The sequence below is a fragment of the Centroberyx affinis genome, unplaced genomic scaffold (assembly GCF_046629955.1).
Source record: "Centroberyx affinis isolate AG114_WGS23_722 - 3 ecotype Tasmania unplaced genomic scaffold, CSIRO-AGI_Caff_v1 ptg002731l_1, whole genome shotgun sequence".
Taxonomy (NCBI): Eukaryota; Metazoa; Chordata; class Actinopteri; order Beryciformes; family Berycidae; genus Centroberyx; species Centroberyx affinis.
In genome coordinates this window covers 11,109-83,197 of record NW_027280899.1, presented here as the reverse complement: position 1 = coordinate 83,197, position 72,089 = coordinate 11,109, and the positions used below count along the sequence as shown (strand labels likewise).

The window sequence follows — 72,089 nt, the reverse complement described above, 5'->3', positions numbered from 1 at the left end:
CCACAGTCGTCACATGGCAGTGTCCGTCTGTGTCAGTCAATCAGTCAGTCATCAGCCCGACTCCTGCAGGTTATGGCATTAGTAGTAGTAGTCCCGCCAGCAGCTAAGGACAATGCTAAACAACAACAACTGTGTGGCCACTGCTGTGAGCCAGTGAGTGTAAATGCTTTCATGTTTTTGTTCATCATTTCATTTATATTTTTGCAGCCTGGATAGTTGTATTTAAAGACATTCAGACATTCAGATACCAAATCACCTGCTAAGGCTAAGGAGGTAGGAGACAATTTAACTGACATCTGGCTAGCTAGCTACAAATGTATGATTCTAATATCAAGAATAGCTAACATAACTCCATTGTTTTCCTAAAATTGCTTGTCAGTAACAGGTAATAAGCAGTATAATACAGCAACTTTACTGACACACTGCAATATAAAATATAAACAATGCTGTAGACCTAAATACATGAAATACACAAGATGTTTGTGTTTGTATGTCTAGCACGCTCAGAACCAGACAAGCTCACACTTCATTACAACAATCTCTTCTACACAACTCAAACACAAAACATTTTTGTGATTGCAGATGAAGAATTTATAAAGCATACCCATGTAGCTGTAGCTCTCAAGCCCTTGATACAACCCACCAACCCACTACTACAACACATGCACATGTTCATTGTTTTTACATGCAGCAGTTATATCGACAGTGTTCATATTTATCAATTTGATAAATAATTACCTGACACAATCAGATACACCATTGCAGTATATTACCTTAAATACTGGCATCACAGAGGCGTTTATTAGCTAACAGACATTCAAATGGTCTGTTTGGAGCTCTTGACCTTGATTCCTGATGAGTTATGCATCAAAAGTGTCAAGGGAGAAATTACAAAATACTGACAGAATGAAGCTTTCATTGTACTATGATTTGACAATGACATATATAGAGAAAATTAAGATAATCTTAGTGCTGACATATTTGGTTGGACTGGACCCTGGTATCCCTGTAGTTTTAGACCAAATACTGAAAAGAAAAATAGATATCAATTACCCCACAAACATCCTGAACCCTCGGAGGTCGATAAAGCCTGTGTTGCGATGGCTGCAGATAAGTGGCAAATTGCATTATCTCTTACAAAGCTCCCTTAATTTACATAGAGATTAGGCCACAACATATTGTTAATCATTACAGGGTTTATGAATAGTTAATTAAAGAGGAGTAACTGAAGCTGGGGAAAAGTAATAATTAATGAGGCCGGCTGCAGATGGGACAGTATGAGACGCCGAATTAAATTTTGGTGCTGATAAGAGACCTATTTTGGAAGCTGTTGAGGGTATGGGGAGGTTTAAAGTTAATTCAAAGAACCTGAACTCATACAACATTCAAAACAATGAAAAAGCTTGTTAAGTTGCATAAATATATTGCAATAGGATCATGTAGAACTTTGCTTTATGTTAAGCTTCTTGACTTAAAGCTATCTGCAATATCATCATCACCGTCCAACATTTGCCATCTTCTGAACTGACCAGCGGCACATTAGCAATGGAAATTCTTTTAGGAAACTCTAGCTGGCTTCAGCTGATTGGACAAATGTTTACAAGTGAACCAATCAGCATACACACACCCTAATGTCAAGCCTTCTAAATGACACATAAACAATCTATTCTGCCAAAACTAAACTTATTGCTATGTCGTAACCATCAACTATAACCAAACAAGTTGTCCTGACTGAATCTCTTTTGTGTGACGATCCATGACACAAAATCAGTATAATTAGCTCAACTGAGTTTTTCCCAAGTTAACATCTTGGGTATGAGAAGAGACAAGAGTTTTGTTAGCTCACACTTTCAAAGAAAGAACAGCAATGAAGCAAAGAGACAGCGGAAGGCTCCAAGTCATGCATAATAGATTGGACATTACGTAAATATCTCAGCGGCTGAATCCCTTCCCCCGACCGGACATGTTTAAGTATTGAAGTTTGAGAGCATTTCTTTGTTAAGCAGATCTGAGGATTTAAGGGGGGGGCTTGCTGCCTGTCTGTGTGTCAGCTGTGATGTAAGCAGCTGCCAGCTGCTCTCTTTTTGCTCGCTGTCCAGTCGTTCCTCTCGGTCAGTGAGCCAGCATCAAATAAGATTCTGCAGTCACACCAGTTCATAAATGCCTGAGCAGGAAGCGGTCTTCTGGTAGGCGGATGTAGACTGATCAAAAGCTATTGCAGAAAACACAGCAAAGACAGCTTGTTTCATCTCAGTGTTTTGCGACCACAGTTCAGACATAAAAGATGCTGCGGTACGGAAACATGTGAGGAGCTCTGCAGGTCTGCAGCAGGAGAAGTGAAGGTTCAAAGAGATACCCTGGGTGATCAGAAGCCCTCAATAGCTCACTGATGAAATCCTTGTGTAATCCATCAGATACATTGTTTATATTGTTCATAGCTCGACAGGAACTGCTCTACTTTTTAGACTCGGTACTGAATAGTTTTAGACTCTGTTTTAAAAAACAACTTTCACATGCTGTGTAATCCAAGCAGAGGTGGAAAGTAACTAGGTACATTTACTCAAGTATTGTACTTACAAATTTTTTTTGGAACCAAAGTTTATTCAACAATCTGCACATATGATGAAACAGTATTACAGATTCATACTTTTCTTTTTAGACAGTAATATCTTGTACTTACAATTTTGAAGTACTGGGACTTTACTTGAGTATTTCCATTTTGTGAGACTTTACACTTTAACTCCACCACATTTCAGAGGGAAATATTTTACTGTTTCCTCCACTACATTTATCTGATGGCTGGAGTTACTTTGCAGAAAAAGGTTTTACATGCAAAACATACAATAAACTCATAAAATATGTTGCATTGTTAGAGTTTAAACTTCCCAACAGTATATGGGGCAGTTAGACCTTCAACATTAAAATACTTCTTACAGGTTAATGCATCAATAATTTAACACTCTGAAAGGGACTGTTCTTCAGAATGAGTTTTTGATACTTAAGTACATTTTAGAGCTACATAGAAGTATTTTATAGAAGTATTTTTCCATTATGGTATTGCTACTTTTACTTCAGTAAAGGATTTGAGTACTTTTTCCACCACTGAATCCAAGGAATAAGAGTTCTATGGATGAGCCCAGAACCTGCGGGACTTGGTTTGGACTGTTTTGAATCAAAGACTCAAGTGGATTTGGTATTCTTTCTCTGGTTATATAAGCTAGGTTTGTTCCCCTATTAAACATCAAAAGAAAGCGCTGCATTTCATTTATCAGCTTTAGAGCGAAAGTAGACTACACTTCAGAAATCATGCTCAGCAGGTTACAGCGAGCTTTAGTTTATTGTACCGGCGGGTAACCAGCCGAACCTAGATTTCCTGACTGAAAATCTATAGTGTTGCCTTTGCCCAGTAGCAGTAAGCCAGGCGGACGTGCATATAGCCAGCAAGTATTTTTCATCCACTGAGTTCTGGTTCCCTGGGCAGATAGATACATGGAGGAAATGCATTTACATTTTCTCCTTTAATATTTGCAGATTTGGGTCAGATGCGGCGTCACTGCTTTACCCCGTGGAAGTCTCAATCTCCAAATCAGAAAAAGTAGAGAAGTTAGTAAAGTGTGCGGTTTGATAACAGATTAGCCCAAGGGGGGGTCTGGCAGCCGAGGAGAAGTCTCGTTATCTGGAGTTTTTGCTCGCGTTAGATATCTACCACTATCCCACTGCATGCTGATACGTAGCTGATAACACACACGGAGGGACTTGGATGTGCCTGACAATTTAGAGAGACATATGAAGTGAGGCAAATAAAAGGCGAATTAGAGACTGAAGCAGGTGGTGGCGGAGGCCTTGCTGAGGTAGATAAAGGTAGTCCTCAGCGGGCGGCACGCACCACTAAAGCCCCTTCTGTCAACAGTTGGCACCGCTCAGTGGGAAAAAAAACTCTGCAAGCTCTCCTCACTGTTGTAGGACTGCTGGATGAGAAAAGAGAGAGATAGAGCGAGAGGAAGAGAGGCAGGGAGGGAGAGAGAGGTTGGCGTCTGAGTGTGGGTGTGGATGGAACAAGCTGGCGAAAGAGTTGATCAACCTGCTTGCTTGCGTTTTTTTTTTTGGAGGCTCCGGCTTTATTGCTGCGAAGCACTTGGAAGGAAATATAGCAAGCTGTGAATATCGAGTTTAATTGGTTGCTTGATTAATTAGTCACCGAAGGAAGGCGCGAGCACTGATAACAATTCCGCATAATGTGAAATCCTTGTAGTAAATTCACTCGAAGGTTTGAAATGCCCCCTGCCTGACTAATAGATTTGCAAGCTTTCACATCACTTTTGGATAAGAAAGTGTTTGCTTCAGTAACCCACTCGCATGTTTTGGAAGCTTGAGCATGGGATTGAACTCTTTCTGTCACTAGTTCCCACAGTGAACAGTGAGTGTTTTTGGTAAATTACAGGGAATTTATTACGCAGTAATGATTGGAAATAACTAAGTGATATTCAAGTAAAATAGATGTAATAACTGGTTATGGCATTAGAATGGCTGGTAATTATACAAGTAAAAAAAGGTGCTTTTACCAGTTTGCATTAGACTCTTAGACTTTTTTGAAAACTTAGAAAGGTGCTGGAGGCAAATGATAAACTAGGTCAAAAGGAAATGAAAAGAAACACACTGTCTCCAGGTTTTCATTATTTATTTATATATTTTAGAAAAGACCAGCACTGACCATGTACAATATTCACAAAGGTATACAAACATACTCCACACCAACTCAACACAAATAACAGAAAACAACAAAAACCCCAGAATGGGCTTAGCTGGTAAAAAGCACTTTTTAAAAAAAAACTTGTATATTACTCAGTAATTACCAGTCATTCTAACACTATAACTATTTATTACATATATTTTACTTGGATATTACTTAGTTATTTCCAGTAATTGATGGCCTGTAATTTAAAGGGTTACCAGAAACACTCACTGTTCACTATGGGAACTAGTTGTAATTAAACCCTGCAATCCCCAACTTTTTGCAGTTTACATCTAAAGAATGAAGCCAGGTGGGTGTAGCAGTAGCTGTAGCCTAGTGGTAGCTTTTAATTCCCTGGCTGATACCTGTCCCAGTTCATCCCTCCATAAAGAGGGCTGATGGCAGCCTCGTACAGGCAGGAGAAAGCATTCCCCAGCTGCTGAGGACCGAGGGAGTGTTCTTGTGCCACGGCAGAGCTGGACAAAATACCCAAGCATCTGCTCCTACCTGCCCAGCGGGCACTGCCAGATTAGGAAACCCGGAGAGGTCTCTGATTATCTGGACCCCCGTCTACAGCAGAGGCCCCGGCTGGCAGGGACCCACAAGGCAGTGTCGCCATCCTGAAATTGAATTGGGGAGGATTTAATGGGTTTAAAGGCTTTGGCTCTCGGTGTGATGGAATCAGATAGGGGTGAAAACGCCGGGAAGTCCTGACAGACAGAGAGCAAGACAGAGGAACGCAGAGAGAGAGAGAAAGAGTTGGACACAGTTAAGGCAGGCAGATGGAAAGTGGGCGATCTTCCTGATAAGGTAAAAGTCCTCTGAGGTTAGTGTCTCTGTTGGGTTCAGTTCTGATGTATCCGTCATGCCTCACATACACCAAAAACATGAAGCGGAATTCAATAAGATCCCTATCTTCCCCCGGTGTGTCATTGCTAGAGAGTTGTGTTATTATTGCCCTCAGGAGGAAATGATGTAAACAATGATTACATTCATGAACCATGGAAATAGATAATGAAACATCTCCTGTACTGTTGATGGGGATACACAGTAGAAAGTAGAGCATGAAACTATTCATACTGTTTCTATTATCACTGATGCCGAGGCAATAAGAAGCTCCAGTGACTCTGAACACTGTTGACAGCAAATAAAAGTTACAATGCTGCTGAAAATTCTATTAACTTGGACATACATATAATGGAATCTCTGCAATCTTTAACGGTGCATTTCAACATTAGACCAACTAATATTAAGCACCGAATGATTTTCTCTTTTTCTCTAGTGCAACTCTGCGTCACTTATGTTCTCTCTTGAGCTGAATTTAATCGCCGCACAACATGAATAATTGCTGTCCTTGAATAAGCATTTTTGCTATTTTGCTTCTGACTCAGAGAAAACGAATAGGTAATCCGCATGAAAACCTGTGCCCCGCGGTGAAAAGGAAAATGAGTGATAGCTAATTTGCAAAACGGTGATGGCGCTTGTGTAACAAATTACCTCGAGGGCAAGAGTGATGGAGGCATTGTCTTCAAATTAAGGGAGAAAAAAAAAAAAATCTCGGAGTTTGAAATGTAATGGAAGGAAAACGCTGGTGGATGGCAGGTAGAGCCTCAGATGAGATGTGCTCTTCCGTTTCTCTCCTGATCCTCATGAGACAGAGGAATCAATCCGCACGGGGCAAACGTTCACGGAAAAAGTGTCGAGAAAGTTCAGCGTGACTCCATGACGCAGACTTCCGAGTGCGTTCGTATTTCAGATGGCGGCACTTGTCACTCGCTGTGGCCTGACCTGAAAAGGGAAGCGCCGTGTCAGCGGTACTGCGCCGCAGACGGACCGACTCGTGATCTGCTTTGACATCTACTGTACATGTCTCTTTGATGTTGCTCTCTCTCCTCATTCCTCATTCCTCATTCCCCTCTCCAAAGAATCTACAGGATGGAACCGAGAAAAAGCTCATCAAAAACACAAATGTCATGCTTTTGAGTCGGAATTCTACAACTGTGTGTATATTAGAGCGCTCATCTGCGATTGCACAAACCCCGTTTTCACTCTGCACAGGGAACAATGGCCAACAATGTCTGTTCTTGTAGAGGAGTGTTTGTATATGTCCCAAAGTGTTGTCAAGCCGAGTCTATATATAGTTTGAGGAGGAAATGGAGGAGGACAAATGTACCCGATTGTGCTGTACAGTTGTTTCCGACGAAGTGCAGAGCTAAGAGATCAATGCATCCAGATAGCGATGCCAGCGATAAGAGGCTGCTGAAAGATGGATATGTGGGCAGAAACAAGAGCCATTCTGGAAATGGAAATGGAAGAGGGGCCCCGGGCTTTTAGTGGCTTTGGTTGCGGGCCATCGGACTGCCAGGTACAAAGTGACAGCACATCTACCTACTCTACCGTTCCCACTGTGCGGGCCCGTGGGCTCGTAATGACACCTTTCAGAATAGAGCTTCTCTCGCTCCCCCAACCCGAGGGTCGTGACCGCTCGCGTTGTCACGGTCATCAAACAATCCCCCCCCCCCCCCCCCCCCCGAAATGTCAGTCCGCCGGGAGGGACTGCCCGCCTTCAGCTGCCCCTCCGAACCAGCTGGCCTGGGGCATGGCTCGAAGATATGGCTCAGAGGGAGAGATGGAGGGAGGGAGGAAGGAGGACGGAGGAAAAGACAGAGTATATCTTCATCAGTTCACTCTTACAGAAGAGAAATAAATGGGTTAAACTTCATAAAATTCGTTAGAACTTCATACAAAAAACTGAAATCCGACTTAAGACTTAATCTGCAGGCGGACACACACTGAAAAGGTTCTGAAGACGTCTCTCATCAGCATTCCAGGGACGAATGCCATTAAATGTAGGTGGAAACTCATTGTGATGACAGGAAGGAAGCGAGAGAAGAGGCAGCGAGACATGTAGAGGTATCTCGCCCAGAAAACAACAGATGTTCAGCTTACTTACGGCTCTCAGCGATTCAAATGAAGTGGGACTTAACCGAGCGTTCCAATTTTTTTTGCTTACTGGCAGAGGGAACGAGACAAAAACGGCGTAAACGTAAGGCGACGGCATCCAGTTGGAGAGTGTGGGAAATGAGTGTACTCGCACCGCCAGCCCCGCAGCTTAGAGGAGGAGAAGATCACGCTGCGTTGTTGGAGAAAACATCAAAGGCAAGCGGCTCAAATAGTTTCTGTGGCACACGGGGTGACCCAGCAGCACTCCGCTTCCTCCATATGCTCGCATGCAAACACATACGCACAAACTCACCCACACACATACACACTCCCGCGCTGCACGGGTCTACTCGTCCTCAAACACCCTCCTCCTCCTTTTCACTACTATCTCTTATTTGCTGTCTAAGAACTGGGATTTCATTTGCTTCTGAACCGTCCGAGTGGATGGGTCGCAGTCTCCCGGTTGGAAATCTGTCACGGTTGTCTTGACCCCTTGACCTCTAACCCCTTCGAAACCGGGTCACGCCGTCCCGCCGGCACCGCCACCCCCTTACAGTGCCTCTCAGTGTGGCATGTGTGGAAAAGCACAGCCGTGTGTCTGTTGCTAAAGTTAGAGTAGAAGAAGTCAAGCCACACAGGGGGGAGAGGAGACCACTCTGATGCTTTCACACTTCAAGAGTCTTGAGATTTTGTCATTAGCTTATTTGAGGTCATATAGTGACAGAACAGTGGTATGTCCAACCAATACGATCAAGTCATACATATGTTTATATTACATGAGGATCAAGGAATAAAAATGCAAATTCAGACTTTGGGAGGGATTAAATGTTCGATTGACAAGAACAGCTCACAATGTCATGTTGCATATGGATGTGAGCTCAGATGCCCTTGTGTTAAAATGATAAGAAATGAAAGGCTGAGAAATGTGAAAAGATGTCTTTCATTTTTTCATACATTTGAAGGCCAGTGCATCATCTTTGTGTTTCATTGATCAGAGAAACATAATACATAATGCATCAAATTCAAACCCTGTGTAAGAGTGTACTTGACACCAGTCTGATGCATGACTTCCCTGAAAAACTGCACGACCAAACCTGTCACACCGCTATTCGTCAGAACAAAAAATGTGTTTGTGTTTTAAGGCACGCAGAACTATTACAGAATAGCCATTACACAACCAACCAGAGAGCTGTTAAGACCGCTCTTCTCTCCTGTCACGTTGAGGGTTTTTTTTTTTCTCCAAATACTCTCCTTGAACTAACAAACTGAAGCGAGTTAAGAGAACAACCTTTTGTATGCTGGGGTAAATCCAGGACAGGATTTGCTTAGTGAGACCAATCATTTCGAGAGGCCCTTCAGACTCAAAGGAGACTGTCCAGGAACAAAAAAAACACAGACTGCAGCTGGTACTCCTCATTACAGCACTGTTAGGTGACCATTTATCTCAAAGTTTCCATGTTTGATGTCCTCTAAAATCAAGATTATAGTACATTAATACAGTATCTTAAGTGGCCTTATTGGACTATACTGAGTCTATATATACTATTTTCAACAGTGAGGTTAAACAAGATATTTTGACTTCCAAATGAACTGCCTGATCAAAACACACTCACCTCTTGGGGCGTACATAAAATATTACACATATTGCACACACACAAACTCACACACACAAAATAGAAAAAGCCATTACCATCAAGGCTGTTCTCTCAATGCCGTTTTAAATACAAAGTTGCAGAAACGATAAAAAACCAAAACATTGTTCCAATTAAAAACAGCCGCCGGCCAGTCTTCCTCTCTCTATCGGCTGACAATTCATTACAGAGAACAAAGCGCATGACAAACATGGAAAAAAAAAAGAAATAATTTTGCTGCGATGATTCCCTTTGAAAATGCGGTGCGACTGTGCGCCGGACGGGACGGACAGCACGGTAACCTGCTGCTGCCAGTGTCCTGGGTCTAATAGTGTTTGACCAAAAGCAAGGGAGGCCTCTCCATGGAACCACCGATGGGAATTAATTAGCGGGGAGCGACGGTGCCGAGGAGCCGAGGCGCTGTATTCTCCTCCACTTTTTTTTTTTTTTTCCATCCTCTCACACAAGATACGGCTCTGCTGCCCGGCACAGCAGTCGCATTTTAAACTACTTTGTAGTTCCGGGCTGGCGGCAAAGTCCGAATCTAGGTGGTAAAGTTTGTGAATAAGCAAAAAGTAGTTTTATCACTTCATAAAGCATGTGGCCAACTGTTATCTGTTGCTCCAGAAGAGGCGATTGGAGAAAGTTTGTGTTTTTTTCTCTCTCCATTCACTGCCATTGTATTGAGGAACAGGTCTGAAAATCACACTTCTAGCACATAAATGCGAACAAAGCAGATTTTGACAATATATGAAAAAACTAGTCATTCTGCTGAATTGTTTTTAAGTGAATCGCTGTCTTTATGTTATTAAACCTTTCAGTTTTAACAGGTGTAACACCGAAATCTGGAGGAAACCGTATGCTGATGGATCGAAGAAAATAAGATGTTTATCGGTAATTGTAAATAGGCGAAAAAAGGTGGGAGACAGGACTTTGACAATGTATAAAACCGAGTCTCTCACTTTTTTTTCCTTGATTGAAATGTTGATTTGTCACTATCCATCTTCCTCAACTGTAAACCACCAGTGAACCTGGTTTTTACTTGTGCTGTGGTGTGGATTGTTGACTTGTTCGCCCTCGACCTGCCACTGAGGACACACATCCTCTCCGACCGGCCAAACAAATGTTGAGTGTTTGTTCTCGCCCCGGGAGCAAACACGCACGCATTCGTCAGCGGCGTCAATCCGTCACTAAACTGTCACGGCACGACAGCTTTTAGCGGCACGGGCGGCCCGTTTGCCCCGGCCGGACTGTTTGTGATTCCATTTCGACCCGCGACTCACTCGTCGCCGATGTAGAAGACAAATGAAACTGGAGAGTTGTAAATAAACATATCCATTGTTCTGAAGCTTTGGTGAATAGCTATAATTAGCCAGGAGGAGGTGAACCAGAAGCCAGACGAGGCCAATCAATGCTGATCCTTCTGGGCAGTGAGCAGGAGAGGCTTCCTCTAACTCTCCAATCCTTGGTTAATCAGGGAGAGTGCTCATGCCATTTCCAACTAGTAGAGTTGAAACTAATTTGAATATGTGTGTGCATGTGTGTGTGTGTGTGTGTGTGTGCTGTGTGCATTTGCAGCCTGGCCTCCTGAAATTTCATGAAATAGGCACAATGTCTTGAAATGCAAATGCGCGCCCCGTGAACGACAACTGAGAAAAATACATTTCCCCACCATGAAAGGATTCTGTGGAGGAGACACAATAGAAACAGGCAGGAGTTTGACATTGAACAAGCCCAGTGGGGAAGTAAAGGTGTGGAGGTTGGGGTGGTGGTGGTGTTTACACCTACCTGCCTTGAACTGTGGCGACCCGGGTTCACGTCCCAGCTCAGACAAAGATGTTTTATACTATGAGTGAAGTTTTACATTTTACGGAAAACCTTACCCTAACCATAACCAAATTGTTTTAGTTGCCTAAACCTAACCCTAACCTGAACCCTAACCAAAGCTGTCAAACATGCTTTAACATAACCTCACTTTTTCACATGACGAACACGAGAAAACTGCATGTCCAATTTGTGCTATTGCCACATAATCATACAATTCGTGTCCACAACACGTATTCTGCTTTTCCGACTTTGTGCTCATTTTTTCATGTGAGTGTTTTTGTGTCTATTTGAGTGTGTGAGTCAGGCAGTATTAGTCACTTCTAAAATGCCCCATGGTCTGGAATTGAACTCTCCCCATATGAGATTTAAAATATGGCCGATCTTTTACTGCATGCTTTTAGCTGCGGTCGTTTAATTTCTTTTGCCTCCATTAAAGATGATCAATACTTTATGGATTGCCATTTTGCTCCATTTCACGAGAGGTTCCCGCACATGAGGACATTTGGAACGCAGTCATCGCTGGGTGAATGTGTGCGTATCCCAAAATGAACGCGTTTAAACCATTTGCACATTCATCAGCAGCTCCGATTTTATTTCCAGAAAGGCCCACAGGCCCACGGTCACAGTTTGCCTCCCCACGGTTGCTGACAGACTGTGTTTTAAATGTTTCATAATGCGAATTACAGGGATTTTTGAATAACAGGGATATTATTTATAGGGCTAAGACGGAGATCAGTCCATATTGAAAGCCGCAGTGTGTACAGGTCTGGCTTTAAGCAGTGCCACTGGCACACAAGTATGACTCTTGATCTCAGCGTCAGCCCCAAGCTTAGTCTTAAGTAATATCTTTACTCCAAGATATGTTGCGATTCGTGGAATGCCGCTAAGCCCCTTTTTTTTCCCCAGCCTTTACAAAACAAACACATCTGCAAGTCTGGAGCTGAGACTGTGATCGGTCGAAAGGGCGCGCTCACATAAGAATATCCTCTTTCAGTGTCAAACACCATTACCGAAAATCCTCATTTGGTTGCGGCGTGCTTGATGCTTCCCAGAAGAAAGCGAGGCGGTAATGAAAAAAAAAAAGGGCTTCACCGAGTGATCGTGGAAAACGATATCTGCACGCCGCCGCTGAAAGTAAATCGACTGCCAGGCAGAAATCTGTTTGAACTTGGAATAAGCCAAGAGACAAAAGCTGCAGAGATCAAGCATATAAATCAAAGTTGCGGCACTTCAAACATCCGCCTGCACGGACAAGTGAATCATAAACGGTGGCACTTAATGACTTGCTTTGCTCACATTTGATATTTGGCTGCTGTTGTGTTTTTTTTTTTTTTTGGCAAAGAGACAAAAACCCTATCGATCTTCAGTATGTGACAATACCATCCTCTCATCTCTCTGCTCCGAGGATAGGAATCATATTTTATTCATGCTGGGCTGTGAATATAAAATGCATTCTTATGTAGTTAAAAATGATATTCAGGAGATCACGGGTCACTGTTGCATCAGAGCCTCTTGCTGTGCCTTGTTCAATATATCACCCCATCATCGTTTCTCCAAATGCTAAATTTAGCCCAGAGCTCAAAGGTTTCTCTAGGCATCCGCCATTGAGAGGAATAAGGAGGCTTTTTTTTTTCTTTTTTTTTGTCGATAGAGAGCTTGTCACAAAGCATCATCAAAGGATGTGCACTTCCTTCTGTGACTTTGAAATCTCTCCAGGTCTTATTAGCGGGGCATGAGCAGATAAGACTCCATAGTGTCTTCTCTGGCAATTCTTCTCAACTACAGCTCCCTGAAAAACTTAACAGCTTTTTTTGACTTTCAAATGACTCTGCTGTGCTGCTCTTCTCTCACCCTCTCTCTTCCCACTTTGGAAACCTTGCCAGCGAGTGCGAGAAAGCGAAAGAGAGATACGTAAGGGAACACTCGCGACAGTTATAAATCAAAGTTAAGCCCCGGGTGGTGAATGGTAATCACGTCGAAACAAAGCGGGGGTCAGACGTCGGTGGGTACGGTGACACCGGATCGATAGGGCGCCTCCTCGTTATCGGCCTTTAGAGAGACAAGAGAGAAAGAAGATAAGGAAACGGTGGCAGGGAGACACAGCGGCAAAGAAGAAGAAAAGGGGAGAAGAGTGAAAGCGTGGAATTAAAGCTGAGTAGACGGGAGGAGGAGAGAGCAGTGCAGTGCAGGAGACCGAACAGTTGCCCAGAGAGAGAGAGGGAGAGAGAGAGAAAGAGAGAGAGAGAGAGAGTGGGAGAGCAGTGAGTTCAGACCTCAGTTTCCTGACAACGGTAATTACTTCCCTGGCTTAACTCATGGCCTGAATCTCCTTCACAGCCAACTAATACTCACCACTTGGGTACGGTACTGTATGTTCCTGCGATGGCAGATTGCCTGTAAAGAGTTTGCGCTTTACTCTTCCTCGATCCTGGGGCTAACCGGGGGAGTTGGGGGGTGGGTGGGGTGGAGGGGGGGGCACACTTCTTAAAGACGACCGGACAGCAAATTTAATCCCCAGAGGGTGAGAGAAGCTTAGGATGAAACTGCCATATCTCACCCTCCAATGAGAGAGGATTTTGAGCCCGTGTGGCCCCCGGTGTCTTCTCGGCCAATCGCGGCCCCGAGGCGGAGGATCAAATTCACACGGGAGAGAGAGAGAGAGAGCAGCCGTGGGGAAACGGTGCACGATAACGGGCACAGTGTGAAAGAGTGGCTCTTCGCGGGCCTTTATGGGGTTTTTTATGTGTTATTTAGATACTTCTTTGGCCTTCTCATGATGAAAATGGATCATGATCAAGATGAAATGGAATGTGTAGTTTGGTTTGAATGGTAATGGCTAGATGAATGGGAGTTATGGACAAGTGCAACACAGATGTCTCATTTAAAATAAATAAATAAATCTTTTTATGAAATCATGACCTAAATATCTTTCTGAAGCTGTTTTAATATGACTTTTTACTGTGCCATCTTATCATATTGTGCACATTTTGTGCTCACTTGAGTCGATGTTGAACTTGGCCACTTACATTAAATCCTTGCTGGGCATGGATGCGTAATGACTTTCATCTGTTATGCATTAGCAGTGGCTAGGTTTTGCTGATGCTTGCGAGACAATTGCCAATGAACTAAATCAGATATCCCTGTTTCACTGGGTTCTTAGAAGGCTCTGAGGCCAAATGGCCATCTCAATATCCTGTGAAAAAAAAATCAGTAACAGAAATGATCTTTTCCTTGGTCCCTGCACTGCCTGCAGTCCCTGAATCTACCCCGCTCATTTGCACCAACAAGTCATGCAAGTTGTAAACACAAATGGTATAAGGTCAGCTGAGCTTGTTGAGCTGTGGTAGACAAACAAGCTGTTTCAAGCAGTAATAACATTGCACTACTGTGATTCCACATGCCACCACATGCATCATAGCAAAACAAACTGTGTAGCACATACAGTATGTTCCCTTGGATCATAATCCTTTGTTTGTATCCTTTGTTGGCATCCTTTGGGTTTTAAAGTGTAGAACCCCCTCAGCGCACACACACACACACACACACACACACACACCCACACACAGTACTTAGAGCAGCAGGAGCCCTCGTCAACTCCAGGGTGAGCTTCAGCTGTACATCTTCTGTTTGCTCTCAGCGCCCTCTAGTGTCCACAGCACAGCACAGCAAGCATTACTGAGATACAGTCTAAGGATGTAAAATAATGATTTTATTGATCATTATTGTATATGATCATTGTATATTATTGTATATTGTCCCAATGCCCTGAGTTCTCACCCATGCTGCAACCTACTGCATGCCATGTTGCCTACCTACACTCTCAGAAACAAATGGTATTTGTACCTTTTGTTACTGGGGTTGTACCTTTAAGTGGGGCACTAAAGTCTGGTAAACTTATATATATCATACTTACTGTAAGTCTCAACTCTCTCTCTCAGATCAGACCAGGTTGTTTGTAATACTAATGATAAGATAACAAAAACACAAACAAAGCAAAGTTCATTATAATCATCTTTTGAGGCTACTCTGTTCTTTACGGCTGGACACAGGAGGACTTTGCTCATGTCTGGTGGTATCTGGGTCACTTCCCTGAGTGGAGAGCTGCTATCTCTGTTGATTTCCACCAGTGCAAACTTTAAGGAAGAATATCGTTTCCAGTTTGCACATTTTTCAATGGTTCAATGGTTCCCGTCTTGGAGCAAGACATCCTGTGTTGTGCAGAGACAAGTGAAATGTCTTTCAACCTGCAGAAAGAAGAAATCTTTTTTTCTGAAGATTGAAAAGCTTGAAATGTCTGAGAACAGAGGTAAAAAAAAAAAAAAATGTCTTAAAAATCATCTTAGCTTGACATACTGTACTTTGCAGTGCTGTCTTGCCATAGTTAGGGAAAGTGGATGACCCAGTGCAGCAGGTAGGCTTTGGGTTGAAGATGAACACCGGAGGCCTTATTAGTAGGCAGATGACCCAGTTTGCACTGGCCTCAATAGACCTTCCACCTGTTTCCACTCACACAACCTCTCTATCCACCGCTGTCCCCTCCTTTTTTCTGTTTGTCTATTCGATACTTTCTTTCTTTTCCTCCCACTCGCCTCTCTGTCTCTCCATAGCTGTCCCAGAAACCCACAGACAGTGATGGGTAGCTGTGCATACTTCACACAGTAATGTCGAAGGTACACTTTACAGCTAACTGTCAAACTCTTACTTCTCAGCTCCCATGCTACAGGTGGGAGTCAGTGTATGTGTGCTGGGTTTGGAAACCTTCAGTGGATGCCAGTTTGCCGCTATATTTCCAGCCGTACCGGGCCAAACTCGTACAGTTCAGCTCCATTTAGAGGAAAATTAGTAGTTTCGTTCTGCCTCTGCCAGGTCAAGTTAGGTAACCGTTTGCCCTTTATTCTTTAATGTTCACACCAGGCATGTTTGGATTGGCTTGTTTGAACTCTGGAGCGTTTACTTATTTAGTTTGATTTGTTTGATCGGGTAAGATGATGGCATTTGAACTCGGGTGACACCAAATAACCGCACTGAGATGCCTGAAAATGCAGGTCTCTTCTGAGTGAACTGCAGTGCAGTTTGTTAGGAGTGAGAACATAATCTGAACCAAATATAGAAAACGACCCCAAAATGACTGGTTTTATGGGTATAAGGAGAAGGAGAAGGAGGTTTGTCATCTGATAGCCAGCAGTTCCTTAGGCTTGGAAAGACTAACATAACAAAACGAACCAAGGGCAAACCACAGTCTGGACTGATGCTCATATTCAGCTATTTTTTCAGGTGTTCTTAAGTGGTATGAACACCAGAGAAGGTCAAATACAGCAAAGGGATTGGAATCAGATTTGTTTTGACTCCCCGCTGCCAAAATCTCTAACCTCAAGTGATAACAAGTTACCGAAACTCCATCCAATAAACGAGCTACTTGTAAGTCCATGTGGCTTTTGTTTACAAGCCCTGGTTCACTTATAATTTGGCAGTGTGAACCTAAACGAACCCAACACAAAAGTGCAACAAAGTAACATTTTCCACTATGCTTCAGACCAAAGAAAACAAACTGTAGGTGTGATCGCACCTTAAATGCTTGTAGTGCCAACACATATTGACCCATGTAAATCCTATTCACACTGACCACTCTGGCAGACTGTAGCTCTGCACAGTTCCTGTAACTGAAGTGAGCAGAGGAAGCAAGAGGCCAGAACACTGAAGCCCACAGTCCAGCTTGGTGTGGCAGTGCAAAACAGCTTCAATATGTCTCCTGCCAGGGAAGTGTTACCACCAGAAGGTGTTATTTACCATGCAGCTGGGCACTGCAGCCCACGCAGGGCCAACTCTGCAGATGTGTTCTGCAAAACACTGCCAGTCATTCAATACCCTGCCATTGTGATAATATGGGACATGGGGAGAGGTGTGATTATCGCACACTGAGGGCATAGCGTGCCTGCAAGACCGAGGCTTTCAGAAGAATGACGCTCACACCAAGGGAGAGATCCTATTACTGCATTTTTTGTAATCAAAATTGCCTGGATATTGAATACTACTGTAGCTGCTTCCATTGTTTGGATGCATGGGAGAACCTACAATACTCACACAAGGAATAAAACATGTAAAAAAGCTCAGAATCAATTCTAATTAACGTAATTAATAAAACTTGAGTGACTGATTGATGGGATTTATTTTGAGATTTAGAAATGCATGAAACATACAGACATTGTGTAGTGGTTCAGTCCACACATGCCTCTGCTGGCTAATGGAAAAATCCCATCACCACAATATTGTCCTCAGTATTTTTCCTATGTTTTCCAATGCCTTCATCCTGTGTTAGTTAAGCTTCAATAACAATACACTAGAGACAGTGTATTTTTACCACTCACCTTAAAACATGATTGAAATTGCAGTCATAAACAATCTGTATTAGACCATGTTGCATTCATTCATTATTCTTTTTTTTTTTTCAAAATTATGAATAATTTTGTAATGATAAATAATCAACAGCACTTTCTGCAACTCAATTCCCCTGAAATGTCATCACTCGGCGTTCTGCAAAATTGCACATGAGAACAAAACGGTCATGTGCCTCCTGGCTGACTAAACTTATCTCTGTAATTTGGACTGATTTTAGGAATGTGCCACTGATAGCAATGTGCTTCCACTATCCTAGTTTTACTGACCTAGTTTAGACAGCTGTGGGAGTCAGTGTGTAAAAGGCAATTCTGCTCAATTTAATAATTCATACATACTATCTGCATCATTTAGCTCAGCCCAGTGTATATTTCTCAACACTAAACAAGCTACCAGAAAATCAAGACTCTAATCTGATTGCTAAAGGACAATACATAGGAATCTGATTTTATGAATTCATGGAATGTTTGCTTTAACTTTTACAGCTATTAATACTATTAATTCTTAATTACAATGTGTGTCATGGGAGACAGTAATGAATGTTCAATAATACAGAGTGAACTGCCTTAAAGCATAGGAATATTAAATACTGAAATTCAGTTGTATTCCTCATTAAAGAGCCTCAAAACACCAGCTGTATCCTGATGCAAAGAACCTTCATACTTAGCATTCTAGTGGCATTTACAATCAATACAATTGACTTCACTATAAAATCAATAATAACAGCAATAATATTTATGAGCACATTGACAAGGGCTGAAGTAAAGAACCATATTTGGATGCCGAGGCATCTACAGAAATGACATACTCATAATGATGGAACTGAGAATGAAAGACAGATGGATGAACTCAGATACAGCTGCTGATTTGGAGTCACTCATACAAACTAATCTGGGGTCAATTCTCCTACTAATGGTGAGGATAGGGGAGGGGGTGAGGTAACCGATCATTAGCCGACACCCCGGGATAACTTCACTTTTGTTGAATGATCCATAGAAGTATTATATTATATGTATGTGGTACAACTTCTTACTTGAATGATTGATGTGGTGATTCCAAAGTTTCTGACTCTTTGCCTTATCTTACCCAGTATAAGTTATATGAGGATAGGGTAAGGCTGGTGTTTTTTAATGCCGGCCTTATCCTTTAAGGAAAAAAGGCTTTAATTATTGAATCTGAAAGAACAGCTCATTATTGTTTATATTGGTAATTGTTTGCCTTATGATAATCAACAGACTGGAGGTCACAGCCTACCCACTTTATTTTCACTACATCACTGACTGTAACACCAGTCGTCCCCTAGAGGGCAGCCTCTACTCAAATCAGCCCTCATCCCCATTCTCCCGACAACCAAACAGAGGCAGCCTCACCCCGCTGCCCTAGGACATCATTACACACTCAATAAAGCAATAGTCAGTCATTTTCTTTGCCTAATTGATCCCACTGCTGCCCAACAATGCGTGGTGTGACATTTTTCATTGCAGCAACGGCGGTGGTGGCGGCGGCAGCAGCAGCAGCGCCTCAGAGAAAGACATGCTATTTGCAATAATCCTGCTGTTGTGTTCCTGCCCTGACCGGCCATCTGTGGCCAGCATGGAGTACACTTGTTGGTCAACGGTCGAGGTCAGGGGCTCAGCGGTGCGCCCTCCTCGCAGCCGTCTGCCCGGCTGTAATCACACTGCCCCGGTCGTTACCGGGGCTTGTGAAACACTCGTCTGGGAGACAAGGACACACCATTCTGTTGCCCAATCCCACACTGTTTGGGAACAGATATGGAAATTGACAAAATCGTAAACAAACACAGGAGAGGCCTGATAAGATAGTGTTTATGTTTACTATGCAAGGAGAGCACAGTCTCTCTCTCTCTCTCTCTCTCTCTCTCTCTCACACACACACACACACTCACAGTCACTCAAACACACACACACACACGCACAAAATGTCTTGACATAATTGTGACATTAATGAATGCATCCAATTGTAAAACACTTAAAACCACTCAACCAATCAACAGTCTTTTGAGTCATTTATTAAAAACAAGAATATCTGCGGTAAATGTGCAGGAATATTCATGATCCATCAAAGAGGAGGCCCACTATGAGTAATAAACAAACCTATATGACTGTTTAAGATGCAAAAATTCAGTAGAGACAGGTGCAAATGCATTAGAAACACACAAAAACACACAAAATCTCCTTTAATTTGACAAACTGATAACGTGTAAAATGGCGTGCAGGCAAGCCGACATCTGCTTTTTTTTCTCCTTTTCACAAATCGGCGAGAGAGACAAGTTATCGTGGCGTTGTGTGTGTTCCTCCGCTCTCCCTCTCAGCCAGCCACTCCTTTGCGCTGTCAGCATGGCAGGGTGGAGCCGAGCCGAGCTGCACATGTTTTAAGCATGCTACGAGGCTCCGCTCCCTCCCCGTCTGCCTCTCCTTCCTCTTCACTCTTAATGTGCACCGGGGCTGGACTGAGAAAAGAAAAGAGGAGGAGGGACCCGCCGTGCGTTTACCAATCGCGAGAGTTTCCCCGCCCTCTCTCCATTTCCCTCTCTCTCGCTCCCTCCCCTTTTTGCACCCTCCCTCTGTCTCTAAGCACGCCAACCAAAGAGAGAAAAAAAAAAAAAAAAAAAAAAAGTGCAGGGAAAAAAGTGATAAGCAGCTTCTGGGTTTTGCTTTCAAGCGCACTCCTGCTGAATCGGTATGAGTGTGCGTGTGTGTGTGTGTGCGGGGCGTTCACTCTCTCTCCTGCCACAGTAGCAACACATTACAGCAGCGTCGGCCCCCGAACAAAAGGCTAAACGCAGCAGAGCCACAGGAGGGGGAACTCAGGGATAAGAAGCAGGCCGAGCGGCCCAGCGTGACTGCACTTCTCAGGGAGGAACTCAACCTGCCGTTTAGCCCTCCTGGCCCCCGGAGCGGAGACGGGACGGGACACTACACCGGCCCCAGCTGCCTGCCTGTCTGTCTCTCTGTCTGTCTCAGCTGGGGAACACACCCTGTTGCTGACAGCCTCTCTTTCACTTTTTCTTTCATCCACACCCCTCCACCTCTGCCTGTCATCCTGCACCTGTCCCTGTCCACCTGCGCCTCACTCTCTCTTCGTCTCCATCGTCTTCCGAGATGTCGGACGACGACTGCCGCTCGCCCATCGGCCTGGACTGCTGCAGCTGCTGCCTGGACCTGGCCAACGGCTGCGACGACTCCATGTCGGGCGGCCCGGGCCGGGGCCACGGGTCGGGCCTCGGCGCCGGGGGCCCGCCGGCGAGCCCCACCAGCCCCAGCGTCAGCCATTTCCGCCAGCTCCGCGACCAGCTGATGTACCAGAACCTGAACACGGACAAGCTGAACAACATCATGAGGCAGGACTCCCTGGACTCGGTGGTGAGGGACCCCTGCTTCCTGCTCAACGAGGGCATCTGCAACAGCAACATCGACCAGACCATGCTGTCCATCCTGCTCTTCTTTCACAGGTACGGCTATGCTGCTTGCTGGTCTGATACGGGGCGGGGTTCAGTTCACTGTGTCCAACTCTATTAGGCTGCTAATGACTGCTCTCTCATTAGTAAATGAAGTGGTGTTTGTATTTTGTACTGGTTCAATTGAAAGTTAATTGACTTCCAGCTCTCTTTGGGCCATTCAACACCCACTTTCTGACTTCTGGGTCTGCAAGTATCAAGAGTGCTGGTTAAGGAACAGGTTTACCTTTTAGTTTCAGTGAATCAGATGGTTAAAGGGGATTGGGTCAGTTGTCCATAGTCAGCACTTCTACTTTAAGAAGACTGACACACTCATGGATTAAGTATAGGCTTAGATTTGAGAGTTCATTATGACTGTGTTCAAGAAACTAGTTGAAGTTCAGGCTTTGGAAAAGTGCCTCATTGTTAGGATGTAATTACTAGGTAAATACAATGAGCTCCACAAGAAATTGCAGGGCAATATATTGAGATTTAAGTGCAGATTATCAAATTGACTTTGGGTGTATTTTCATCCAAGTCTGAAAGTCTGATTCCCTAAAACAAAGCTGGCAGTCTGTGTTTTAATCTCATAGTTGTGTCATTTCACATCCAAAGTAATAGAAATATGGAGCCAAAACATCAAACAATGTTAAAATACTTACGGCACTCATAGTATCTTGGTACATCTACATCTTCCATGTCCACATATTGCTCATATTATATCTGATATATTACATTAAATGACATTGACAGTGACTTCCTTCCAACTTTCTTAGCTTTCATGACCTCATGCGCATACATTTGCATACACTGTGTGTATCATTTCCCACGATTGATGCTGTGTCATTTAAAGCCAAGTGTTAATGTTTCTGAGGGTTTTTCTTTCGCTTTGAGAAAAATATGTTTGCTTTCAACAACTGTGCACAGATTCAGCTGCAAAATAGGACTGACCATCGAACTAAAGAGAACTTTACTTCAAAACAACAAAAGTTTGCATGGAGCAAAAAACACAAAAAAACAAAAAAAAAACAGCTAACCTATAAAGTCCGCCTAACAAACATGAGGTTATTCTAAAACACCAGTTTGTTGTCATATTGGTTCAATTAAAATTATTTTTTATTGCTAGAGGTCAATTAAAACTGGCCTCACGCCTTCCCTGTTCCTGCCAAATAGTGTTTATAAAGATGTTTGTTTGGCAGCTCGCTGACATATGTTTGTGAGGATTAGGATGTCCTGCTACATAGTTACTGCCAGTTGGCTAGTTTGTTTGGCAGGTTCTTTTTTCGATGACTTCAGCCTCAAATGAACAGTTACCGTCTTTTCAGTCAGCCTTGACCGTCGCTGAACTCCTGAACCCCAGCCAGCAGTTACTGTACAATGCTCACTTTGAGAAGCAATAATTACATATGGTCCGTCTAGTTATCGGAGCAGTAAAATGTGGAGAAACGGCAATAGGCGCTACCCCAGACAACGCAACCCTGTTATCATCTTAAAGGCCACCTTTGAATGTTGTATACTCGGAAGTCGCCGGCGTTCCTGCCAGTTAAGTGGAGATATGGGTTAAAGGTTCACGACATACATGTCGGACGTGTGTCACATGATAACGTAAACCCGATCGTTGGGTAATAAAAGAGGGTTTTTCCATTTCTGGTTTCGCTGGTGTAAGGAAGGCATCGTGATATCATCCTTCACCTTCCCCCCAGCTCTTATCCTTCTGAATCCCGTCTAAGGACTGTTACCTTGAAGTCCCTGCGCATTCAAACCCACACACCGGCTTTTCCACCCTATTGACTCCCAACGATGCTTTTGTTTACCTTTATTTTCCCCGTATTCCCAACCCTGCGTATTCATAACATCCAACAAGCAAGTTCTTGTTCCATCAACATTTCATGGTCAAGTGGAAAGAAACAATCTGAGGAAAATGATCTGTATCTTAGATGGAGCTGGTTGCCATGCACTCCCAGGCAAACAGTTGGATAAAATACTTATGTGGAACTTTAAATCACATAACTCAGGCAAAAACAGTCAGACAAAATATCTGCAGTCAAGCCTATCCTGATAAAAATGTACCTGGAATGGACATTAGGTACATGTTATCACAGATTCAGTTATTTGCAGTTCAGTAAAAACGATAACCTACTGTATCTTAATGTTCTCTGGCCAGAAAGCTTATCGATATTTTTTATCAAACGTCTCCACCAGCCAAGCTTCCACAGAATATCCAAACATCCAAGTTAAACTTTAACATGCTTTATCGTGAGGAGGCCTCCTCGCTACATAGCTATGGCTGTTTAGGCCTATTTTTATCACTTAGAGATGATAACTAGATGCTGCATGAGTACATTCAGCACAATAAGGCAATAAAACCATCTACTGTATACTGTAAAACAACTGAGCAGGCTTATGGCAGCAATGATTAGACTTCAGCTGTGATTAACTGATTTCATGCTTTTTGGCTGTGAAAACTTATCAAGTTGTGCAGCCTGTAGGAAAAAATAACACTTATTTTATATTAATTATTTTTTAGTTTTTAGACATACAGCAGGATTAGCTTCTGGCTGGGTAATGCTTCACATGTAGGCTATTTAGTGACTTTCCATAGTATTTTTTCCATCTGTACTTACATAACGGCTCACTTAATGCTCATTAATTTGACAACACTTGCACCGGCGATATTCTTGCTGTGGAGCTCCATGATTTGCTGAGGGAACACTCTGTACTTGATTTATTTATGATAGGCAGGGTGTGTCGGTGTGATAGGATGTAGAACAACGGGTCAAGAAACTTTGGCCCGTGCGCTGCAGCTCAGGCTTTAGCTGGTCCTCCCTTCTGACACGGAGAGCTAATGAACTCCATGAACAAATAATGCTTTTCCAACTGACCGGGTTTTATTTCTGTGCGGCTCTTCTGATGTGTCCCGGGACTATACGATACGGTCGGACGAATTACTATTCGCCGCATTCAGTATTTATGGTATTTGAATAATGCAAAGCGAGGAGAGCTTGGTTAAAGTGTTGTACAAGTGGTTTGTTGTTCTACAATCCAGACTTGCTCATGCACTAATGTCACAGCTATGGTTTTGCAGCTTCATACATTCCTTCAGGCCCTGATGCCTCAATCAATTAGCCAAGGGGACATTAGACTTTCATAGGGTGGCCCAACCTTATATTGGAAAGCATCAATATCAATGAAAATATCAATTGTACATCATAAAAAAATGATTTAATATTGATATCTTGATGTCTTTATTTAGTTATGAGAGAAATCAGGACACTAATGTACAGTGGAGATGATTAAATTACACACAGAGCACTGCTGTACCGCCAGGAGAGAATCAGGTTATACGTGCCAGCATTTTGACATTTCTGGCTGAGAGGCGTTGTGTTCACCCTTGTCATTGCCCAGTGTGACCCTGCATCTGTCTGTGCCAGCTCGACTGTTTGCCTGACAAACAGAGTGTTTTAGCCAGAACAGTTTGTCCCTGCACCTCCCCTTCTCAAGAGGGAATCACGGACGCGGATCATGTGGCTTCCGTTGGAAAGGCTTTCTCGCAGGATTAAAACATCGATTTCGAACGTGGACTCTGATAGTGCTTGCACGTGCGCGAGTACATGCGCTCGATGCACGCACACACACACACACACAAACACACACATACCTTTGCACATACGTACACACAAAGTTTTAATCCTGTCAGCTGAAGCAAGAAAGCTGCCCTATTGAACTGAGGCATGCAGAAGTTCATACATTTTTCAAATACTTTGCGTCAGGAGGGCCAAGATTTCGGATGAAAGCCTGGCTGAGGTTTATGCAGTGACCTCACCCTGGGTGGCCAATCCACAAAGCAGCCATCTTTCCCATTTACCATTTGTTAACAGAATGAAATGTTCAGTACAGCCTGGAGAAGCATACCAGGACATCTCTTGGACTTGTTGAGTATCTGTGTGAGGCAGCGGCAGTGGCGGCGGCCAGCAAACTTGTTACGTAAAATGCTTCAAGGGGTCACAGCGGCGTGCTGAGTGGAGAATTTCAGCTCTTAAGTCTTGTTTTGGCGTTTGAGGGAGAGCCAGAGAGCCTTGAGGGGGGGAAATGATCTGTGATTTCCACTGGATAAAAAAACGGAGGAAATGGGCTGAGTACACTTTGAGGCTTAGAGAAAGAGAGCCGCGCTTGGCTGGAATGAGAGAGATACTCTTCCACACCTTCACCCCAGGCAGGCAGGCAGTGCTTAGCAGCCACTAAACACCATCACAGGCCGGGGTGGAGAGTGGGGTGAAGAGCCTGCAGAGATGACACAAACATGTATCGCAGGGCTTCGGGCCTGCGACCTGCGACCAGTCAGTAAGCGGTTGAAGCACAAAAGGGAAAGAACTTCAAAACCAGTGGAGGCAGAAGGAGTATCACAAAATGTGGAAGGCTTCATTTCTCTGCAGTGTCCTCTAATGCGACCACAGGACAGAGCTGAAGAGGGGCCTAAAGGGCATGCTGGGTGCACAGCATCTTTCTCAGCTACTGGATATACTGGATGTGTCAGAAATGCACAAAAGAGGTGCTAACTAGTAAATCTTCAAAGAGACAAAATGCAAGATGCTCTCAAAATGTAGTTTCATTGTATCTGTAAGTAACGCAAAGATGGGGCGACTTTCATTCTCCTGGCTATAACCTATAGCCGCAAAAAAGAGGAAGAAAGAGAGAAGTTGCACGGCGGGATGTAAGGATGATATCACTTTCATTTCTTCTTTTGTTTCGACACAAAGGGGGGAAGAAGTTTCCGACCTGGTCGAGACAGACATTCTGAGGTTTTTTAGGGTCAAGCAACAGGGCCTGTACGTCAATAAGGCACTAAGACCACCAGAGGAGAGGATTGGAAGCAGACTCCGAGGTGCTGCTTTGCAAGATTAGATGCACAAGAAGGATTTTGAGCTTCAACCTCTGACCTGCTTTGATTTTCTGGCTTGAGATGATTACGCATCGCCTTGTGATACGTGCAACTTCTGCCTCGTTACGGCCGGAAAAGTTCCTCACTTTGCGCTAAAATGACAACTTGGCCGTTTGGCTTTGGTCCAGCTGACTACTGAACATGACCTGGCTCTCCCACAGCGGAGTGCAGACAGGATCCAGATGTGTCAGCGGCCCCCACTGGGGTTTAAAGGCCCAATCTGTAATCCTAATGTCAACAAAATGCCCCACCACAAAAAGTCCAAGAGTGAAGGCCTATTTTTAGTGATGCACTGTGGAAGTAATGGAAAGCTTATTTTCCATCTGCGAGTCTGCCAAAAGTTCATACATACATACATATAAAACCATCCTTGACATTACCAAAAACCATGAATGATAGTGGATAATAACACTGCTCAACAACACCACAGAATAAGAAATAGGAATCCACTTCCTGGACATGGCTATACTAAAGTGTCGAGTACAGTTCATTTACATGCTCGTCAGACCTGAAAACAGGAATGCTCCTATCAGGCAGAGTAGCAGTGGCTGGATAGAGGGAGAGTCCAGGCTGCACACTCTTTGAAGGCATAAGATTTGCATAGATGACTCCGGTTACAAAGGTGATACATGTGAACTCAGTGGCACCTTGTTGCATTCCTGTCTCTAGACATCTAGACTCTCTAGACTAACCCTAACCCTAACCCTAACCCTAACATTTTGCATATAAAGAGCACAATTTAGGACTGTTAGTCAGTCTGCGTGCATTAAAAATCTTTCAAGGTTATCTGTCCTCAGATCAGCACTCCTTTCTTTTTAATGTTTTTATGGAAGAATGGGAGCGAGAGAGGATAACTGAGCCGAATTTGAACTGAGTTTCAAATTCCCAACGCCTCCCACTGCTACAAAGAAATTCCTCAGAGAAAACACTGTTAGAAAGTAAAATAAGGTAAAGTATAGGGAGAGACTATGTGGATACGACACACTACAGTATGGGGGAGGCCTAACATGCTGAGTTCACAGAGTTTTTATACCATTCTGCTCATTGCTCTCCTTGTTTCTCTCCGTTTTGCCACATGAAAGGCTCATACATGTCAAAAACAGCCTTGTTGACGACAGAACCTGCATCCAATTACAATGTTCTGTTTCTTTTTCGGGACTCAGATGTTGTTTTCTTGTTCATAATGAAACTAAACGCAGTGTGGCTTGGTGTCCCCTCTAAAAAAAAAAAAAAAAGAAAGAAAGAAAAAAAGAAAGAAAAACAAGGGTCCCACAGATGTTTTAAGCAGAGTTACATAACTTCATGGGTTGCAGGTGACATGGGAGACGGATGTAAACAAAAGTCGGGGATTAGCGGAGAGAAGACGAAGGGAAGGAAGTCGGCGAGGAGGAACAGAAGCCGGGGGGGTGGGGGGAAAATCCCGAACAAACAAAAGCGGCGACGGCAAGGTCCGGGCAATGTCACGGAAGAGGGAGAGAGAGAGAGAGTGAGAGAGACAGACAAACAACCAGAGAGGGGGCCAGGATGAAGACAAAACATAGACAGAGCTGCTAAAAATACAGTGAAGTGGAGACTTGGAGGACTTCTAAGATATATAGGTTGCCTGATATCAGACAGAATTGTCAACTCGTTACACTCCATTTCCATCTTCAGTCCGACATTGCCTCCACTCTAACCGATTTCCGTGGGGGAGGGGGGTTGGATTTTCCCTAACCAATCACTAGAGACCAACGTATCCGCCTGAATCTAACGTCATTTTAAGTCGACACTGAGTACGATGTCGGGCGATATTGAGAAGACATGCCGTCTATGCCGTCTAAGCAGCGTCTATCTTGTCTATAGCGGTCACCATTGTTGTTATTACTCCTCCTTGGTTCCGGGGCACAGCTTGACAGCGGCGTTAATCCTGCCCGTGGCGCTGATTGGCTAATCCTTAGTCCCCCCCGGCGCTCATTGGACCGATCATTTTTCAACCGAGAAACCGCTGTTTCATTTCACGATGCCAGACCAGAATCAGTCAACTCGGTGGAGTGGGCGGATTCAAAGGTCTGGACCCAGGCAAATATATAGGTAGAGTGCTAGAGATAGAGAGAGCTTTGTAGTAAAAGTTACGACTTAGGAAGTCATTGTTTTCCCACTTTGGGCCGGAGGAAGTGCGAAGCCATGAAATGTGTTTGTTTTATGGCTGTTTTTTACAGGTTTCCTCAATAACTTTTAGACCAATTCTGCGTTCAAAAAGAGAGACGCTCAGGGAAAGCGAGTTTGATTTACAATATCAAGACACCATTAGACTTTCTAGCACATGTAGGTCTAATGAGTGTTGTGTTTCTGTATTTTAGGAGTGTCTGCACCACAGATTAGCCCCGTACTAGATGGTATCACTCAGGGACCGATATATAGAGGGGGGTACAATAATGGCTTTTTAATGGACCTCTTGAGTTACTGCCTTGTTGTGGCTGGGTGAATAGGCTGCTCTTGGTGCTGTGCCAGAAGATGCCTGGAACCACTGGTAAATGGTGTGTGTGTGTGTGTGTGTGTGTGTGTGTGTGTGTAGCGTGTGTGTGAGCCTTCTTTGGGCACTTGCTCTACTGGGTGCACCAGGCACTGTCTGTAAAGTGGTAATCAAGTCGTTGTTGCTCTTTGTGGGGAAGGCACGCAATGAATCACACACACATTTATAGCCCCACCCCCCAACACACACACACACACAGACAAAATAGCTCATTGAAAATGCCATCATCATCATCATCAAGTGCAGCAGACAGACAACAGTGTGTGTGTGTTAGGTTCACAGATCCACCCAGTTGGCAGGCACACACCCTGCACAAAGCTAACCACCTGTGTACAACCGCTTTAATGGTACCAACACTGCTGTGGTTACACATTCAATTACCATTGGGAACATAGTTAAAAAAAAAAAAGGGTGCGCTATGCCGCAAAATTAGATAAACATACCTTTATATGGACATGCTGAAAGATGCTTTGCATGTCTGTGCGATGACGGGTGATGCATATCAGGTCAGGCTAATATTATCTCTACTGTCATTTTGTCTGTACACTTGATCCCTGCAAAAAAACAACAAAAAAACAGTTGAATTTAAGGGTGTTTCTCTCTGAATGTCAAAAAAAAAAAAATGAACCGACCCAGTCCAACACTCCCATTGGGGGTATTCTATAAAACTCTCACTTACTGAGCTGTCAGGTAGCGCCCTGAAACATCTAAAATAAAAAAGGTGGAGTCTAAAATATGATAAGTTGTGCCTGGAGTCTAAAAAGGCTTTTTGATTTGGGGATAAGTCAGAAAGATGAATGCCGTGTTGACCTTGGCACCGATGATTGGCGCCGGTCATTTCAAAGGAAAGCCCGGAGTAATCTTTTAATCAAGCGATTCTGTACTCCTCAGTGACAGATCCAAGGGTCAGGAGTGAGTAATCGGTGTGTGTGTGCCCGCGAGCCTTAAGACACACGCCTTGGACACACACAGACGCAAACGCAAACGCACCGACCCACAACACCGCGCTGCTGTTGACACGTCACCATGGCAGAATCCAGCTGAGCTCTTTTGTCCCGACTGACAGGCAGCACAGATATGTACGAGAGGTGGATTACAAATCGACGAGCAACGCGCCAAAGTTGCCGCCCATGCCAAATTTTCACGATTGGGAAATACTTTGAGGAAAAATTACGACAAGGGATTCATGCCCCAATCTTTGAAAACACACTTGGGACCACCTAATTATGTAAAATGAGCTTAAAATGGAAACAAAAAAAACGATCATTTAAGGTTTTTAAATGTTTTTCACAGCCAACATCTAAATTTGTAGTGTGAACGTTTTACAGTGACTGATGTGGAGCTGCCCCTATGAATGCCACTGACACTAAAATATACTCACTCTTAAGATAACAGATGCTGAAAAGCTCACTCAGTTTCAACTTAATCACAAGTGAAATAGAATCATTTTAAAAATGTTCAAGTAACACAAAAATAGGCATTTTGTAGAACATCAATTTTCAAGGTCAATTTTCCGATTGTGTAACAGGCTATCAAAACTATTTTGTGATCACTGGCATGCTGCGGTGTGTTACATTATAAACCATAAATATCCGAGGACAAGGTTATGGACTGTTTGTGTTGTGGACATGGAGGGAGACTAGTGCAGAATAACGCAGCGGTTTCTGTTGAAAACAATTTGTACCCAAGCCCATAAGGCTCAACTTTGCCACACTTAACATGACTGGGGTAGGAATTCCTGAATCGGATCCATGAAAAATAAAATCAAATAAATAAATAAATAAAAGGACTCCACCCCAGTGCAGACACCTTTTAAAACAGTTTTTGGAAACTGTGAATTGGACAATGTAAAAAAAAATATATATAAGCCCTCTTGACAAATGATTCCACAAATACTTCAAAAGAGGGAGGCAGAACCACCCATCCATTAAAATCCTTTCTTCTCTCACGCTTCATGTTTGTGCCACTCTCTCTGTCCTTCTCCCTTTCATTTGCTCTCCATCTGTCTTTCCCCCCTCTCTCTCTCTCTCTCTCCATCTCTCCATCTCCGTTGTTCTAGTTGGCAGCGGTTGGGCTTATATAAGTCACAGTGAAGGCGGGGGTTGGAGTGGCCATGGCTACTGCCTACTGCCTTATCTGTTTGGACCACGGCTGTGGCGCCTATTTAGATAATAAGACTGCCTGTCAACACTTGCCATCGCACACTTGCACACACGCCATTACGCATACACACACACACACACACCCCAGTACCTGACTACGGGGCTGTTGTTGTGAACTCAGAGGAGTGATGAGTAATAGTAATACAAATAGTCGTTATGTTGTAATTACACTCTTTAAATAGCCATTAGACAGTGATACTGGTTGCGTAACGCTAGACATTGGGCACGGCTTTCTCCTCAGTCTTTTTACAGAACATGACTGCACCAGACAGCACACTAAAACCTCAGACAGACAATGGAAAATGTCTGTATTGTAATGTCTACCGTAGATATCTGTGGTCTACATGCAGGGATGGAAGCTGAGAAAATTGGGCATCACCCTGGTGGGGTTATTAGGCTTCCAATCAGCGTGCCACCCAGGCCGAGCGGTGCAAGCCGCAGGCGAGCGGGCGAGTGAAATTCAAATTCCTGTCTCCATGTGTCCTATTTTCATTAGCATGGGATTCCCACTCATTCGCTTTTTCTACTTGTGCACGAAAGGGGGGAAAGCCTGGTATCCCACCCTGCGAGCGAGGGCCAAGTTAAAGTTTGGCTCGGCAGATCTGGAGTGGAAACTTCACTCCCCCTGCATGAAAAACCTCCTTCTCCAGATCCCTGGGAAGCACGTAATTCTTCTAAAAAATTTTTTATCAGCTTGAAACCTGCCTGTCCTTGAGTGACTCTTTATGGATCCAAACTGAAAGCCAGTTTTCATATCAAAAAAGCGGGGGTGAAATTCCTACGGTAAATCCTGCATTTGTGCCTGGCAGCGCCCCTTAAAAGGACCGGCATCCCCCCAGACTGCAGCTCTGATTCACTCCGATGCTTATTCTGTCTGTTTTTCTGGAAGCCGGTTTCATAATCCCAAGTGCCGCTATCCCAGCAGTGAGTCAGTTTTTTCTTCCCTCTTTAGTCTGCCACACAATGTAGCCAGACAGAGCCTTTGTGGAGTGGGCTTGAGCCAGGCCTATCATTAGCCTATCTCATCCTCCCTGGGCACTATTCACACACAGGTCGGGTACATGCTGTACCCTGAGTGCACGCACGCACACATACACACACACACACACACACACACACAGGGAAGAGAGGAGCGGCACTCAAATGCGCATCGGGACTCATCTTTTGTCGGCTGAATGCACGCAAAACATGCACACCCACTCTCGCGCAAATCCGTGCACGCTCACAGCCTCTCTCACACACACACGCGCACACACACACACACACACACACACACTAGCAGAGTATCTTTACCCCTGCAGGGCACGGAGCTAGCATTCGGCACACTTTAGCTACGGCGTTGCCACAGCTCATTACTGAGAAGTGAAGAGTCGCTGTGAGAAGAAGAAATCATTACTCCTCCCTATTTCTGCATGTCATGAAGTCATGTTTTCCAACACACAGGAAAGGTTGCAGCGACAGAAGGACCAATGACAGGCTTGATTTTATAAGTTGCTGGACGCCTGCAGTTAGGCAACAGAGTGTGTTTTTCTTTCCGAGCCGCACTTCTGTATTCTCTAGTAAACAATTTTGAGCTCCGGAGCTGGATGTGTAATTTAAGTGCCCAAACTTTCCCAAACATGAGTCTGCTGTCATGCAATGGGCAGAGATGGGAAGAGCAGCGTAAAGGAACACAATTCTGGTTGGAGAATATGTTGTGCGTAAACTTCACAAGCAGTGTCAAACTCAGTTAACCACCACACTTTGTTTTGGCCCATTAAACTATTCATTGATGGAAGTACTTGACAGTTAATGTAGCTAAATGTGTAATCACACTTATACTGGAGGCTCCTACATCTGCCTCCCATCATATTATAGACTTAATTTAATCTATTTGTGTGGTGTTTTAACATTAACCACAATAAAACACTTTCTGAAGTGTTTATCTCGTGTTGAAAGAAATGTCACCCCAACAAGACCCAACCCAGGACTGGGAACTTTCACTGCCATCTGTTATTGCATCATCAAAGTGGGCCTTTTCACAATATTGAGAGGAGAAAAAAAAAAAAAAAACCCAGAGTGAGACTTCACAGCTTCTCAAGCTGGGAAAGCGGGTGGAGAACAGTTGGGCAACCTGCTCGAGACTTAGCGCAATGCAATCGTTTCATCAGACGTACTGAAATATGCACTGCAGTGCTGTGTGCACTCGCTGAACTCGCACTTCACCCAAAGTGACACCTCGCCTCATATAGGTGACCCTGTGTGCAGATGTGCTGCTGTCACCGCTCCCAAAGTCGAGGACACAAATGACTCTGTGAAGGCAAAAGTACAACTTGGCAGAGCCTATGTGTAATATAACTGCCACTATAAATTACAGTTTACACTATGTGTGGTTTAAAAAAAAAAAAAGGCAAATGACTGGCAAAACCCCATGTGCTCTTACCATAATCAAACTCTCACTTCACTGTAATGAATATGGTTTCCTGTTTGTTACCGGTGCTTCCAAGTTTCCTAACTCTCATTTGCTGCAAGTCTTCTTGCACTTTGGGAGAGAGCATCTGTGAGAAAGAAGGAAAGGAGGAAAGAAGGAAAGAAGGAAAGAAAGAAAGAAAGAAAGAAAGAAACAGAAAGAGAAATGCAAGGTCACTTCATTCAGTGAGCAGACGCCTCTAAAAGCACCATATTTTTATTCCACGATGGCGATGCAGTGGGTTGGATCCTGTCAACAACACAGTGCTGATTTGTGCTGATTGCGACCGTTTCATTGCGTGTAAGTGCGGCTCTTCAAATGAAGTCGTTTTTTTTTACTGACTGCACCTTCAGAAGAAAGGCGAGGCGTGCCAGACCCAGGTCCAGTTTGGGCCCATTAGCAGGCAGCCACGGTGGAATGAAAAGGTGGATTTGTTCTGCCAAAGCTCTTTTTTTCCCCCTCTCTCTCTCTCTCTCTCTGGATGCCTTTCTGGCAGATGAGAGCAAGTGAGAGAGAAAGGAGAAAAGAGAACGCGCGCGCCAAGTTTCACTGAGTCAGTGATTGTTTCTGGCCATTCCCCAGCAGAGAGAGAGAGAGAGAGAGAGAGAGAGAGAGGGGAAGAGAGAGAGGGAGTAGCACTAACTCAAATGAGCGAGAATAACAAGATGCATCCTGTCCAAGACTTCACTTCTGGCTTTTTTGTCCTTCTGTTTACCAGAAGCAGGCGCACCTTGGGGTGGGGAGGGCCAGTGGTATCTGATGGGGTTATTATGCCATCTTACTGGGCCATAAACAAGAGCCATTAACACCAGCGACATTAAACGACCTCCCTCTGCATTCCTTCCAGTGTGGAGTCATGGAGAGGAATGAGTCACACATCATCATTTTGTTTGCATGCTGCGGTGTTTAAACAGTCCGGGATTAGGGTATAAACAGCTGGACCCTCTGAAACACGTCGATGCTGCTGCTGGAACAAAGTTATGGCGCTGGGATGCGGAGCTCCGGACCTGCCAAGAAAGTCCGGGACACTCGAGGACACAGGAATGCTGAAGAACTCTGTCGCCCCTCCCTTCTTCCATCCATCTCTCCCACCTCGCTCTCTCTCTCTGACTCTGTCTCTCAAAGGCTTGTGCACATATACACTCGCATCCACACACACACACACACACACACACACACACACACGCACGCACGCACAGGGATTCCATACAGGCTTGCCATCCCACGGCTCTGACACAAGGTCTTTCAGGAGGCCTTTCCTCCATACAAAGACCTATTTATCGCCAACCTGAATGCAAGGTGTCATATGAGGGGAAAGTGGAGCAGTGCACCGGACTGGCAGAGAGAGAGGGAGAGAGAGAGAGAAAGAGAGAGAGAGAGAGAGGGGAACTTATATAACGCTGGAGGTCACGGCCCCTTCATTACTCATGGTACCCGTAGGCGGACCGTGTGGAAGTCAGCTGGGGTCAGGAGGTTCTTGCTTCAGTAGTCTTCTTTGCTGTGGATTAGCCCTAGCCACACTGGAAGAACTGACAGTTGACCTCCTCTTCACCTATAAAGTAACAGCTCAGGGTTCAGCGAAGGTCACCCTCAACAAGCCAGAGAAGTGAACTGCGAAGAAAAACCACGCAACTGGATACAACTTAAGCCTCAAATAGTCGTCGTTTTCAATGCAGCCGCACACCGTTCAGTTTAATCCTTTCCTATACGATACTCCACTGTGCAGAAAAGCTATGGCTCGCATCCACAGGAATTCAACAGGAAATCACAGTCATCTGTATGTGCTTCGCTCTCCTCTCTCTCTCTCTCCCTCTCTCCCGCTCCTACACGTTTCCATCTCTCGGCCCCGCACACACACACACACACACACACACTCGCTCGCTCAACCCCGACCCTAATGTTTTTACCGACGCGTCGCCCTCGGGCTTGTTTAGCATAATTTTAAGTGGCGCTCCTCTGTAGGCTGCTCTGCCGTGCCGGGGCGAGGCGCGTGGGAGCAAAACGGCTGAGGCCGCGCGCACACAGAATAAATACTGTGATGAAACTTTGCTTTCTTTTTGAGCGCTGTCATGAACTGTCAGGATTCCCGGGCCAGAATGTAAAGTTGAAACGACTGCCGTAGCTTGTTTGTCGGTGAGGATCAGCGTAGTGCAGCGGAAATAAATTGCACGACCGCACGCAACAAAGACGAATCTAACCTAGCAAGGCCAATTTACAGCAAATTAGAGGATGTAAGTCCAACTTAAGGTGGTATTTATGGCTTAGGTTTTAGCTTCAAAAGCATACTTTGCTACGCACTTTACATCAACGATTATCCGATTACAAAACAGCAGCAAGTCATGAATTTACATTTTGGAATCTCTTGGAATAAACGCAACCTACAATAACATAATTTCCACCACTGCACTTTGATCCCGTGTTAGATTCCACAGAGCAAGCAACACTGTCATCTCTAGCCAATGTGTGCATGAAGGCGAATCCAGCTTGCAGTTTAACATGAGGGTGATGAGGGATCGTTCCGGGTCGGAGCCGCTCGCAGGTGAGTGGGCTGAGACTTCAAACATGAACGATCTCTGTAATGGCTGACTGCTCCCTCTTCAATCCCAGACGCCGACCTGTTCTCACCGCGAGTTACATAACAAACAGACAGACACAACAGTGCGCAGATGTTGGCATAACACAGACAATCCCGCCGTGCGCTTTTTGTCAGCGGAATCGTCCGTCTGAATTCGAGCGAGCACGTTGTTATCTGATTGACGGGGTGTTATGAGCGAGGGCGTATTTCCAGCGTTCTTTTCATGCATGGGACGACTCCCTAGCGCTCGGGAGGAAAAGGATGCTATTGTAGCTCCTATCAATGGGAGATTCAGAGGAACACCCCGATAAAGAACAAGTCCCTAGCTGTTTTTCTACGGCAGCCAGCAAGGGGCGGATAAAAAAAGACTTGTATTCTTGCGCTCTTCAGAGAACCAAGATGCTTCCTCCTATTCATATTGAAATAAGCCTTCCAAGCAGCAGATATCAGATTCAGACATGATAGCGCAAGTCCCGTGAGTGCTGTTTTTGTTTTTTGCAATATTAAGTGGCAACAATATCTGGGTCACCACAGCGAAAACAATGTCTTGAGGGACCTGAGTCTCTCATTTCGCTTCTCAAGTTGCCGTCTTAACTGATTTACATGTGCATGTTATCGAAACAGAGATCATTACATATGTTGCTTTGGAAACATGCAACGTTTTAGGAGATAGTGGGTGGTGGGATATGGGCCTCCTGAAGAGGAATGCCACCCAGCTTTATCAGTTTATCATTCAATATGTATAAAATATAGAGGATAAGGTGTTATCATTTTGTCAACCAAGGACTTAAGTTACCTAGGTTCCATTAATAAGTAGTGCAACTAGTATTATTTTGTGCTATCAATCATTTTCTAAGAGTAGGTGCCATTTAAAAATTTGTTTTGTTGATTTTGGATCAAAACTCTTCACTGCTAAGTCTAAGGCTTAGCATGGCATCTCGATGACATCACAGGTTCATGTCCTGGTTCGCTGGTGTCTGGGAGAGAGTGTTCCAAAAAAGTCTCAGTGCTGTCCTACACCAGAAGAACAGCACACATGAGTTAATAAGCTTGAGAGGTGTCGCAGGTCACCGCCGCCGCCCTGAAGAGCGGCGCGCCGGGCACATGCTGTCATCCAGACACACGGCACATGCAGCAGGACAGATTAAAGACTTACATTCTGTTTATCATCTTAATCCCATGATAAGAGGCTAACAAGTTCTGCCGATCTCAGCGTTATTACCCCCTGCACAATGTCACACCAAACAAGGATGTGTGAAACTGTAAACACAGATGGTGGTTTGGGTTGATCTAGCAATCATATTATATAATTCTCTTTTTAAAAGTTACAATCCACTTCTTAACAGTAGTGCACGTGCCAAATTTCCCATCAGCATCCTGCATATTCTCATGAACTAAAAAAAGAACAACTTTCCGTCTTTTGACTGAAGCTGAAACATGAAAATCACCAAAACTGGAGTTGCAAGGTTTTCACATGACATTAGATTTGTTGCTGATTGAGTAAACATTTAGCAGAAAGTGGATGGTTGTGGTGCGTTTAGTGCTGAAGGCAGGCCTAGTCCTGTAAACAAAACAGATAAATTAAGGTTAACCAAACAAACTTCGCCTTCGTCTTCCCTCTCCCCTCCCTCCCTCCCTCCCTCTCATCTCAAGGTAACCATGTTTTTCGACAGTTTACCTAAAGAACTGGGAGTACAGCCAAAGCCTCCTATCAGAGGAAACACTGCCTAACAACAGCTGTGAAAGCCCTCTCCTCCCTCCCTCCCTCCCTCCCTCCCTCCTTCCCCTCCTCATCTTTTCTCTTCCTCATTTTTGCATTTCCCTGTTTTGGGTGTTCGGTAGCGCTGCGCTCGGTCTCCGGCACAAAGCGAGGGGTTGTCCTCGGGGCTGCGGAACACACAGAGATATCTGGTGAACTGTGCCGTGACGAAAGGCGATACGGCGCGTTCTTGTTGTGGCGATACTTTGTGTGTGGGGGGGGGGGTGGGGGGGTGGATTCTGCATCTCAGTCTCTCTCGCCGTGTTATTCTGCTGTTCATACAAGCAGATAAGCATTGAGAGAAGAGCTTTGAGAATGTGGGGATCCATGCTGCTATGTCTAGCCGTCACCACTAATGGAAAGATTATTATTATTATGATGCAGTCAGCCAATTACGTAATGTCCTTTTAGCTCAACAAGAGGAAATATTGCCTGAAAATGTGGTTAGCTGTATCTCCGCGAAAAGGAAATATGCATATCTTGCAGCGCTTCCACGACTTCCATGTTAGGTTGATATCTGCCTAAACATAGACAATATATATGTTCATCTATTTATTTATTTATTTGTGCCTCTGCGTGTGTGTGTGTGTGTGTGTGTGTGTGTACCTCCTAGTCACACAAAAGCCCATCCCTTCCAACAGCCGTCCAACATCCTAACAGAGCAAATAAAACAACACCAACAAGTTGCTGCACGGTGTGTATAAGCGAGCGTGTGTGTGTGTGTGTGTGTGTGTGTGTGTGATTGCACAGTTGGTGCCATTATGTTTTCAGCACCTTGAAAGCTGGTAGATGTTCTATTCTCTTTGCAGTTTTTCTTGTTTTTTCTTGTTTTTCTTCTGTTTCACAACAGCGTGATAGCAGGGCAGGACGGGGCAGCTTTGAGAACACCCCACAGACACGGTACACTGCAAAGTCAACACGAGCATCTAGGATCGTTGTGCACAAGGGCTGATGTTGTTTTACCCTGACCCCCCCCTCCACCCTCCTACCGTGTTGCCATGTACAGTACAGCAGGGCGCTCTTACCCTGTCAATAGAACACACGCATGGCGCAATAAGCCCACCTGTGCCACAAATAGGTTAGCTTGTACCAGACGAGATAGGGCTGCGGCGAGACAGGTCAGAGACAGGATAATTACCTCAGGGCAGAATCAGGGTGAGGCGGTGCTCGAGCCTGCCAGTCGGATAAGATTTACCGCTCACAGACGGTGTAAACGGATAGGAACAACAAAAAGCTGTGGGGAGAGGCGGAGACGCATCAGGGAGGGAGAGGGGAGAAAGTGAGAGAGAGAAGACAAACGAGACGCACGCAGACAGCAGGACGGGGGATTGTGCACAAGGTGGCGGACGAGAGGCGAAGTTTGACCGTCACCGGCGAGACACGCGAAAATATTTCCCATGCTAATAAAAGAGCGCCTCCGAACGCAAAGGGGCACACATGCTATTATGAGTATTGTCAGGGGCGGCTGTGTTTTATAAGCCGGCAGCCTTCCCTCGCAGGCGCCACGCTGTGCTCCTTCCTTTGCGGTGGGACCATAATTGCAGCCTTGCCAAAAGAAAAATACCACACTCATTAAAGCCAGTGTGAAGAAGACAATCACTTACTGCATGTAGGCTGGAGAACAAAGATAAATGTGCTTTTAGTGTCAGTTGGAATGGTTGAAAAAACGTTGATTTGTCATACAATGAGTGTGTGTGCATGTGTTTGTGACTTCATGCGTGTGTGTGTGTGTGTGTCTGTCTAGGTCAGGAGGCATTCAGCGGGTGTGAGAACCTGTGAAATACCCGATTTTGTTTCAGTTCTGCAAATTCCAAAATAGTTCCTCAACATCGGGCCTCAATAGCTGTTTTTAGTGACGCTTTCATTTATGGATCCTCGCTGGATTTACAGTAACAACAAAGCCGGTTCGATCACGTGGGTAAGATGCTTCATCTGAAGGCTTAAAATGAACTAAGTTTGCAATTTACGGCAAGTGAAATATCCACAGGGAAAAACTGTACATGACAAGCAATTTTACATTCAAGAATAGGATGATTTGACCTCCTGAAAGTCTTGTCTCCTCTACATAATATGATTCATCTGCACTCCCAGCAAAATGGTAAGGATCTCAGATATTGCCACATACTATTATAGCACATGCAGATAGACACTAAGATGGATGGATGGCAGACATACAAATACATCTACAGACACCGCACACACACACACACACACATCATCAACATGTGACATCATTCTGTCACAACGCAGTCAGATGTAATCGACAGGCTGGGCACATTTCTCCTATTCCACGCTGCGGCACGCTGTTCTATTATTGCAGGGCTGAAGCCAAAGAAAACCCTGGATCAGCACACTGATATGGAACGCAGCTCCTTAGCGTTTAGCCTCCCTGACCCCTCCCCAGTCTCTCCATCTCTTTCTCTCCCTCTCTCTCTCTCTTATTTCTTCTCTGGAGGGTTTCGATCGCTTTCGTGGGAACACATCTGCATGCTCGATACTGTATATAAGCTGCCTTCATTAACTAGTGAAGGCTTTTTACACTGTCTCCCGCTGCTATCTGTTTCTCCCTCGCCTTTTGTTGGGCTGGCAGGGCGCCAAGGCGCTGCCATGTCGGTGGGAACCTCCTCCATCGACGCCTGAACTCTGTGATCCGGGCAGCAGATAAGGTGACAGCTTGCTGGCTCCCGAGCGCTGCCTACGTGGGCAAATCTAGGTCTCATCTCCAAAACAATCTATCGCTCTTACGCACATCTCCCAGCCAACAGGCCAGATCTGATTAGGGATGTTTTTTTTCACCTTTCATACCCACAGATCTCACGCGTTACCATCATCTTCTCAAATCGCTTTTGCTTTCTTTTGTTCTTTTATCGTACACTTTCAGAAAAGTTTTGTCATTTTGACTGATGCCCGAAGATGACATTCGGGGGAACGAGTTTGCCTTTTCTCCCAGAATTCAATTCTTAGCAGTGTAAATCCCCAGGTCTTCAGGAATATCTCCTTTCAAATGTGAATTTAATCCCAGTGGGGAGAAGAGCTGGGTCCTACTGTAGGTGTCAGGTTGGTTAAAAAAAAAATTTCCTCCATCTATTCAGCAGCTTAAGAATGTGAGGGATTGCCTGCCAGACGCTGTAAATCTACACGTCCAGACAGAGAGAGGAACAGAGAAAGGGAGAATGTATTGTGTGTATCCATTTGTGCGTGTGTGTGTCTGAGCCTTGTCTGCATACATCAGCTGCTTTATTTACGTGTGCATTTACATGATCATTTCTGCATCCGTGTGCATGAATGTTTGCACGTCAGTTTTTGTCCTTTTTGCATGCGTACATGATTGTGAATCGCTCTTTGTTGTTGGCGTCCATGCTCCAGTGAACGTCTATGCTTGCATGGGACTGTGTACCTGCGCTTGCTTTCTTGCTTGTATGAGTGTGTGTGTGTGTGTGTGTGTGTGTGTGTGTGTGTGCACGCACGTAACAGAGATACGAGAGTGTTCTATGGTTTCATAAGTGAACTTTGGACCCTGTGGGTACACACTGGAGACAGGCCAATTTAGCCTACATTGTTTACCTGAGCCTTTATACAATGAGTGGAATGGCAGATCATGTTTACTCACTCTTCCATGCTGCTTGGAGACCAGGAAAGCCACATCTCAGAGGGACAGTTTGTCTCGCGCACTTTGACCGACCGCAAGTTCAAGAGTCGCTTCAAGTGGAAGTATTTCCTGTTTGCTTCTCGGAAGAGAGCTCGGCGTTGAAGATCCATTTTTTTTTTTTCTTTTTTTTTTTTGTTGTCAGCCAAAATTAACAGGAATGTTTTGTTTGAGGTGAAATTGAAGCTGCATAAAAGAAATACCCCAATGGCAATCTGCCACTGTAAGATGTATTTATGTTTCAAAACAGCAAGCAAGGAATATTCCCTATGAAACTTGTCCCCGCCTCACAAACACGTTTGCAATTATGCAAACCAGTCACTCAAAGCGCGAGGTAGTGAAGTCATTAGTGTGATTGTCAGCAGCCAGCAGTAACTCACATTCGGCTCAGACATTTGCATTCATCTCAAAGCGGGATGCTCGTGCTGCGAGAAGGTGTTTTCAAGGAGGATCTCACTACAAAAACACAAGCTATCCTCTTATGTTTTGTCACAGCTCAAAGTAGCGTGAAAGCCGCGTCGAGGGAAGTGACATCTACAATCTCTGTGTATATGCCGCATTCTATATCATGATGCTTTTATTTTTCTTTTTGATTTTACATGGGAAACAGGATAACAAGGTGTTACTTCCAAACACCTTTGTTAGATTTGTGCTTTAGAGTGCAACAATGTCATGAAGCACGTCCTGAAATCACGCCAGCATCCGTTCCCTGCTCCCAGGCCCCCGCTGCACGTCTACCAATGGACTGAAACCAAGAAGAAGAAAAAACAAAAGCCCCGAATGACCAATCAGTGGAGCTTAAAAGACGTGCGTCTGTGTCTGAAGGGTTTGGCCGCAGCTTTTTTGAAAGCAGGATAGGCTGGGGTTCCTGTAAACTCCCAAACAACCTCCCTGCCGTGTTTAGCCCGGCACAGCCCGGTTTGCTTGGATCACGCTGCAGCTTTTGATGGTGATCCTTCCCCCCAGTCTGAGTCACATCCTGAAATAGTGCTCTCTCGGTACAATATTAATCCCGCTGCACTGATATCAGTCACGGGCAAAAAATAGACTTGAATATGGTTCCACATATTTCAGCCTTAGCCCAAAATCTCAGACGTTTGGATCGCCTCCAAAAATGGGAAGAGAACGTCAACATGAAGTGAAACCTTGTGAACCTTTCAAAATATTTGAATCGTACTCAACTATTATTTTATTGGCTGTGACAGAGCCAAAACCACAGTCAGTGGAGATATGAGCTGGGGAGAGGAGGTGAAAAGGGCAACCATTGGTGTGTGCGTGCATTCTACTTTTCTGCGTGTGCGCGTGTGTGTGTGTGTGTGTGCAGGTGTGTCTGATCACTTCCATGTGCTCACACACTCCTTTTGGCATTGCATAACCTCTGCATGTAGCCCATGAATGTGTAATGAAGCAGTATATGAGGAAACAGAGCTGATCGAGGCAGAAGTGACAAGTGTGTGTGTGTGTGTGTGTAGCTATGACTAAGCATATACATATGGTATGCTCAGGGTGTGAAACTTCTTTTCAACACTGGGCAGTGGATTTGGAATTTCACCAGCCAATTCATTCTTTTTTAGCAACCAAATGAGTTTTTATAAAAGAACAGAGGCTGAGCACAGATTGCTCAACCTCTATTCTCACTGGCCACAGACTGGCCATGTCAAATTTATTTATAGGCCACATTCCATACAATGGAACCACTTACTACCTGGATGACTGAAATGAACCTACACAGACATTACATACAATGATGCAACTTCAAGTGCTTTACAAACATGACAAAAGAAAAACACATCAAAGAGTTAAAGTATAAATATGCATAAAACAAAATATTAGAAAGTAATGTATGGTTAGAAGAACTTACATGCTGCAACAAAACAGTATGTTTTTAATTTTCTCTTAAAACCACCATTTCAAGCCTGTGCGTGCATGTGCATTAATACCTCACTTAATCCATACAGCCATGTGTGCATCTCCATTGTTGAATCAGACTTATATAAGCTGTCCACTCTGTGACAGATACACCATACTAGGGAGCGCTGGCAGGCCAACAGGAGGCCCTGCAGCCTGTTGTATAGCCACAGGTCAGGTCAATTACACTTGACTTTTAGCAGCCACGCATGAAGAACAGATCAAGGGCTGAGGTGAGAACAAAACACCATAAACCGACCAATTATGAAACGTTCTCGCTCCGCTTGAGGTGGATACGTTCATCCGGACGGGCGTATAGGGTAAAGCACAGCTGGAGAGACAAGTACACTGCTAATGGAGCGTTTCAGAGGCACAGGATCACGCTATGCTGTGAGTCACCCTAAGAAGAAAAACACTTTATCCTGGCAAGTGTAGGAACGGGTAGATCAAGACATCGGTTGCTACAAGTCACACTACAGACAAAACATCCTTATGGCTTCAATTACATTTTCAAAATATTCACTACAATGTTATTACTTTTTTATTAAAGTGCGGTGTAATTAACACTGCAATAAGTCCTCATTACCTTCACTGATTTTAGCAGTGAGAATCATGATGTAATATTTGTGTTTACGGCCCACCGTGTTTCTGTTTACGGTTTGCATGCGGGTGGCCGACATCTGGATATACGTTTCGGTCTCTCTCCTTAAGAAGATGTGGCCACCTTAATTGCACTTTCTCATTAAGGCTTCTCTGAGCTTTCTTCCATTAAAAACGGCAACATGTTTCCCTTTAACAGTCCGTGGAACGGGGGGCCCGCACATCTGGAGCGGCCTGTGTCCGTCTCGGCCTGTCCCGTGTCGGTGGGGGATCCTCACCACGCAGACAGGCTGAGGAAATATAGCATACACCACGCTCTCCCAGGCTCCAGCTCTGTTTGCATGTGATCCACTGTACCGCTGCAGGACTGCATAGATCTTCTCCCCCTGTGGCTTTCGCAGCTCAAAAGTTGAATGGTTTTAATCCACGATGCCATTCGGACCGGAGAGTTATACGCGGTGCTGAATATACATGAGGACCGTTCCCCAGCTGCACTTTGAGTTATATCAGGTTCCCCTTTGAGACACATAAAAAAGAAGCTTTTCCCTGTGAATGGTTCTAATACAACTGTATGGCTTGGCTGGATTTATGTGCATATTTACATATGAACACAACAATGCTTGATGTCCGTCTGCACAGATGCAGTGTCCGCAGCAATAAATCACTCCTCAATAGTGTTTTCCTGTAAAGCAAAGTCTTGTGGGAGAGGAGAACAGTTGCCTCAAGGTCAAACATAAACAGCGGGTGAGATCCCCAGAGCCGTTACAGTGCTGATGTGGATAATTGTACATTCAGTACTAAGGAGATTTGGGATAGGACATTTTTTTCATACTGTGTGACCATTTAGCTTTTAATATGGCAAACTAGTATTCCTATTCCCATTCCCATTCCATTTCCTATTCCAAACTATATATAATATTGATACAAATGCTAACCTGTAGGTTCATACGCACATGTATAGACATTTTACCATGTATCCACTTTTTGCCCCCAAATAAATACATTTAAATGAAGCTAACATTCTATATAAACACTGCTCCTTTACAGTAGCTATCAAGCAATGTGATTTCAACAGGACAGGCCACTGTATCTGGAACGGATTTGCACATGAATTCACACATGGCTCAGACCGCAGGGCACTTCTGTGCCAAAACCACAAAACTGTTCTATTTAATTGAATACAATACTATTATTTCACAAACCACATTGCTGCTGCTTCTGAAAACATTACATTATCTAACCTCTATCTGTATACGTCTCAGTCCAATTTCATAAACGAAATTGCATTAGATAAAACCCCCAGTAGATCAATATTATGATATTCTGTCATCATCGTTTAGGTTCACGGCGTTCCTGCTTGTGAGTCAGAGCATGTTATGTATGGAAGGAGGGGAGCTGATTCAATTTGGATTTGGGCCTGAGTAATTGCCGTGGTCTTGTTGAAGGAGAATAATATGATTTGTACGACTTGTCGAGATCATCAGCCGGGCCCCGTGCCCTGGGTTGATTCAGCATTGTGGCAAGACTGCCCCAGGCTAATATCAGCAACTTATTAGAAACCACAGCCAGGGGATCATTTCTATCTTTCAGTTAGAGGCAATTTTTAGCAGGTTTGTTACATGATTTGTAGGATTCAATTGTATGTCATAGCTTTTTACGGCTGAAAAACCTAAGTCTTTTTTTAAAAACCAGAGCCGCTTGTCCAGTTGGCAACATTTCACCATTGTAACTCACTATGATTCATGGCCTTGGAGATTGAGAGGGATTGACACATGGCACAAAGTGAATATGAATAACACAATAGGCTTTAAGAAACAAATATATGACTGTCCATCCTTATTTTCATCAAAGCTACGCATCGATATCGCCTTGAGCTGTCCATGTATAACAGACTTCAAGAATGACCGCCAATGACTTGTCTCTCATTATCCGTGGGAACTTAGTCATTGCTCCATCGTCATCCCGCAGGTGACAGAGGATCAGCTTTAGCGCTCAGCGGAGCAGTCCGCTGGAGTCTGTGGGAACCGTCCAGTGTTTGGACGACGCTCGTGGCGAGAGTTAGCGGGGTGTCCGTCATCCAGTCCGATCCGGATTGTGCCGATGAGGCCGGGCGCACATCAGCATGCGCGTATGCGAGCATGCATACAGACACACGGGCAAACACAAACACCCGCGAGCACACAAACACACGCCAGGGGACGGCTCGCCAGGGCCCGACACCCTCCGGTCTCGTCCCAGTTGCCGGTGACTCGGGTCACACAGCTGCAGCACTCAGCCAGACGGCAGGCGGCGGGGAAAGAGATGAAGAAAGGAGGGAGAGGGAGGAAGGGAGGGTTGGACGGATGGTTGGAGTGAGGGAGATTTAGAGAAGGGAAGGGGGAGATGAGATGTGGGCCAGAGGGAAGGAGATGGAGCAGGTCAGGGAAAGGAGGAGGATGGTAGTGAGGAAGGAAGGAGGAGAGGGCTTTAGTCAGTTGCTTGCATCTGCTAAGACAGGAATAGGTAATCATGTGGCATGCAGGGCCGAGAGTCTGCAGGTTTTCGTTCCAACTGAAGACTACACCAGATGATTTCACTGACTGACACTAACCCTCAACCAGAGAGGAGGAACTGATCAGTCAAATCACCTGGTCTAGATGATTGCCCATCCCTGTACTGAGAGATGACAACTGGATTAGGTGCATACAAAACAAAATATGAAATGCAATTTAGAATTTAGTTAATCCACCATTTCTGGGTCATAGTATGGGAAAATCCAGAGAACCATCATCCTAAATTCACATTTATAGCAAGCATTTCTGAATCTAGCAATATAGAAACAAAATATTATGGTACTCTGTGGTGCAAGACTTTAGCTCCTTCTGTCCTACATTCAGTTCTATGCTATGGTTAGATCACATAGTCACATATTGCCTACTTTCTCCCTGTCTTCCATCTTTACTGCTACCATCTAATCTGGCAAAAAAGCTGTTAATTAAAGCTGCCATGTGTAGCATTTTTAAATATCAATATATACAGTAGTTGTCAAATTAATTGTGATACATTGGTATAATTACTGTAAATAAGTGAGATCATGAGATTGCTAGTCCGTCTCTCACTAATAATATTGGTAGTGCTAGTCAAAATGAAGACCACGTTTCCCATAAACCCTGTTGCCACCTGTCACAGAGAGGATGTTTTCTCTTTCACTTTACTGCAGGGGATAAACATGTTGGAAGTGATTTTTCCATCTGCGTTTCACTCCCTCCACCATCTGTCATCATGAGAAACTCTGAAAGCTTTAGCTCTGTTTATACTGAAGAACAGCGCCCTCTCCCTGTTTTGTGCCATAAAGAAATCTCCCTTTGTGCCATAAAGCAAATTTCCCACAAAATCCGACATGGCACACAATATAAATGCTGTGTAGAGGCCGATAGAGGCTCTCATTTGCTTATGGTAATTACGCTAAAGTCTGAAAACGAATGTGGTAATAATTCATTTATGTTAAAATGCTACACATAGTATATTTAAGCTCAACAGATGACACATTTAGTCAAGCAATAAATATTGAAACTACAAACTGGGAGCAAATAGCTTTGTAAAAACCCATTGGTTAGCCTTGTGATAATTCCCTGTGCTTCAGCTTCACAGCACATGCGGTAGATTTCTCAGTGTCGCAACAGTCTTGTGAAGGATTTCAGTGCTGTATGTACCCATTAGCCTGATGTCAGCATTTCACAGCTAAAGGGGACTCCTTCTCAGAGTAGGCACACACACACACACGCACAAACACACACGCACGCACACAAACACAGACAGCTGAGGTATACACTAAAGGAACATGGGGAGATGAATACAGACAGATGGCTTTGACCTCAGTAACATTTTGTTCTGGGACGTGACTCAACAGTGTATTTATCACTGGTGCCACGCGAAGTGACGGCCGCGGCCACTCAGCAAGATTTGGAACCACTTCTTTCAGTCTAACTACTCAGACTGTGCACCAAGCATATGCAATGCATTTCATTTATTACAATCCAAAAGCTGATTCTTTTGTTTTTCTACCCCGCATTTTCAGTTCTGACATATTTCTTTTAGATGAAAGTGGAATTGATTTTCAGTGGTGTGTGTCGAAGTTCAGCAGAACAGGAAAAACAACCAGCAGCACAGCAGCAGACCAACAGATCTTTGACAAAGGTCTGTGGTAAACTAGCTGACCCGTAACAAGTCAAAGGGCTCAGACATTGCTAATAATATAGTTCATTGCTATTTAACACTGCATGGCTGATTGAATCCACAACCTTTGACCTTTTCTGGGGCATCCATGGAGCTATTAGCGAGACCACTTTACTGCATCCAAAATACCCCGAGAGTCTAATCCCTTATCTTTCAGAACAGACAGTCGTATGTGTGTGTGTGTGTGTGTGTGTGTGTGTGTGTGTACGTGCGTTTTCATGCCCTCATGTGTTTGCACTAAAACACAGATGGGACTCATCTTTAGGAGAGGATCACAGCTCCTATGGGCGTCTGGAGTGGGTTTTTGCATTTGGCCTAACAAGGGCTCACAATGCAGCGGTACTCCCTTAACGCTCCCCACTGAGTCTCTGTCCTATTTCAGTATTTTCACAGTAAATCAAGCGAGGGCTTTCTCCCTGTTAGAACCCAAGGTAAACCTTAAGATTATAGCCTACAGCTGCCTGACTAAAGCTGACTCACAGCCTGCTGCCGGATGCCAAGTCCCCAGGCTTGTTAGCGGCAATATATATAGCGCTATTTGCTGGTATTCGTTGTGATGTAAAGTGATATTAGTTTCAGTGTAGTGTAAATGAACTGTATGTTCAGTTGCTTGAAAATGGGAGCGCTGTTGCTTGCTGGGTCCCTGAGACAACTGGAGGGGACGGCGCTATAACGAGACAATGGGCCACTGTGTTGTCTCTCAATGTGAACTCCAATGAAGCCTAGTGGAGAGCAGATCAAGTGAATGACCATCTCTGAGGTTGTTGTGTAACGGGGTACCGGCCAGTGTGTGAGTGTGTGTGTGTGTGTGTTTCCCCTTCCTGGTGGTGACGAACGACTTAAGGGCTAGGATGTCGTTGTGACAGATGTTTTGTAACTAACAAGGCTCTCCGTCAAGATACTTATCAGTCAATCGCAAATCACACACAAATATAAAAAAGTACACACACACACACACGGTGGTGTGTCTCCTGATGTTGTAACAATTGTGCAAGTAGGGGAGAACGGGGTAAAATAAGCCACTTTTTACATTTTGTGGTACTACGGCAATATAAATGTGGATTTATTTCCAACAATAATTGGTATGTATACCTGAGGTTGTTGGGCATTCGTGGAAAATATAACATTTCTGTAGCTAATACAGTTTTAGAAGTGCAAAAAAAGTTGGTATTTTGCACTGCTTACCCCAGGGCTAGTGGCACATTTTACCCCTTAAACTCAACAATTTACCAACACTGCTTCACATAGGCCCACAGTTTATGTCTTCATGTTGTATATGTTGTTTAAAGCCTTAAACTAATATAAATGTATCAAACATATCTAATTCCATTTAGATACACGAATCATGACATCTTTACCATGATGAAATCACCTGACAGCAAAAATCTAATTTTTTGGCCTGGCTCTCCATTTGCTCTCCTCCATCACATATTCAGGGAAATTAATGACTCTTCCTAAATCTATGATCACGTACTTCATTGTGTGTATGGTTGCCTAGAAATAAGGGGTGGCTCATCTTACCCGCCGGCTCAATTTACCCCTTTCTCCCCTTCTGCGTGTTTGCGTGTGTGTATGTGTGTGTTCCCAGGTGTTGTACAGAGAGTGTGGGTCACGGTGTGTGTGTCAGATCGTAATTACTTTGTCTGAAGACACATAATTACATGGCACTGCTTGTGTGGGTGAAGAACCAAAATAACCGGTGTTGTCTCATTTCATTTCTCTCATGGCTCCAATTGTAAAATGCATCAATTACCTACTGTACGCCCATCAGACCATGCGTGTTAATTTGAAATGGAGAGCGCTTTGGATGGTTGCGTAATTACATCTTTTGCCTCACAATCTTTCATGGCACATTTTCCAGCTTTTGGAGAAGGTTATCCTCTCAGCAGCCACAGCAGATGAGTGTCACACTTAACAGAGAGTCCACACCTTACCCAGAGTTAAAATAAAGGGCATATTGTGTATCAGCAGTTGAAACTCGGCGTGTTTCCATGCTTAATCCAAGGGTGAGACCACACCTACAGTTTGTTTTCTTTGGTCTGAACCAGAATGGATAAGTTGACTTTGTAGCATTTTATGAGTTCATGCTGCCTAATTACAAGTGAACCAGGTCCCAGGTAAATAACTTGAGTGCTGATTGTGATCAGCGATTGTCAGGGATCGAGCGAATCAAAATGGCACCACCGCAAGGATATTTATGATGGTGTTTGTTGACTTAGAGTCTGTGTGGTGATAATTCACTTGAGGCACAAGCTCTCATTGTAAACAACAGGGCAGTGAGATTTACAGTTTGCAAACATCACAAATATGAACCACTATTTTGACCAATTTAACCTGATTTTCCCTGATTAGTATTGTTCTGCCAGTGTTGTTCTCCATGGCCACTACTTGTAGGTTAGTACATAATGCTTTTGACATCTGAATTGGGCTTCTGTGTGAGTGCTCACCCTGGATTATGGCACTGCAAGATCAAATCCTGTATAGTGCTCAATGCTGATGCCAAAATATTACAAACCAAATCATCTGCATGCCTAGGGTGAAGATTAAAGAACAGTAGAGAATACTTATGCGAATAAAAAGGCAACATGCAGAAACTGGTTAAACACAACGTTCCGTGCCAAACACACTCTGCTGTGTATCACTTTCTGTAAATACAATATCAAATATAATTTTGCCAAGAAAAGGGATTAGATAGAAGACGGAGATGTGAGATATTTACCCGGACCTGCCAAACTAGACAGCAGCTTGCCATCAATCATTGTGAGGAAGGCTTAGTTTTGCCGTTACACCTCTACCTCTAATTATACCCGATGACACAGGAGGCTTATTGAAACCCGGCATACCCACTTAATCAGAACTTAAACGTGTTCAGAGGATAATGAACACCAGACGCTTAACCTGAAATATTATATAATGCACCACTTAGCCAGTTTTATCTGCCTCAACTTGATTTTACAGTCAAAACATAACTCGCTATTTAGATCATAGAAATGCTCCCTGTTTATGTAGCATTTCTGGGTAGAAAGTCAAAATTTTCAAGTACTGTCTCATTCTAGAAGGACACATAGGAAGTATCCTTTTAAGGTATCTTGTTTTGGTCAATTTTGAAGTAAGAATACAGTGGTTCCTTAGTAGGACATCCCATAACACCTTGCAACATCAGTTTGATCATACTGGCTATTGGCGGAGTGTAACGCTAACCACAGTCACATGACGTCTGTCTCAAACTATTTATTTCTCTGCTATCTACAGTCAAACAAGGTCGCTTATTAGGACGGTTCCTAGATAGGTATCAAGGAAGTAGGAAGCTACAGTACCTGAGGCAATGAGACAATTCCTCTATGATGAAAGGCTCAAATACCAAAGTGACCTTTCCATAAAATCCAGAAGCACTCAACATGCTGAAACTATGTATAATATCAAAATAACCTGTGACACTTGTTGTTGTTTGACTGCCTTTAGTGTCTTGGGAAAGTCTGGCGTAAGATAAGATCATAATGTGGAGTCTCAGTTTCTTTCACATCATGGAACAGTGGTGCAGCTGTGTGTTTTATTACACACATCGACACTGTTTGAATGAGCTATGGAGATAGACATGATGAGATAGGCATGGTGATCCCTTCAGGTACAGTTAGAGATCTTTTGCTTGAGTTGTCTGCCATGGAGTTCCCAGTAATGTAAAGATGAAACACTGGCACGGTTTCATGTTGTCATTTTCGTTAGGAATCTAGAGCTATTTGTGATGCATTGAATTGGAAATGCATCACACGCGTGCCAGTCTGCGCATGGCACTTGCCCTTACGGCTGCATGTCCAGAGGTATCGCAAGTGCTCAATTGTCTCTTTGTTCCTTTGAGAGCACGCTGCTGAGGGCAAACGACAGCACAGCAGCGAGCAAAGAGTCAAAGGGTTCCTGCCTCTTGAGCGTCCCCTTCATTCGGGAGCCAGGATGGGACAGCGTCGGTCGCGTCCCGCCGAAGTCGCCCCCGCCGGGGCCAAGCCGCCCTCGCCCCGAACGGTGTGCGCCCGGCGCCTGGCCGAGCCGCCCCAGAGACCCTGCTGTCACTACCAGCACTTCAGCTATCCCGAGAGAGCCGTGAGCTACTCGCCCCCTTACTCACCGAGTCTGTTCAAGAGGCCGGACCGTCGGTAAGTGGCGGGGAGGCGGAGGAGGAGGAGGAGGCCGGTCGGGGAGCGCGTCCTTCCTGTGTGTATGTGTGTGTGAGAGAGGAAATTTGACATGACGGTGACAGGTGACAATGACTGATGTGCAGGTGGAAGACGGTTCATGGGAAAGCTGAAACACGCGGAGACAAACGGCAGAGGCAGCGCCTCTGTGTTTTTCGTTCTGAGTGCTTTATGACACTAAATAATGCAGGGTTGCGGGATATTTGAGTCAGAAGGCGCAGGGAAAAGGCTTTTCTCTCGGATTACAATGCCACTCAAAGGGAATGCGTGTTAAACTTTAAGCTCTTTGAAAGCTCTGCTGGAGATTGTTACCGTAATTGTTGCTCACAAAGGTCGGACATGTCAGATAGTTCAAAAAGAACCACAACTGAGGAGGATTTCTCTAAAATGTCCCTACATTTTGTTGCAACATTTTCTCCCTGTCAGCTCCATATCCAGTTTAAATGGATATGGCAGCAAAGTGAAGCATTTGGCGTTTATCTGATTAAAACCTTGATGATCATTTTGTTGTAATTCATTGCTGAGGTATTCACTGATGACATGGGTAAACTGAGACGGAGACGTTGCTGTTCACATTGTGTTCAGAGTGCAGAAAGCAGGCAGGGAGAGACGTCTCTACCAGCCTCTGGGCAACAATGTCAAGACTGTCAGCGTCTCCTGCATGTTCTCTATGTGAAGCTTTCCAGCCTTCTCAGTATCTCAGGCAGAATCCAGTGAGTCACTCTAAAGCAATATTAAAGTATATAAATAACATATGTGGTCTGTTCTGTGAATGGTGACAAATGAGCTTAGGCTTTTGCCACAGAACCGTATAGATTTTGTCCGCATCATTTGGACACATGCACACATGCAACAAAACAAATTGATTGCATTTTTGGGGTACATTTTCACATTACATCCCTTTGACAGCCATGCGGCATGCAAAATATCACACAGTATTACATCCCCAGTCCAAGGGCAGAAATTGACAGCCAGGTAAATTGATTGAAAACCCTTCTGAGCAAGACCGAGGCCGCGCGCCTTCTTTGCTATTCACGGCCGAGGAGACTTATAGGTGATGTGATAATAATGATTTTCCCTGGGTGCCCTAGTGTATACCGAGCGCTCAGTATTCATTGCTTGTAGCCGGCGCTCTGTCTTGCCCACACTGACAGCTCCCTCCGAGACGGACGGTCTGTGGCAGTACAGCCTACGGCGAGCCGGGTGTGTACTCCGGGCCACGCTCCGCCACGCATTCCAAACGCTGAGAGCACAGACGGGACGTACAGGAAGCAAGGAGGAGTGAAACGGTGTCCGAAAAGGATAGAAAATGCATTTTTTCACCGACGTTTCTAAGCCGTGTAAGGCTGTGTAAAGACAGCCTGAAAATGATACTCAAAACAAAGGCCGGGCGCTTGGCGGCATGTCCGCCGTTTGGACGTGCGGCGCAGATGAATCACAGTGTTATAGAATGCGGTTGGCTCTTTTGCAAGGGACATCTGACGGAAAGCGTGGCCCATCGCCTAGCTTTAGAGTGACTCACTGGATTTGGCACGAGCCAAACATGGTCAGCCAGTTGGTATCCTGCAGGAATATTGGAGTGCACACAAAATTTCCATTTGAACAAGTTATTTAGTCTATTATTGAGTCCTGAAATCATCATTTTCTTAAAACAAGTGAACAAATTTTCCAATGCAAATCAACTTTCTGAAGAATCAAGTGTTATTTTCTTTGATAGTAGTGCAGTGATCTGCCTTATCCTTATTGTTTCAAGACAGTCATTGCTAGAAAATTCTTGAAACAAGTGCAACTGCATTGGAAACAAGTGGAATTATCTCATCCCCTTGGCAGAATTTTTATCTTGGTTTCAAAAAAATAAGATTTGAAGGCTGAATGTGAGAGTAAATGACTTGTTAAGATGGACGTACAGTAAACTGTAGATAAAGAACACGAAACAGGAAAGTCATAAGCATCTCAGCAACCAGCCACACACCAGGACGGTTCCCCCACTGTCTGCAATTTGTGTCTGCGCACCTCGGCTGAGCCACCGGCAATCAGTCTGACCCCCCCCCCCGCCCACCCTCCCGCACGGAGATGGGGGGCTATCATAGTGGGGCCGAGGTAATTCACCGGCCCCTCATCACCGCAACGGGGCCCGATATTAAACCTGGCAGCTGTACCGTCACAGCACGGAACCTGAGACGACAGGCACTATGGGCCCTAATGCCCAGTCAATGTGCTTTCTGCTTAGTCTTGTTAGGCTGACCAAAACTCAGCCTTTCCACCCTAATTGTTTTGTTACGTAAGAGAGCTCTTTTCTCTCTGGCTAAAACGTGGCAGACCGAGCCCAAGTGCCATGCAGGGATCAAAGAGTTAACAGCCTCCAGGTTATGTATCACTATTTCAAATGCAGTCCGCTTTACCTGTGACACCATTCAGCTAGCTTTGGTTATGGAACGTCAACAGTGCATCTTTGTAAGAGGTATTTTGGCTTAATGTTCTACAGGTCCTTGGGTTTTAAAGAGAAAATGATACTGCAACAGCAATTCACTGGTAGAATGTTAATTGGCTTGTTATCACTAATGAGTCAGAGAAGTGGAACACCAAAAGGCAACATGATATGACAGCTGAGCAGCACTACAGGCAATGACTCTATTAACCTGGGCACATCAAGCAAAACAACAAGGGCTATTGCGCAATAACAGCCACAGTCAGTGTTCAGCGGAAGATGCCGTGCAGGGGAGAGAAAAAACAAAACAAAAGATAAGAGACAGGTGATGATTTTGTAACTGAACTTTTCACTCTGTGTCTTCTGTGTTTTCGGCTTGTACCGCAACTTGTTTATTATCATGTGACGCAAGCTCTGTATTGCTGTGCCATGTACAGTACCATGTAAATTGGAGAGATTATCTCAAGTACAAGAGGTCATAAACCAGGGCAGTGTCGCAGCATTCCAGCTAGGCTGACGTATGATGATATGGGCAGTGAGTAGACATACTGTCAGGTGTTGATGCTGAATAGAACCGCATTATTGAGACAGAACAAAATCATGTGTTGGTGGCCTAAATACCTTTGACTGTGACTAAGTTTGCTCCACAAATTGCAAAATAGTTAGTACCCCATATTAAATGTTAAGTAAGTAAGTAAACAAATAAATGCATTTTTGGGATGTGTCCTTCAGTCTGATTTCCCGATATGTTTTCCCAATTTACGGGAAAAACATCCGGAATTTTTTAAAACCAGGCAAGAGGGTCGTAAAGCAGCACGGAAAATTCCTTCATTAACATTGTGTCCTGAACCATAAGCCATGTGATCAATATTGCCCCTCGTGGACCGGTGCATTCTACATTGTCGCCACTAGAGACCGATAGAGTTCTGAAGTAGACAGGAAGGGAAATTTACCGGGAGAGACGGTGGAAAAGTACCTTTGGACGGGAAAACCGGAGTGGGGGATGGTGCAAGACGTTCTGTTATTGCATGTGCAGTTAGGCCTACTGCAATAACAAAGTGAAAGGAACAAACTTTCATTACAATGTAAGCAATCATTGCATAGTATGTGTCAGAGCATGAAGAGCATGGACTGTCACAGTAGATTATTTTTCATTCGTGAATGTTTACACTAGTCAAATGAAGGAACTCGTAATTAAGAAATAAGAATAATGCGTTTTGGATATTAGAATAAAACGATATTGTCCTTTACAAAATCACTGAAATGAGCTCAGTGATTCAGTTGGATTTTAGATGATAATAGACAAAACACCTGGTGCAATGTATGTTGTTATACAACTTTTCCGGTGGCCAATTTGAGTTTCTTCCTATATGAAAGATGGTTGGCTTCTTCATATAGACCCAGTATCGTTACCTTGGTTTTTATTGTGTTTGTTGAGCTTGTTTGTTCGGTGAGGAGTTTGGAGAAGTCGGTCTGCGGGTCAACTGAGCGAAGGAGGAGAGTTCAGAAGCGGGGCAGACACAATGCTGCCTTCACGTGCTCCTCCTAAGCTCGTACTTTCCGAAACTGTCAAGTGTTTTTGTTGAGAAGTAATAACAACATGAAATCTGTAACAACAGTAGTTATTTTTTATGGCCCTTTTTTGATTTTATAAATGAATTGACACAGAGCTACTTTGCACTGCAAAGACTGAAGTGGAGAAAATGCATGTCAGGCATGAAGTTACTGTATCCATCAATTTTACCATGTTTATCACGTTGTTGATATGGCTTCCATGCTCTCACATTCTGACTTTTCCAGTCGTATTTACTTACCTTTACAGAGGTAAATAATAAACGTGGGTAAACTATGAACTCCAGTCGGTGTTCATCATAAGGAGAACAACCACAAATCTAAATAAAAATCAGTTATACTTTCAAACATCCCCATTTCATAAAACGTATATCAGTTTGATATTACACGTTCAAGTTCAAGTTTATGTGTCATATGCATAGTCTATACTTAGTACAAACGTGTACATGTACATATTTGTGGACCTTCTCAACAATAATATATTAAACAGATAGTAAAATAAAATAGCAAAAAGTAGACAGTGAACATAGAGACACTAAAATAAAGTAACAACATTCAAGCAAAAAATATTTACAATAAAAGCAAAAGGAAAATATCAAAGTATAATACAAACTAAGTTGTGCAACTTCAAGGTTTGTGCAAATGTAAAACAGAGGTAAAGTGGCAAAAACCTATAAGGTGTGGAATTGTCTAGGATAGAAATATATAATAATATAAGTTAGGTAAAAAAAAAAATACTATAATGCATGATTTTATAATATGAAATGATGTAATAAAAATTATGTCCGGCTAAAAATGCCGATAAACTGTATTCGGCAAATGAAAAGGTGTATAAACTGAGTTTAGATGAGTTTACTTTCCACTACTTTCTTGTGTTTACCACATTATTGGTTCGTTGATATGCGCTCGAGTCGTATGTGCACAATTTCCGACGTCCCGTGAACGCACCACAAAGTATGGCCCCGCGAACTCATTTGATTAATATATGCGCGCGTCAAATGACGTCAGAATACCAGCCACTCATATACCGGCCGGTGGCAGAAAATAGCATCAGTCGCTTGTAATACCCAACGAAGCTCACATCACCGACACTGCACTGCGCTCAGCCAGCAGCACGGCAGCGAGTTAGTGCATCGTGATTTAAGCTGAATACAAATCCGGATTTTAATTTTAGGTTACCAACCAGTCGCAAACGTGGCGAAAAGTATTATCCAAACGAGTCTGGTACTCAACATGAGCACGGAGATGTTCGCCAAAACCCCCATGGAAGTGGCCGTCTACCAGTTGCATAACTTCTCCATCTCTTTCTTCTCCTCGCTACTCGGGGGAGACGTGGTTTCGGTCAAACTTGACAACAGGTAATTATTCGATGCAATAACCCCATGCTTAAATACATTGTTTTCGTTAATAACGCGTAAGAGAATTGTTATAAATCGACTCAAGCGTATAGGCCTAGTATCAAACTGACGCAGGCCTCCACATAATATATTCTTTTTGCGAGACTATTATGTTCACAACGGTTCAAAATAAATGCGCCGATGTACAGTTTTTAATGTAAACTTTTTAAATACGCAGAAACACTGTCTGTGGAAGTGGCTGCTTCCCTGCTGCTGTTTGTTTGGACTTTGCACTGTCTGCTGCTCTCTTCAATGTAACCATATGAGCCACTGCCCTGTTACCCTGTAACCCATATCTAAACGTGATCTACATTCTAAAGCATGCGACGCGCTATGTTGGACTCATAAGAAATAAACTAGGTAACAGGGGAGTGAACACTTTCCCTTTCATTTCTGCGGGCTTTCATGGTTAAACAGTCGTGAATTCAGGAGGCTCCTACGTGTTTCTTGTGTTGTTGGATAGGCTGGGAATGAGTTGCTATTAAGCCTGGAGCGTTCCACAGTATGGAAGACAGCAAGTGTGCCTGTGAGATGTTTTGATCACTTAACTTATGGCCTCTCTCCTTCTCTTCTGCAGTGCCTCTGGTGCTAGCGTTGTGGCCATCGACAACAAGATTGAACAGGCGATGGTAAGCTGAGATCACACACCAACTCGCTGCACCACCCACACACCAGACACAGATATGAATAGGGTTTAAACTGCTTGCACTCATGTTTTCTGAAGCATTCAACGTGCATTCAACTCCTAATTTGACAACTTCTACAATGCACATCTCTTTGATCTATGTTTACATATACATTTTAGACAATTAGCTGATGCTCTTATCAAGAGTGACTTGCAGTGAGTGAACACCAGGTTCAGCGTCTTGCTCATGGACACTTGGCTGGTAATGGACCCACGTTGGCTATTGCCAGGATCAAATCTGCAACTTTTTTCCTATGATCTCTGGTCCATCTAACCACTAGATTTCCTTATGAAAGCACCAAATTTGCACATTAGTATAAGGAGATCAGTCCTAACCCACTGACCTCCCAAGCAGAAGGCCATTCCTCCTCTGCAGCCTGCTTGCAGAGTTGACCTATAGGAGACCAGGCCTTGACAAATGAACAGGGAAGTGCCTGTCATGTGTACGCAGCACAGGCTGCTGCATGCTTAATACACGTGACAAAGTAGAGCTCTCTGTACTGCCGGAGATGACAGCAGGAAGCCCGAAAGAGAGAGAGAGACAGAGACAGATAACAGTCAAACATGCAACTTGTTTGTTTACTGACACATGCCAAATAAAGCAATCCACACCAGTATTTACAGAATCCACAATTATGCAAACTGATCAGCCTGCAAGTCTCTGCACGTCTCTGTATGCTTTGTTTTCTTCCTAAATGGACCCCTCTCTCCTTCTTTCCTATGGCAGGATCTGGTCAAGAACCACCTGATGTATGCGGTGCGCGAGGAGGTGGAGATCCTCAAAGAGCAGATCAAAGAGCTGGCAGAGAAGAACAACCAGCTAGAGAGGGAGAACAACCTCCTGAAGAACCTGGCCAGCCCCGAGCAGCTGGAGAAGTTCCAGTCTCGCATCCCGGCGGACGCGCTCTCACCGCTGGACAACCAGCCCGCCCAGGTGACCCAGGACCACCAGCAGCAGCCCTGCACCCTCAGCGCTGGCTCTGCCGTATAAGTGGCTCTGCCTTGGGGCGGGCAGAGCCACTGCCTCTTCACAGTAATGGACCTCCTTGTTTTTTTGACGTACGCGTTAAGAAATCGTCACCGCCGCCACCGAGAACCCCTTCTCCGAACGAAGGAGACGACGGGGGAGAAGCGTCGGGGCTGTAAAATGATCGATGAGACACATGACAACTGTTGACATTGAAAAAGCACAACGCAGAATTAAAGACGCTCCGACCCGGTGCGGCCTCGCGGGCCCTGTCCTCTTTGACACCGTTAAAAACTCTTTTGTTGTAGTCTCTCTTTCGTAGACAAAAGCGCTAAGAGAGAGGGCTGACTGTGCACCGACGAGCGCTTGCTTTCAGACAGAGGGGGGAGCCTTCCCTGCCTAGCCGTACCCTCCTAACAAGCCCCCTTTGCTCCAGAGAGAGGGGGGGTGAGGAGGTGTGATAGGGCTGGCCCTGCAGGTGCTAACTTGGAATGGGGGGGGGGGCTGCCTCTCCCCCACCCAGAGGAGACCCATCTGAGACGGTCCTCCATGTCTCAACACAAAGAGCCCCATCATGTGGATTTGTCTGATCTCAACATACAAGCTCCGTGGATTCACAACTATACACTTCAGCCACGCAATGAGGACTTTTCCTGTACCCACAGTGTATTGCTCATATGTTAATGTACATTTAAGCATAACAAGAATAATCAACAGGACAAGCTAAGGCAACAGAGGTGGAGGTTAACGCAGTATAGCCTTATAAGAGCTGGTGCAGCAGACTCTGATCAGTCTGCTGCCATGATTCGTTAAAATGCAACGCTTGTATTGTCTGCAGTTGGGGCTTGCTGCTTATGGGGGAAAATAGAATCCTGCTATATCTTCTGTTTTTGTTTGTGATTCTGAACAAAAATCAGCTGTTTGTAAAATAGGAGCCTTGTACATTGTTCTGTAAAGATGATTTTGTTTTTATACCGGGAGGGGACGGACATATCTGCCCCTCCCTCGTCCGCCTAGCTCTTCACAGTAAAGGATGACTACGATGTACATACAGTGGAAAGGTCCCGAGGTTAGCGTAGTGGAGACGGTGTAGCGAGCGGACGCTTGCATTTCTTGCTGCAGATGCACTCCTGACTTTAGCAGCGTCACACAGTATCTGGTCTCCTGTTTTGAAAAAATGTTCCAATGCCAACTTGAAAACAATGGCATGACAACAGTGCCTGTCCGTAGTAAGAGAAGAACACATTTCCACACCGAGCTCTGTTGTTGTTTCCTAGCTACCAAAGACTTCGCCTTATACTCTCAAAACAACAGGAGCCAAGCAAACCAGGACCATGTGCAAAACTTCACAGGGAGAAGTCTTGTTAGCTAGTGCTAAAGTTTCTATTTGTTTTGTAAAGATAACGGTATTGTTGCTGTACTGTATCCATGAAACAGGTGTTCACTATGGTGTATGGATACAACTGCACATTTGCAATAAACCTTATGTTTACATAATACTTTACGCTGACACCCTGTCTTTTTTTCCATCCACATAGCTGGAATAGCTTGCATGTTACAGACATAAGGATGCTGTTAAAGATAAGTAATTTCATTCATTCAAATTAGAACATGGGGAAATGGGAACATGTGATACCTATGGACACCCATTACAGAAAGGCGGGAAAGTAAAATTCATTACACAACAATATTACTGAAATAACTGGCCTTTTCAAAACCTTAAGTAACAGTATATAGTGTTTTTGAAGGTTTGAGTAATGAGTATCGGGTAATAATTATTTGGGGAATCATGACTGAAACATCTTATTTTCCTGTTAGATATTTTGGTATTCGCATTTTATTATGCATTTGTTAGACGCTGACAGTCGATTCTCCTGATGCCTTATGCAACAACAGAATGTAGTTGAAGGGGAATACCACTGACATCAGACCCAGTATTTATTTCCACATCCTCTAAGTCACTTGCGGTTGTAATTTTGAGCTTACATATACAGTTCAGGTGTGTTTTCATTGGAAACCCAGTCAGGCAGATGGATGAGTCGGCTGTGACGGCACCCAGGATGATTTTCATTTTCTGGTGCTGGAACAATAATACGAGGACGAAATCCCTCTCGTGTGAGTTTCAGAGCAAACAAACACAGTCTGCCTTCACAAAATCAACCTTATTCTCTGAAACTGGAACCCCCAAACTCCAGGCTGAGCATCACCACTGTGTATATCTTGATTTGTTTCCAGTTAAGGATATTTGTCAAATTCACCATCATATTCAGTTTTTAGGAAGAAGAATCTCTGCGTCCGACTTATTGAGACTTCTAAGAACAAGCTGCAACACTAGTACACACGCCGTTTTTTCTAAAAGTCCAAATCAGGGTGACCGCTAATGACAGTGAAGTAATAATAGCTAGGTTGCCAGCGGAGTGGAATCTGCAAGAGAGGAAAAACAGTTTGTCCTCGTAGCGTTTTCCCCTCAGACGGATTGGCAGCCAGTCAGCGAAGCCTGTGTGTAACTGGAGATGTTGTGGCTTCCCTGGTGTGCAGAGCAGGCCCGGATCCATCCGTCGCTGAGAGCTGGGAGCTGAGAGTTTAGAGTTGGCCTTTGGAAAGCCCAGGAACCGCCACGGATCGAATAGCAAAAGAGTAAACACAGCGTCTCCCCCTTTTGTTTCCCCCCGATACAGGAAACGTTTCTCCTGCTGTTTGTGTCTTAACAGCTGATTCTCTGTGAAACCGATGGGCCTGATCGATGTACCTGCTCTGAAATGGCTTCCGTATTGCATTAGTGTCAGCTGGGATGGGCAGTGTGCTGAGTGAGGAGGACAGTTGTCTAATGAATCAAATATAGGAGAGGGACAGGCCTTTACTGGCTCTCTTGCAGTCTTTTTTATACATCCCGTCTAGATGCATGAGCACAAAGCACCCAATTGGTAGTTCTATAATACTTCAGCTAATGGCTAATGCGACCATTTCTTAACCAGCTGCCTCTCCAACACAGTGGAACATTCAGCTGGCTGTACAGCGAGTGTGCACATGCCACAGACTCCTGAGGTTCACATAAAATCTGGAGACAATTAGACATTAGTATTTTGTTTTTGCGCTCGTTCTGTCATTCTATTTCTGGGCTGGTTTGGTAACGCTATGTTCCAGATACACTTTTGCGCATGCGGTTTATTCTGAAACCAATCAACCATAAATCTCTACTCATTGTTCACCCCGTGAATTCGGGCCAAACTTTGAGGACATCTTATCTTCTCATTGATGAAACCGCATTTTCCGTTTAGGTTCTTAGATCCACTGGAGTTTTTCTTAGTTGATCTTTTCAATTTGCTTTGAAAGTTTTCTGTTTCGAAGTCAAAAATCTGATTTAGAGCAGAGCTGAAGGTTAGAGTTCCTGCACTATTATGAAATGCGAAGTTGGTACACTTAATGCTTCACCAATGCACCGATGATTCATACTTGGGCTTGTTACTCTTAGTTCACTGACACTAATGAGGAAAAGCATCTGTTTGACAGTGACTCAAGCATTGAACATGTAAGCCAATGGAACACTTTTCTAACCATTATGTATGAATCTACATAGCCTAATTTACACAATGAGCACGTCTGAATTTTAAAGTTAAATATATCAATCATTGAGCTCATGTCTGGTTTAAAGCATGCTATATGATTTGCAGTATGGGTTCACACTCACACTTGTTAATGACTGAAGAATCACATCCATTTTTGGCTTTCACTGGATTTTCTAAAAAAAAAACAGTTAACAGTTAATTTCAAACAACTTGCCATGAAGTACAGTTAAACATTAAAAGCGAGGGAAAAGCCTTAGGTGCGGAATTATACTTTCGACTGGAGCTTGCTTAGAGATTTCCTGCATGGATGCTTCAAGCAGGCAGGCAAGGGAGGCTCTTGCGCTGGATTACTGCTGTTATGCAACGAAAAAAACACATCTGTTTCAGATGGAAATTCAGTGGGTGCGCTGGGATAAGCAAGCCCTGCCTAAATGTGGTTAAGTTTGCATGCAAGGAGATCATTTGGCTTGACTGTTTTTCATACAGACATATACAACGTGTGTGTCCCTCTGAGATAGCAGCGTATTCCTTGTGTCAACATTGAAGCCGGAGTTGTATGGAACAAACATGAGTCAAGCTATATGTTGTGGTGCTTTTGTGTACTGGGCGTATGTCGTGATATCAACAAGTAGCAGTTGTGTTTTCCAATAAAAGCGGCTCTAAAAGAGCTGCAAATGTTTGACAGCTGGTTACATAACATGAAAAATGTAAAAATTACTGTTACGTCACAGTAGAAATCTAGTTTAAGGGACACAAGACTTCAAACGTGACTTTATTAACATGTTCATTGACTCCACTTAATATATCTGCTTGCACTGCTATATGACCGCTTTAAAGTGGACATAAATTGTGACCTCTGAAGGAGGCGGGGTCAAGGAACACACAACAATATACAAGGCCATCTAGGGTTTAGATACAGCCTGTCTGAGGCAGAATGATTCACTGCTGCCTTAGTGGCCTATTAACTACTTCTTCTAGCAGGTCTGTGTCTGCTGTGTGTTCACAGAGAGAAAAGGGTCATTTTTTTTTTGTCTTTTATAAGGCAAAAAAAACAAAAACTGACCGTTTATATAAGCCAAGATTCCTCGAAAATCAAATTCACGATAGATAATGCGATTTTATTCAGACTGTGTCGGCATGATTGTCATACAATCACATGAGATGAGATGTTTTCCAGCCACAGAAATAGAATCTGGTCACGGTTGTCTATCAGTAACGCCTTCGCCCACAAACGACATGATGTTCTATGATGTTCCTCGCCGTGCAAAGTCCAACCACACAGACAGGGAAGTGGTTGCATCACAAACAGATGCTGCTGATGCAGCCTTGGATCATGTACAACCAAGTTAATCCACAGCTAAGCCTTTGTACATCTAACGTAGACGGGTTTACCTCCTTTTACGTTGTACATGCAGTTCCATTTCTGTCCACGTGTTCCATCGACAATCCTGTAGGTCATCAAAATCAGAAAGGATAGCTGTAGTAGACTGGTTGAAAGTGCTTGCAGGATCTAGACTCCTCCAACGGCCATGGCTCTCTATCATGAAGCTCTCCCAGATCAGTTAAAAAGAGAGATTTCCAGCACTGACACCTTTGCAATGCTCTTCTCAAGCAGGCAGCCATGGTTTGTAAACAAAATGATTATGCTTGCAAGCTAGATTGGTGGGAAATGAGCTTTTAAATATCACATTTGTTTTTCATTTGAAATGTCACATTTGCAGAGTATTTTGAGGCATCGTGCCTAGTTGTTAGATCAGCGGCAATGCTAATATCAGTCGAAGGCGGAACTTGGTGAACCCATGTGAACGTCAACTTTGGGTCAAGTGTCTGGACTTTGTCATGTTCCTGGAAACAAGATGCAGCATTGAAAATGTCCCATTACCTCACCTGAGGGGTGGGGTGGGGTGGGGTGGGGGGGTAGTTGTACCATAATCCAAACTGTGAGCTAGACTGTGACTAACTCCTGTGTAGTGATAGCTGGGGTCAGAACCCAAACAACCCCATCCAAAGCCATATTTACATAGTGGTTATTCTGTACATTTTCACTGCACCACAGGTACAGTATGGAATTCTGCAAACAGGGAGGGCTTGTTTTCAGAATGAGTTATATTTTAGAACTTTACACTCTCTCAAAATCTATTCTGTGATGTCATTTTATCACAATCATATGCAAAAGCACATGAAATTTATTCAAGATTTGACTTCACTGTCAGCATGGTTGTAATTCAGAGAATCTGCATTCGATCAGACATGAGACATGATTGCAGAAGCAAAACAATGACAATAGCATCTGCAATAACGCAGTCCCTTAGCACAAGATACTACTCTACTCTATTGTGAGTAATCCCTTGCAAAGCTCTTGAGTCCCGGCGGTGTTGGCTGTGTTGGTATCCTTATTGGTCAAAGCCACTTCAGGAATGTGGCCAGCTCAAGACATCTCATTCAAAACAAACAGGGTAAAGACAAAAGGTCAGGAACTTTTGGTTCTGGATTTATTGTAATACCCTCGTTCATGGCACCGCTGCACAGCAAGGGCTTGCACCCCTGTCCTGACATGTGACACGCACAGGGTCAAAGGGGAGACGGTTACATAATCTACACGCTGGAGAAAATAGGTGCAATTTACAATTCCTAAGCTTTATCCTCCGCAACTGTGGTCACCGATCAGCAGATTATGTCTTCCTGGTTGCTCTTAAAGCCCTGTCACATTAATGAGAAGAGAATGATCCTATGCTGATCACTTAAAATGAACACGCAACCACATTTTACTCCCTTAATCTTCTGACTTGGCATTTAGTATTTAAATTTCATCTTTCAAAAGCCAAACATTTTTTGGAATCACCTGTTCTCAAAATGGTCCCAGCATAAAAAGAATCTAAGCATCCGTTTTTTTTTTATGTTTTGTTTTCACACAATCATCTGAAGTGTTAAAAAAAAGTCATGTTGAGCAATATAACTTTGTTGTCGAGACTCAGATGGCTTGTTCTTCTTAGTCATTTTTCAAAGAGTTTTTTGTGTATCATTGTACACAGAGAAATGTCAGTCTTGCATGCTTTGCATGTGATGGTGCATGTTGTTCAATTTAATTAAGGTTGACAGTTTGTCACGTACCTGTTGAAAGTCATGTTCCCCGCTGCCTACATAAATAAAAAATTGAGAGGTAACAAAAAGTAGATAAAATCATAAAGTAATAAAATGCCACTTGCCCATTGGGTGCATCTCTAAGTAACCCTAACCCTGACCTTATGTCTAACCTTAACCCCAACCTAAACATTAACCCTCGCAACAATTATGAGTATCAGCAGACTTTAGTGACACATTATAGTCACTTGATAGGAAGTTCAGTATCAACACTAGACTGTCCAAATAAAGAGTGAAGCCTTGTGTATGTGTTAGATGTTTGAGGTTGCCTGTGAAAGGAATGGTCAAAGAGCCTTTTTCAGGTCCAGTCCAGTGCAGTAAAGCTAACACTGGGGTGAACATTGACACTGTGCAAACCAAAAAGTTCTACTTCAGAGCATCTGTATCAGCTTGATTACATTTCAACTGCGCTGCTGATAGACATGCATTTATTAGTATTACTTAAATGTTGAGAGAAAGTGTCTTTAGTGCAGGCTAGAGCAATGGTTCCCAAAGTGTCCACCGGGGATTCTTAGGGGGACAAAAGGATAGTTTAATTTCACTATTACTGCTATTTCATCCTCTGTAAATGAGTATAATGACAGAAAATAGAAGAATAACACTTGATCATAGGTCTTCCTCTCTCGTCGTTTAAATATTTTCCAAATCAGAAAACAACAAACTCTTCTGAATAGGTTATGTGGGACAAAATCTTAAAAAACTGGGAGTCTGTGGTTTGATGTAAATTTGTTTTGGGGGTCTTTAAAATGAAAAAGTTTGGGAAGCCACAGTCTCGAGCGCTATCCTGTATTCTTTATGGTGGGACAGGGAATTGGCTGTGCATGTATGAATACAGGATACAGAGTTTTCAAGACCTGTACAGTAGATTTCAAACAACCCAATTTGGAAGATTGCAATCGAAGCTAACAGAACTGTCACATTATGCAGTACAGTGCTGCACTGGTGCAAATACGACTTGAAAGGGAATCTTTCATCTATATTTAGCCCGTAGTGCATCTGACACAAGCTATGAGAATGCAAGAGCGCGCGATAACCAGTGAAAGATGTTGAGGTTTTGTGTGGGAATACTTAAACACGAGGGGCGGGTGTTAAATTCATTCCAGAGCCTCAAAGATTCCAATAAACCGCTGCAAAAACGGCAAAGACGGCGTGGCAGAGTTTACAGTGTAGAAGGACGGCCTAACACTACAGTACGCTTTGTGATGATATTACTCTCTGCCACAAATACAGTTGCTTGAGCAGTTACCACAATTATCTGGTGTTGGGTGTTGGGTGGATTATGCAACCGTCTCTCCTCCATTGTGGTGTGTTTGTGTGACTGTGCCCTTTGTGTGGTAAACATCCCTCATCCTCTGTTCCAGTTTTGGCCCCTGTGAAGAGAACTGTCACTGGGTCTCAGGAAGTTTCAGATGTAAACAGACCAGGAAATGAACTCCAGACAACCTTGGGAATAGATTTGTGTTATAAAGGACTGGTACAGGGTTTCCCATTGGATCTGTAATACACAAGCATGCAATGAAATGTTGGATATTATTCTTAAAACGTGAAAAGATCATACAAAGTCATAAATCCTAACCTTAGGGGTAGACAGAATATTAGGTTGTGAAATATGACAGTATGAAAAGGGGAATTTGATACATTTTAATGCATAGGCTTAAGTGGGATTGCTTGCGACATGTATATGACATTATACTTTCCTGGCATCTACATAATGGATCTAGATCCTGGATTAGTCTGTTTTTATGCATGCTGCTGGGTGGAGCCGGCTGGGTAGACAAGTCCTGTCAGGGCCGAGTCGAGCATGTCAGAGTAGGAGAACAGATGGATGATGATCACAACCATCACCGCACTCTGACTGCCCCATTCACGATGACACAGCAAGGGAACAACAAGGCACGGCAGCGAGAAACATGACTAGGGAGAGAGTTTATATCCGGGAAATTTTATGCAAATAAAGCCAGATAGAAAGGTTTACGAACACAACCGATCAAGGATTGATGTCGTTTCATTTGCCCAAACAAGTCTTGGAATTGAAGAGTGCAATAAAATCACTCTCCGCTTTAGATAACTGTTAACATCCATGGCTAAATTTGAGTGGCGAACGTAAAGGCAGCCAGGAAACATCACTTTTGTCACGTTACTTTGTACATTTTGTGTGGTAACAATGTGCCACAATGCCTCTACTTTTATATTTCTCTCATTTGTTTCATTTTTGTTTGCACAAAGTTAAAAAAAATAGTAGGAAAAATGTAAAATCATACAAAACACAATCTAATTCCACTTGATCTAACTGAGATTGGCTGATTAACAATGATCGGCAACACGCGTGGCGGCACAAGCCACAATGTCTGTTTTTGGGTGAAGCAAAAGTTGAACTTTTAATAAAGATTAACTTTTTACTAGTGGTCCCCCCCCTTGCCAGATACTGTACAGTGTGATGAATAATCGCTTGGGGCATTTCTGAGAAACTGAAGGTTATAAATAGTGAGTGAGGTTAGTGAGTTCCTTTTCCTGAGTGGGCAGAGATACAGAGGCCCAGTCAATACAGTGCAGGACGTCTCAGGCTTTGTCTATTTAAGGAGACACAATGGGTGCTGTCCATTAAATACCAGAAATGAGCAGGTGAACATTAATCAATAGGCCTTGTCATAGTCACACTCCTTTCTCCCCACTGAACAGGGTGTGGATAAACAGAATTTGTATCACTTACATGAACACGATTTCAACTTTTTCCATTTTTACTCAACCTCACAAGAAACTGTTTGTCTCAGATCGAGAGACAAGAAAGCATTGTGCAATTGGATGAAATAACAGGGGGAGTGTGGGAGAACAAATCATCAATAGTCTTTGTCACAGTCAGACGTTTTCCTTGTGGCTTACAGTTCCAACATTCGTGGAATCCAGTCGAACATGGTGTGAGTGAGCAGAATATGTAACAGGCACTCGGTGATTTCCGTTTTGCTGCGTGAATCTTTGCTAATTCACAGAGAAAGAAGCTCCCGGGGCGTGCGCTCTCACTCTGTCCAACGAGCTACAGGTGCTGCACCTCCTTTTTCCCATGGGTGGACCGTGTTCTGAAAGATCCTGTCATGTTGCGTACAAGTGGACGCCTTGCGATACATTTCCACATTGATTTCTCATAAATTGACTTGGAAATGGAAAGAAGAACTGCCTTACTCAGCAGAAGTTCCCTTCCCATTTCTCAACCCCCTTCTTGCTCAAATATGTTTCCAAATTCTATGTCACTAATGTAATGACTATTTAAATGCCTGAGACAGACAAGACAGCTGTGATAGGAAATAGTTTCTTAACAGGCTGATGATGATAGACAGTATCAACAACACATATTTTACTTTCCCCTCTGTCTGTCTGTCTCTCTCTCTCTCTCTCTCTCCCCAAGCGTGTCTGACAGGTAGACGTCCCAGGGGTGAATGGGAGGTAACGCGCCTGTCAAACAGTTATGTGTTGCCAAGCGGTTACATAAGGTGCAGCCCAACACCTTTCTTCACTAACAAAATTGGAGTGAAAAGACCATAGGCGCTGATCCAGTTTAATCTGATCCTAGGGCATATTTGAACCAGACAGAGGCCTTGCTCTTCTTTTTTTCCGTCCCTACAGCACACACACGTCTGTCAGACACAACTGAATTGGGAAGATTCAAATATTTGTCTTCAGGTGCAAACGAAGGCGAGCCAAGCAAATAGTTTATGAAAATGTAACTTCTACGTCTGCATGTGTAGCATCTATAGTATGTGTCTATGCTTAAGACATCTATTTTACTTTAATGAATGAAAACATATGACCGTGCAAATCAATGAAAAGTCTAAGTCTAAGTATAGTTTTCCCCAAAATTGAAGAAAAATATTTTCTTCAAAAAAAACAAAACATTATTTTCCTGTCCATCTTCATGATGGACAGAACGTTTTCAGCCCTCTGGCCTTCGTCAGTGTCTAATAGTAGCTAATCATTTTCCTCTATATAAAGGGAAACTCCAAAGTTCCATATAGGCCAAAGTTTTTCATATAAGCAAAAACACCTTTCAACATACCGTATACCATTCAAACATACAGGCTCTAATCCGACCCCATATTTTAAGCTGAGGTAGAATAATAAATCACCATTTGTTTACAACCTGCCACAGAGTTTGCTTTGAATCATATAATTGCATGCCTTGTGAAAAAGGAAGGGAAAGAACAGCGTGAGGTGCAGGGTGAGAGTTTGAGGCATCCTCTAACGTTGACTGCAGTTTCTCCCACACCTGTCCTCTCCTGAGCTCCTTTTGGACGGCAGAACAGCATGTTCTCTGGAGGGAGTTTATAGCCTTCCTTTTCCGGGGTTGTGAACTTTACAAGAGTTGCTTTACAGCCGTTCAGCCCCCCCCTCCCCCCAGCCCCGCACAGCTATTGTGGATCAGAAAAGGTTGTTGTGAGCTAAAGCTTCATGTTGCTATATTGGCAGCTACCTACATAGGATGATGTTTTTTTTTTTTTCTCATTACAAGCCAGGCCACCCCTGTTTGTTTATCTTGCTTTATCCAACTGTTGAATTCCAGCGTTTATTGACTTCAGATGCTGTTTCTCCGACCGTAGGCCCCACACACCTACACCTGGCAACAACCGGGACGTGCTCAAATTATACCTGCGTGTGTTATTAGTAACAAACACTCAGAAGTAAGTGTTTTCTTAAATGAATAGACAGCATTTGTAATGTTTTTCTTGATTTTCAAGACCTGTCAGGACTCATCCCTTTATCTTAGGACATAAATCAGTTATGAAAAAAAGAAGCAAAGGCAACTGCTAATTAAAGGTTAGGCCTAGCTGTGTTATGCAAGTCAGTGTGTTACTCAGCCGTCAAATATATGAAACAAAACTTTCATAACCTCTGAGCCCCTAATTCTATAATCCACTGTTGGAGGAGTTTTCATTTGCTTTAGGCTCGGACCCTCCAGGTAAAACGTACTTAAGGGAATATGCCTCAGTGGGAAAGCAAAATGTAAATGGAATCATAACACACAATACAGTTTGCGTGACTTGCATGACATCTCATTTAAACTTTTCAATTTTTCCCCTGGTTTGTCACATTTGGATTTACTTTTGGGCATTTAGCTGCCATCGTTTCAACCTAAGACTTTGAAAATAAGAAGCACACGGTTTGTCAATTATGATTTGTAATCAATCATGGACTCAGATATGCTGACAGCTTTCCTATATGTCTCCCCTGAAGCCGGACGGCAAGCCGTAACTGTATCTCTGTACCCTTCAGCTACTTTTGTCACTATAAGCAGTGGCACGTACTTCACTTTTCAATCATGAGTGTGAATGTTTAACATTCAGTCCCATGAGTCAAGTCCCGACATACAGGGAGACAATTAAAAGTGACTTCTGTCCGTGAGATAAACTGAGATAAATGAGCTTGGTTTAATGTATGTGCCATTAATTAAATTTTCATCTAATTTGGAATTCATTATAGATATGACATTCAGTGTGTATTTTGGGAGAGAAGTGTCACCGCCTGTTCATTTGTATTATAAGATTTAAAAAATAGTGGAAATGTGAAAAGAACATAAAAAAGAAATGAATAACAGATTGTGTCACTTTATTTATTTAAATGTATTGGATTATAACATTTTATTCAATAACAGCTTGCAGGCATCTATTATTAGCACAATTAGTGTGTATGACAATGTGATGTTCATGGATATAACACCATAAAAAAAAAAAAAAAGGTAAAATTTTAGAATTTTAGAATTTTAGATTTTACAAACTAAAACACCCATAAAGTGTAAATATAAAAACTTCAGCATTTCCATTTAGCTTGCACGACTCCTGCCACCTGCCTTGTAATAGAGACACTGTAACACTGTCAGGGAAGTTCAGGCAGGAGGTCAGAAGTGAAATGTGTTGCAGCAGAGCGGTTTGTGCTTTCGTGTTTATTACATAACACGCTTTCGTACCAGCCGCACACATTAATACACTCGCAAACACACACACACACACACACAATGCACCTTAACTTACCTTAACCCATCCCGTGCACGAGAATTTTAGAACATGTAAACACAAGTCAAATGTGATGACTCCATGTTTCACATGGCAAAGTGATGCAATTACACAATGATAATTTACTGTCACTAACAACCCCAGCCGGGAAATTGTTATTACTACATTATTACAGCATTGGATCAGGTGACAACCCTGGAGCCTTTTGGATGCCATGGTTCACACCATAAACATAAAAAACAGTGTTATTGTGAAAACATAAGCACATCTTGTGTCTAATTATACAGTCTTTGCTTCATTTCTTCTTTTTTTCTTTTACAGATATACACAATACGATACAGATGATACAATAGACAAAACACAATTTTCAATTAATACATGTTCGGGTTCATGCTTCTT

General features: G+C 43.7%; 1 protein-coding gene across 2 annotated transcripts; it reads left to right on the top strand.

Annotated features, from left to right (window-relative positions):
* The first annotated feature begins 20,228 nt into the window (after positions 1-20,228).
* On the top strand, positions 20,229-60,483 carry LOC139657659 (TSC22 domain family protein 3-like). Of its 2 annotated transcripts, none has more exons than XM_071535558.1 (3): positions 20,229-20,998; positions 57,910-57,961; positions 58,745-60,483. In XM_071535558.1, exons 1-3 carry the CDS (start codon positions 20,649-20,651, stop codon positions 59,006-59,008), a joined length of 666 nt encoding a protein of 221 aa, XP_071391659.1. In that variant the 5' UTR covers positions 20,229-20,648; the 3' UTR covers positions 59,009-60,483. The 2 variants fall into 2 exon arrangements, with proteins under 2 accessions (XP_071391659.1, XP_071391660.1); XM_071535559.1 differs by lacking the exon at positions 20,229-20,998 and adding an exon at positions 56,971-57,293.
* Positions 60,484-72,089: the final 11,606 nt, after the last annotated feature.

Coding starts and splice junctions, on each gene's coding strand:
- LOC139657659 (XM_071535558.1), top strand. CDS start 20,649: ATGTCGGACGACGACTGCCGCTCGCCCATCGGCCTGGACTGCTGCAGC. Junction 20,999..57,909: donor ATCCTGCTCTTCTTTCACAG/GTACGGCTATGC, acceptor TCTCTTCTGCAG/TGCCTCTGGTGCTAGCGTTG. Junction 57,962..58,744: donor ACAAGATTGAACAGGCGATG/GTAAGCTGAGAT, acceptor TTCCTATGGCAG/GATCTGGTCAAGAACCACCT.